At 45.9% G+C, this 60,948-nt stretch overlaps 6 protein-coding genes across 8 annotated transcripts in view; 2 read left to right on the forward strand and 4 right to left on the reverse strand.

Moving 5' to 3' along the window:
• mtnr1c (melatonin receptor 1C) overlaps nucleotides 1-955 on the forward strand; it is a 15,216-nt gene extending 14,261 nt beyond the window's left edge. Inside the window, exon 2 of the mRNA XM_053879892.1 lies at nucleotides 1-955. This exon is cut by the window's left edge and continues 2,128 nt beyond it. The gene's annotated coding sequence lies outside the window, so the exon portion shown is untranslated.
• An 8,631-nt stretch (nucleotides 956-9,586) lies between these two features.
• vma21 (vacuolar ATPase assembly factor VMA21) lies at nucleotides 9,587-11,689 on the forward strand. The gene is made up of 3 exons (XM_053879582.1): nucleotides 9,587-9,789; nucleotides 9,929-10,038; nucleotides 11,088-11,689. The coding sequence occupies exons 1-3, from the start codon at nucleotides 9,728-9,730 to the stop codon at nucleotides 11,225-11,227; spliced, it is 312 nt and encodes a 103-aa protein (XP_053735557.1). The 5' UTR covers nucleotides 9,587-9,727; the 3' UTR covers nucleotides 11,228-11,689.
• Nucleotides 11,690-13,820: 2,131 nt separating this feature from the next.
• LOC128767127 (gap junction alpha-3 protein-like) lies at nucleotides 13,821-18,041 on the reverse strand. The gene is made up of 2 exons (XM_053878881.1): nucleotides 17,807-18,041; nucleotides 13,821-15,939 (listed from the first exon to the last, which is right to left on the reverse strand). Exon 2 carries the CDS (start codon nucleotides 15,919-15,921, stop codon nucleotides 14,860-14,862), a length of 1,062 nt encoding a protein of 353 aa, XP_053734856.1. The 5' UTR covers nucleotides 15,922-15,939; nucleotides 17,807-18,041; the 3' UTR covers nucleotides 13,821-14,859.
• A 1,120-nt stretch (nucleotides 18,042-19,161) lies between these two features.
• LOC128767055 (uncharacterized) lies at nucleotides 19,162-25,686 on the reverse strand. Its single transcript, XM_053878754.1, has 11 exons — nucleotides 25,424-25,686; nucleotides 25,174-25,355; nucleotides 24,863-24,992; nucleotides 23,902-24,802; nucleotides 23,217-23,350; nucleotides 22,960-23,120; nucleotides 22,725-22,879; nucleotides 22,483-22,568; nucleotides 22,326-22,410; nucleotides 20,845-20,936; nucleotides 19,162-20,198 (listed from the first exon to the last, which is right to left on the reverse strand). Exons 2-11 carry the CDS (start codon nucleotides 25,318-25,320, stop codon nucleotides 19,450-19,452), a joined length of 2,640 nt encoding a protein of 879 aa, XP_053734729.1. The 5' UTR covers nucleotides 25,321-25,355; nucleotides 25,424-25,686; the 3' UTR covers nucleotides 19,162-19,449.
• Nucleotides 25,687-27,640: 1,954 nt separating this feature from the next.
• On the reverse strand, nucleotides 27,641-29,690 carry LOC128767056 (transforming growth factor beta activator LRRC32-like). The gene is made up of 2 exons (XM_053878755.1): nucleotides 29,607-29,690; nucleotides 27,641-29,522 (listed from the first exon to the last, which is right to left on the reverse strand). Exons 1-2 carry the CDS (start codon nucleotides 29,688-29,690, stop codon nucleotides 27,678-27,680), a joined length of 1,929 nt encoding a protein of 642 aa, XP_053734730.1. The 3' UTR covers nucleotides 27,641-27,677.
• A 3,248-nt stretch (nucleotides 29,691-32,938) lies between these two features.
• eda (ectodysplasin A) lies at nucleotides 32,939-48,444 on the reverse strand. Of its 3 annotated transcripts, none has more exons than XM_053879500.1 (8): nucleotides 48,054-48,444; nucleotides 39,097-39,190; nucleotides 36,571-36,597; nucleotides 35,832-36,002; nucleotides 35,328-35,362; nucleotides 35,169-35,220; nucleotides 34,638-34,768; nucleotides 32,939-34,368 (listed from the first exon to the last, which is right to left on the reverse strand). In XM_053879500.1, the coding sequence occupies exons 1-8, from the start codon at nucleotides 48,324-48,326 to the stop codon at nucleotides 34,108-34,110; spliced, it is 1,044 nt and encodes a 347-aa protein (XP_053735475.1). In that variant the 5' UTR covers nucleotides 48,327-48,444; the 3' UTR covers nucleotides 32,939-34,107. The 3 variants fall into 3 exon arrangements, with proteins under 3 accessions (XP_053735475.1, XP_053735474.1, XP_053735473.1); XM_053879499.1 differs by having other exon boundaries at nucleotides 34,644-34,768; nucleotides 36,559-36,597; XM_053879498.1 differs by having other exon boundaries at nucleotides 36,559-36,597.
• Between the last annotated feature and the right edge of the window lie 12,504 nt (nucleotides 48,445-60,948).

The following is a 60,948-nucleotide window of genomic DNA, read 5'->3' on the forward strand; positions in this document are numbered from 1 at the left end:
GCCTCTAGCAAACACTTGAGCATGAGGATTGGGACCATAGGGGCCGCACAAAGAAAGGCTTTCCTGAGACTGAAAAACTGCTTTGACTGCCACACCTGACTTCACCTGTGAATTATACGACCATCACTCTGTTCAGCGCCTCAATTCTTCTGACTCTGCTCACCTAGTCATGCATACTTAAAGGAGGCCTAAATATCTAATAAATCTCAGCCTCAACAGAGCTGATGATACCTAAAGCCTCTCCCTCTTCTGGTGGAGAGCCACAGATGGGATTCCGTGATGGTGAAAGTGCGCCTGAGCACATGTCACCCGAGCGGGGATGAGCTCTGACAGCGTGCTAGCTTATACTCCAGCCACCAAATAAGCTATGAGTGCGTTGCTCTCAGCAGCACCCAGAGATGGAGACATTTCTCATGCACTGCCATGCACAGGTGGCGCTGTTTCAACACATGCCTCTACATGTTCTTCTGTCAAATGCAGAGATTTGAATGTGGCACCTGGATAAGACCAGGCCCAGGCCCAGAGGAATGTCCGATTTCAGCGGTGACATATAGCCAGGTCACTTCACAAGGGTCAGGCGGTGTCCAGTCCAGCAGGTTTCCTGCTGCGGGTAGAGATGACCACTCCAAAGAGTCACAGCATACTTCTCTGTTTCCTCTCACCTTCCTCACTTCACTTGCTCCTCCTGGTGTCACAGTATAGAATGTCGCTGTGCTGCAGATCAAACTGAAGCTGAGCGGAAACTGCTTTGTAATGATAAAAGTTTGGAGACAGGAAGACGGTCAAAGTCGTTCTTTCAACATGGAGGAGTCTAAAGTTTTCCCTAAGGAGATGATAAGGACAGGGAGTCCGACAGGGCGATGTGTGTCTCGCCGAGATTTAGGTCCACTACTTCAAGTGTGCATGAACTGTGTAATAAAACTTTAATACCTGGTGATTCCACTGCTCTCTGTCGCAGGCTTGTTTTTGTTTGGTATCATTTGTGTCTACAAATGAGCTTCTCCAGAGGAGAGGAGTTACTTCAGAAGAGAGGAGCTTCTCCAGAGGAGAGGAGTTACTTCAGAGGAGAGGAGCTTTTCCAGAAGAGAGGAGCTTCTCCAGAGGAGAGGAGTTACTTCAGAGGAGAGCAGCTTCTCCAGAGGAGAGGAGTTACTCCAGAGGAGAGGAGCTACTCCAGAGGAGAGGAGCTACTCCAGAAGAGAGGAGCTTCTCCAGAGGAGAGGAGTTACTTCAGAGGAGAGGAGCTTCTCCAGAGGAGAGGAGTTACTCCAGAGGAGAGGAGCTTCTCCAGAGGAGAGGAGCTACTCCAGAGGAGAGGAGCTTCTCCAGAGGAGAGGAGCTACTCCAGAGGAGAGGAGCTTCTCCAGAGGAGAGGAGCTACTCCAGAGGAGAGGAGTTACTCCAGGGGAGAGGAGTTACTCCAGAGGAGAGGAGTTACTCCAGGGGAGAGGAGTTACTCCAGAGGAGAGGAGCTTCTCCAGAAGAGAGGAGCTTCTCCAGAGGAGAGGAGTTACTTCAGAGGAGAGCAGCTTCTCTAGAGGAGAGGAGCTACTCCAGAGGAGAGGAGTTACTCCAGAGGAGAGGAGCTTCTCCAGAGGAGAGGAGCTACTCCAGAGGAGAGGAGTTACTCCAGGGGAGAGGAGTTACGCCAGAGGAGAGGAGTTACTTCAGAGGAGGAGCTTCCCCAGCGGAGAGGAGTTACTTCAGATGAGAGGAGCTTCTCCAGAGGAGAGGAGCTACTCCAGAGGAGAGGAGTTATTCCAGAGGAGAGGGGCTTCTCCAGAGGAAAGGAGTTACTCCAGAGGAGAGAAGCTTCTCCAGAGGAGAGGAGTTACTCCAGAGGAGAGGAGTTACTCCAGGGGAGAGGAGTTATTCCAGAGGAGAGGAGATTCTCCAGAGGAGAGGAGTTACTCCAGAGGAGAGGAGTTACTTCACAGGATAGGAGTTACTCCAGAGGAGAGGAGATTCTCCAGAGGAGAGGAGTTACTCCAGAGGAGAGGAGCTTCTCCAGAGGAGAGGAGTTACTCCAGAGGAGAGGAGCTTCTCCAGAGGAGAGGAGCTACTCCAGCGGAGAGGAGTTACTCCAGGGGAGAGGAGTTACTCCAGAGGAGAGGAGCTTCTCCAGAGGAGAGGAGTTACTCCAGGGGAGATGAGTTACTCCAGAAGAGAGGAGTTACTCCAGAGGAGAGGAGCTTCCCCAGCGGAGAGGAGTTACTTCAGATGAGAGGAGCTTCTCCAGAGGAGAGGAGTTACTCCTGAGGAGAGGAGCTTCTCCAGAGGAGAGGAGCTACTCCAGCGGAGAGGAGTTACTCCAGGGGAGAGGAGTTACTCCAGAGGAGAGGAGCTTCTCCAGAGGAGAGGAGTTACTCCAGGGGAGATGAGTTACTCCAGAAGAGAGGAGTTACTCCAGAGGAGAGGAGCTTCCCCAGCGGAGAGGAGTTACTTCAGATGAGAGGAGCTTCTCCAGAGGAGAGGAGTTACTCCAGAGGAGAGGAGCTTCTCCAAAGGAGAGGAGTTACTCCAGAGGAGAGGAGTTATTCCAGAGGAGAGGAGCTTCTCCAGAGGAGAGGAGTTACTCCAGAGGAGAGGAGCTTCTCCAGAGGAGAGGAGTTACTCCAGAGGAGAGGAGTTACTTCAGAGGAGAGGAGCTTCCCCAGCGGAGAGGAGTCCATTAGTGTGGACCACATTCGCAGTGGCGGTGTCGTGCTCGGCCTGGGGGAAACTGATGGCCCATCTGAGGTGTCTTGGGACACTACAAAAGCTCTGATTTTCAAACCACTCCAGCAGCCCAGTCATTGCCATCCCATGTTGAATCCTTCTTTAATCTCACTCTCCACGTGCCAGAGGTGGCAGAGGTGTGAGCGGTCGTGTGCGGAACAGACCTGCCTCACACGTGCTGCCAGGCGGAGCAGTTCTTCTCTGACCCACTCCATCACACAAGAGCTGCCACACCCTGCGATGCTTTTGGAGAAACCAATGTCTCGCCCAAGAATTCTTTGTCAGTTCCGCAGCAAACTAACTGCCATTCATTCTAAATTTGAACAGGAAAAATGGAGTGTCGGAAATTCAAGGCCACTAGCTGGACGCCACAGCGTGTTGACACTCATCTTCACCACGTTCCGTCACTCAACATCTATTTACTCACACTTCTTCCCTATATTCTGCATCATCAGTGATTTCCTGTGTATTCCAACTCTGAGAAGACAAAATGCTGATTGTGTACACACTGACTGTCACTTCCTTTATTGGGCTCTAACTCATTCTCATATCTTTTTCCTGGTGGAGATGTTCAAGGACAGTGTGTTCTTCTCCCATAAAACTTTGTGGTTTGACTTCACTTTGATTTATTTCTACTGAGTGTTTCACATCTTTCAGGCGTCTCTCTTTTATCATCCCTCTTTGGATTGTGCTACCGGGTATGTTTATAATGGACGCCCACCATAAATCCCAGCAGGGGCCTGGTGGGGGATGAGAACGCAAAATCATATTGTCTTTTGCTATTGACAATTACTTGCTGTATATTTCCTTTACAGGTTTGTGTTGTCCCTCGTATGTTTGCAGCGTATAACTGTAAACACGCAGTGAAAAACTGCGGTGGTCTGGAGTTGTAAAGAGCAGACCACCATTTCCAGTTCTGAGGTCAGTGCAATGAGGCGTTTTATCACTGGCCCGCAGCAGGATGGGATGACAGGTCCGGCGCGACGCCTCTCTTTGCACTGAGGAATTTCTACAGCTCTTGCACATGGTTGCATTTTACAGTGGCGGGGTGTCACCACCACAAAAGCAAGCCTCTTAATGGATTTGAGTGTTGGATGTAGCCTTGCGTATGATGCGGTCTTGCATGTCTCGACAGGCCCAGAGGCTCATTAGAGCCACGAGCTTTTTGGTGTCGTGACTCAGAGAAAGGAGCTCATGACTATTTCAGACGGTGGAGGATACAGACAGAGAACTATGCCGAGTCCTGTGTCATAAATAAATCCTGTTTTCTTGAATGGAGAGGTGTTTTCGGCTGGAATTGAGAGTGGAACAGGAGCATGACTATTCTATTGATGACACCAACCGTGTGGAATGGTCGCAGCCACCGTGTGACATGTGACAGGAAAGGTAGGTCTTTGCTCTATTTACATCCAGAACCAATCTATTCAATTTCCACAGCGATTGCATTGCACTGGCCCTGCCCAGCAGTGAAGAGGCGGCTGGTGTCGGTTCAGCCATGCAGCCTGGCAAGGTCACCTGAACATCGATGATACAGGAGGTGACACAGAACAACAGTGACAGTAGCTGGGAGACTCCAGTCTTCAGTTTTTCAGCGATGGACCAGCCAACTGCTCAGGGTGTCCCTGGCCTCTCTGCTCATGTAGCCATCCCCTGTTACCCTATGAATGGATTAAGCTGTAGAAATGAATGGATGAATCAGTGGAAAAGTGAGTGACATGTTGCTCACTTCAGACCTGCTCACTTCACATGGGGTTTGATTTAGAGACGGTAGCCTCGACCCTGACACAGGAATCAGAATTTTCATTGAAAGTGGCCAGGAAAGACAAAACCAGAAATGAATACATCAAAGGGAATCACAGTTCATGTTGCGGCACAGTCAGGGAGGACAGCTGGTTTGAACCTGAGGAGAGGAAAGTCAGGGATAAGAACGTTAGATATCCACGCGCTAGGCCAAACAACGGGGTTCAAGGATGTGGTGAAGGATGACATGAAGGGGATCAGTATCGGTAGGTCTGACTGGGAGGCTGCACGAGGAGGAGGCGGTGGCAGTGATGAGGTTTCAGTTGGTTCTACTCCGTAATAAATATCAGGACAAAGGAGAGACATATGAGAGCAGGCCACGGTCTCACTCATTTTGAGGAGCAATACATTTTCACAAGAAGGTCAGTTAAACAAATGAGGAGCTAGTGTCATGTCATTCATGCAGGAGAATGGAGATAAAAAAGAGACAAGTTAGTCAAGTTGGAATAGTAATGACTCATTTAATATTCAAAATGAATGTTTCATAGCTTCACTCTGGCTTCACCCGGTGGAGGAATTCTGGAGGCCTCAAGCAGAAGTGCTGAGTAGAAGGTGACGCAGATCATTGATGCGTTGCAACAGGATGGGCTCATGGAGGGGTGCAGGTGGTTCATGTCCGATGGTTTTATCTTTCAACAAAAATAGATAAATGTAGCTAAAAAAATGGCTTCAGGTTGGCTCTCTGGTGTGGGGTCGGCCTCTTCTACATCTAAAATGAAGGGGGAAACCTAAAAATCCTGTTTGGCTTGTAAGGCAAATGAGCTCTTTTCCGTTGCTTTTTCTTTGACTGTATCCTTTTTGTTTGCTAAAAAGTCCAGCCCTTGAATCTAAAAAGTCAAACACAAATGATTAGGGAGGGAATGAGCTGTTTACTTTACTTTAAAACATCTCAGGTGTGAACACAAACCAGGCTCGAGTCCCTCTGGAGAAGTGGCCTTTGACCGCGACTGTTGAAGTGAAGGCATGGCAGAGGTGTGATGTGAGATGCGCTCCCAGGTAGGATAAGAAAATCACCAGGGTAAACAGTTTGTGGGCAGTGAATACGTTTTTTTTGCAGGAAAATAAATAGAAATAAAGAAATATGTAACATAATGTTCGACAGAGAATCCTTCCAACAGAGCTAGTCGTCACCGTTGACCGTCGAGACAGGTCGGAAACCAGCACAGCGCCCCCAGCTGGCCAGGGTGAGTGAGTACTGAGGTCAGAAGTGGCATGGGGAGCTGGTGGGGTGTACATCAAATCCATGTGACTCCAGTGAGGAGCCAAGCAAAATGAAGCCAAGTTTGGTTTGAGGGTCTGGAGTGTATTAATGGCACAAATGTCCTTATACTGGAATATTTTGTACGTTGCTAATTACCCACGCAACTTCTCCCACAACACAGCTTTGAATAGAACTCCATGTGTTTGCAATCACGTCGGCAAATATGGATTAGCCAGCTTCTATTTCAGGTCCTGACTCTCTCCAGAATGGAAACGTGAAACGAGGGCAGCTCAATGTTGTCAAGGACTTGTCTTCAGCGCGTCCATAACAACAGGTGTGAAACAAGCTCGCTCAACACGAGCACTGGTGACGCCTGGGAGGCAACAGGATCCTCACGAAGGTCCAGACGGAGAGGTCCATGGGAAATGCTCGCTGAAGGTCAGCGTTCAAGGCTCAGCCTTGTATTGAACTTGGACATCTTGAATCTATACTCTGCTGTTGGGCTGAGAACCTGACCTCTGTGCGCCGCGTTATTACAAGTGGTTGTTGATTCAGTTCATCGTCTCCCACCGTAGCAGCGCGGACATGTGTGGCTGCGTCACTCTTTTCCCAAGCCTCAGGCCAATAAAGCATCTTTATTTTAAGGCCCACATCCGTTTTCCAGAGAAAATATCGTACTGTCAATCGGGAGGATGGAATTTCGATCAGGAGTAATTACTGTTGACCTGTTTATAGTAAGAGGCTGCTGTTTGTTTTATGGTTATTGGACATCCTGCGAGAGCTTTGTTATTAGATCAGCTATTGTGTATGGTCGGTATTATTACCATGACCAAGGGGGTTATGTTGCCGCCGTCTGTCTGTCTCATCCAAAAGAAAAAAAACTCAAGGAAACACAATTTCAGTGAATAAGATGGTGATAACATTTTGGTGGTCTTCTGGATGACCATCTGGACCTGTCAGACTCCGCACGACCCTTGCCATCCTGCCCTCTCAGGAACTCAGACTCCACTTTCCTGGCTGATTTCTACCAAGGCAAAGGAACTTTGTCGAAGGTGTTTGTTTGGGGAGCATGAGGCATGTCCTTGATCTGTAGGTGGACGCCAGAGTGCTAGAGCCAAGGGAAGGGCCATCTTGCTCTTGACCTTGCAGCCAACATAATGATGTGATGCTAACCTTTCAGAGGTCAGAGAGTCAGAGCCTGTACCGCCATTGTGGCGTCATAAAGGTTTAACACCCTGCATCGTGGTCTTTGGAGGCAGAAACGAAGAGGAGGCTGAGAGAGGTGGGGGAATCACACGTGTCCCACCATTGTGTTGGACACTTGGATGACGACCACACGATGAATGAATCACTGCCTTCATTCCTACAGATAGTGGACGACCGTCTGTCCCTGCCAACTCTCTGTGGCGCCTGCCGTAATGATCCAGATTAAATAAATGTTAGACAATGACATTAGAAGAAAATCACAATATGGGTGCAGATGATAGTCTGCTCTCCTCCCTGCCCTCACTGGAGAAAAACACTCCTCAACAACAGCGTCAGATGTTGAAGGCGACAAAACAACTAATGGCAAATATGTCAGACACACGCTCGCGTTCTCATTTAACCCCAAATTTAAACTGACAGAACACAGTCCGCGGCGTCTGAAGCACCCTCTCTCCGAACCTAACATACCCTGAGATGTTTTGTGCAAACATCAGATACGCCATCTACACACTCTTCAATCAACTTGTCCCCGATTCAGGAGAAGGTAAGATGAGCAGACCATTTCTGAGCTTCCTCTTTTCCATCTGACTGGTTCCCTCACTGCATGAGAGTGTTTCAGGGGGAAAGCTAACTAGAGCAGAAGGGGAAACTCATCCGCACTTTAGCCAAAGTCCTAAATAGATTTTTTCTTCTTTTTTTTTACCTAACCTTGAAATCAAACAAGATGAGGAGTGGCTGTATTATTTAGGAACGTCAGATGCACACGGGGAACATGGTGTGATCACAGAAGACAGTGAGGTCGCGCTCATCTTCATTGTAAGTGGAGATGAGTGATGCCGAAACACTGTTGAGCACATTCCTGGAAAGTTGAGTCAAGGCTCGGAGGAGCCGGTGACATTTCCGTCTTCAGGAATGGAACTCGATCCATCTCTCTCCTGTGATGAATATTCAAGCTTGTATTTCTGATGCGACTATGAGACTATGATTCATTTGTATATGTTTGAATATATCGACTATTTTCTCAAGTAAAATAACAGTCCAAATCACTCTAATCTGTCAAGTGACTCTATGAAACAAATCCCGTACAGAATCTCATTGAAAGTGAAGCCCACTTTTTTCAAAATAAATCTAAATCTTAATCGTGAAAGTAAATAAATATCATGGAACTAAACAGATCCGGTACCGGCCCAGAAGAGAGTTTGAGCTGTCCGGCATATAAACCTGACTTTCCTGCATCACATGTGACTGAACACAGTGTCGCAATATCCAAAATAACTCCGCCATGGGAAAAGGCGTTTGATTGTTTCAGTGGTAAATAAGCATTTTATTAGTCATAAATGTCACAATGTGATGACAGGCTACAAAGAGACTCTTATAGTCCGTAATGTGAGAGTCCTCTCAGAAGGTGCCCGCAGTCACACACTTTTGATGAGGCGGTCACTGGCATACACAGCGTCTGGCACAGGAAATGATAAAAACTCAATGAAAATTCCCAGTGTTTCTCTCGTGATTTTAGCCCTTTGAGGTTTAAAGTACAGTGGTACCTTGGTTCTCGACCACAATCCGTTCCAGAAGCGATTTGTTCGAAATCTGAATCGATTCTTCCCATTACAATGAATGGAAAAAGAAATAATGCGTTCCGAGCCTTAAAATAGTCTTTTGTAGGAGTGAATGTAGAGTGTCTGCTGCAGGTGCGCTGTTCCTCTATGTGTGTGGCCGCTGCATGTGGGAGGGGTTGCCGAGTGAGTGACGTCTCTCCAGAAGTGAAGAGGTGCCCGGTGCGTGTCCAGCTCTGAATGTGCGCTTCTGTGCAGTTTGGCTGTGACAAAGTCATAAACCAAGTCACGCTCTGTCCCAGACTCGCCTCATCCCTGTCCCAGCTCCAGCCCACAACAGGACATCAAACCCTGGAGTGTGCGCTCCAGCCTCGGAGGTGTGGAGAGCGAGCACCTCCCCTGTGACACTCTACCACGGTCCAGTGCGGAGACAGGAAAGGTTTTACACCTCAATATGAAGAAAAAACTGTCAGTAAATGTAGTTAACGGGACACGTCTGCATACAGAGGCTGCGTTATACACAATAACAAAGCGCGTCGTGGGTCAGCTGATCGGTCCGCGCACGTTAGGTTTTTTCCGGCTTTTTTTCGGGGGCGTTCGATTTCTGCATTTTCGTTCAAAATCAGAAGCAAAAAAATCTAGAAATTTTTGTTCGAATTCTGATTCGTTCGAATTCCGAGACGTCCGAAAACCGAGGCACCACTGTACTTACCTAAACTCAGAGATTTCCATTACTTAAAAAAAAGGGTTCAATGGCCTCTACAAGATGGATTGAAATAAACATTCATTCATTAAGTAAAATCGGGTCTCGCATGTGTTATTGTTCGATCTCCAACACTGTTTTTTTCACAGAGTCATCAGATCAGACGTGTTTCCAAGAGGCAGTTCTGCAAAAACAATGAGCTTAAACACAACAATGATGTCCTGTTCAGACAAGCACCTACGGTGATGGATGGGGTTTCAGTAATAATAAAAAATAAATATGTATTCTTTCTTTTGACGGTGAAATATAGCGATTAGAATCTGATTATTTCAGTGTTTTTTATAAGCGATCTAAACAGAACGATGACGTCACGAAAACGCGATTTTCCTCTGGTCTCACGAGATCGACGTATTCGTCATGTGACAGTCTTGTGGCACAAGCCGGAAGAGAGGATTTCATTGTGGCAGTACACTTGCTGAATGTTTCTTTTCTCGAAAATACGGGTCCATTTTTAGCGTTGTTTCGACTTGTGTGTGGAGCATCATGGACGTGTCGAGCAGAGCGTCGTTAGACGCCGCCGCCGAGCCTCCCGTGCACTACAGAGGGTGAGACGGCTGCTCACATTAGCATGTTAGCTGTAAACACAGGGCAGGAATCGTCTTAGATGACCTGGGCTTCGGTCACTGCAGTGGAGCGTTAACGTGTCGAGGTCTCGCTGATGGTTGTGGAACTTGTTCCCTGCAGGAATGAAGGCTCGCTGGTGTCAGCTCTCAAGACGCTGCTGTTCTTCACGGTGCTGATGGTGACGCTTCCCATCACCCTGTACTTCGCTTCGAAGGCCTACATCTTCGAAGGTGAGCGCTTATTCACGTGATCCTTATGGTCCCCCTCGCCGCCTGTGTTTACATAGGGTTTGCTCTAAAAGTCATGGCTGCTTGTGCGTGAAGCGACCTTTCCTGACGTGTAAAAGTTCAGATCTGTCCAAGGCAAGACGTATATTTGAACCTTAACCCCATTGTTCAAAACGCATCTTACTAATTTACCCAGCAAAATATACAAGCCCCTTCAATAATGTTTTTTTCCCCTCATGCTTGCATAGTTGGTGAAACTTATTCAGTTCATTTGCTTCCATATGTCCCATCTTTCAAGGTCCATAGGACAGCTGCATTACAACCTGGAAAACACCTTAAATATGCATTTTGCTGCATGGTTCTTGGCTGAACATGTATTTTCCTTTACCTCGATTGGATTGTGTTTGGAGGAAGGAACTAGTTACTGACCTGACTTCCTTCAGTGATGGTTTTTAAACCCACCACCATAATTCATGTTTGGAAGCCGCCGGCGCCTGCGCCCCTTGCTGCCGTGGCACACTTGTGTCAGAGCTGCTCAGCACAGCACGGGCGCTCAGTGGGACTCCACTTCCCAAAACTTGAAATTTTCTCTTGTGCTGGAGCAGCAGTGACACTGGAGTTTCTCCGCTGCAAATGAGGGGTGCCTGCTGATGTTCTCGCATATTAAGTGACTGATGGAACTCCTCATTAAGCAGCGGAGCTAATTTGACAAAGGAACAAAGCTGCGTGCATCATGAATGTATGTATGAAGCATCGCAGCATAAAGTTTGTTCATTATACTAAATATATATATTACTATCTTCAGCTTGTGAAACATGTGAGGTACTTCCACCTGGTTTGCAGAGCTTGAGCTGAATGTGTGGAAAATATAATTTATAATTTGGTTATTTTGATGAGTGTGGCCCTAAAAAGGGAAGTGCTAAACAATCTTTGTGGCCTTTATTCCATACCGTCACCAACGCTATTAAAAACGTGGGCTTGCAGTAGATGAGTTCTTGTTGCAGTAATGGTACTCGCCACAGTCCAGTAACCCTCTCTCCCCCCTCTCACAGGGTCCATGAACATGTCCAGCTCAGACAGCTACTTCTACGCCGCCATCGTTGCTGTGCTGGCGGTGCATGTGGTTCTGGCCCTGTTTGTTTATGTGGCCTGGAATGAAGGCGCACCTAAAGGCAAGGGCAAACACGACTAGGCCACGTCACCGGAGATGGAGGAACCCAGGCAAGGACCCAAACCTCCCTCCTTCCCCACCCACCCGGTCGCCTCCAGCACTGAGCGAGGTTCTAGACATGAAAGAGTCATTCTACTGTCTGTTCCCTGGCAGTGATGGGCAGATGCTGCTGTGTGCCTCAGCAGCCCCAGCAGACTGACCTTTTGACCGGTCAAAAAACAAGAAAAAAAACTAGTCTTTCAGACTGAGAACTGCCAGTTTAAGAGGCTCTGTCGTCCTCTTCTGCTTAACAGCTACCCAGAAGCGCTCACAGTCCGGGTTTAAGCGTCTCTCGCGGCTCCATAGTGGCTGCTCTTTTTCATGTAACATCGTGACACCAACAGTTCCTCCAAGAAAAGCGTCTGTCTTCTGCTATCATGTCTTGATGTTTGTTGAGTGTGTGTGTTGCAGGCTTCTTTGTAAATAAAATCGGAGTCAAACCCTTCATTGTCTTTTATTTCCGAAATCATATTTTGGACATGTTGCAACACAAGCTGGAACCAAAACAGGATCCTGAGACGGAACCTTTGGTGAAGGTGCTGGTGTTGTGTGTTACTTCAGTCAGAGTTTGTTTCCCGCCTTAACTCTTGAGGGAAAGAAAACCACTTCATGTTGACACTATTAGACTTGATGTCATGTCAGGTATAAAGACTTCATAATAAAACACTATTTTGACCGTAGATAAGGGGAATCACATACAGCTGAGTTTGTATCCCACACTATTAATGGTGATTCTTGTCTCCGGATCGATCGGTTGATCTGGTCTTTTAGAATAAAAACACTCTTCAGATCACTATATGAAAGGTTGTTTTTGTAAATGAAATGGAGCAAAAAAGGGGATTTTTTTTCTCCAATAAATGAGGTATCTATGTCATGAATTGATGTATCTGGAGAGAATAGTGTGCTGCGTGTCTGTCTCCACACTCGGCTGGTTGCGCCCAGTCTACGTGAAAACGTAGGGAGATACTCGCGTTCGTGGGAAATATCTGCCTTTCACGGCCCACTGAATCATATAACTAATATATATATATATATATATATATATATATATATATATATATATATATATATATATATATATATAATAGCTGTATTAGAACTATGGAGACACTAGAGTTCATGCTTTTTTTCCCCAGGGTATTATAATAAAATAATATAAAATACTCAAACTACGTTGAGAAACTTAGAGGTGCAATACGTCGTAGCTGTCACATGGTGGCAGCAGAGAGCCAGTCGTCAGCTCAGAAGCGTCATCTGAGCATCAGCATTCACATCAGCAGCCGATATTTCTCTTCACTTTCTCCTTTCAGCGGCGGCGGCAACGGAGCCTCACGCACACTGCGTTTGCGCGGTCCGGATGATGGAATGTTCCGTGCGCTTTCGGGCTTCATGAGGTCGGTGTCGGTGACGTGCCGACAGGCCTGTGAGCAGTCGGACTGACTCCAGTCACTGAACATCAGAAGCACCGTTTTCATGTTGGCTTTCGTTTCCAAAGTGGCTTGGACGGACGCGCAGCTGTTGCCCTGAACACTTCATCGATTACAGCAGACATGTTGACTCCTAATAACGGAAACAAAAGGACACTTTGCCCAAACAAAAGCATTGGTGAAGTATTGTAACCCAGGAAGTGCAGGATGGCGCACCAGTATTGCAGACAAGATCATGGCCAGTAGTAGTGACAAGGTCCAATGCAGTTCCTGTCAAGTCCAACACAAGGTCCACATGACACTTCTAAAGTGGATAAAACTCACTCTCTCTTTCCATAAGACACTGCAACAGTTTGAGCTTAACAAAAAAAGCAAGTAAACAATTTTGATCCCTGTAAAAAAATGTAAACATCCTACTGGGATCTACAACTATATAAAAAACAGAGTTTGTATTTCTTCAGCACTCATGAGGTCAGAGCAAAACTGCGAAGGAAGTTGTACTTCTTTTTCAAATAATTCATCACGATTGTAAAAATAAATCATTATTACTTTTATTCATTTCAATGTATTTTGTGTCTGTTTTCCTCCTTTCTCCTCGTAGTGGCTCTATTGAAATGTCAAATTCAAATGATTGATTCAACAATATTTCTTGGCCCTCAAATAATATATAGTGTTGCCAAAAATGTCAAATAGATCTTCCAATATACAGAGTATCTTTATATAAAATGAAATTATTTATAAGTAAACAGATTTAAACGTGTAACATCATGGCATAATGACATGTTTTCATATTTTAGAAACAAAATGAAAGCAATACTTTGTCCCACAACAGTCACTGTGCGCAATGAAGCCTGAGAGAAAATTGAGGCGTCCAACCCTGATCACTAGTCCGATCCCCGTTCACGCAGAGGCGCAGATGTATTCAGGATTAAAAAAGTCAGGCTTCTATCGAGGGGCCCTCTGACCTCTATTGTTGCTTCCTTGACTGCAGGAGAACCTTAACAGTGTGAAAGAAATGTAAGAGAGAAAAAAAATTGACCTTTTTATCATCAGTGGTGACAAGAGAAAAATACATTTTATTTAACTCAATCATTCAAAATGGAATCTTGGCCGTGATCAAACACAATCTTCAGCGGTGCAGTGTGAGCAGAACTGAACTCTGGACTCACTCTGTCAATCCCATTCTGAACGACAGACGTGCGGCCAGCCGAGACGTGCACTGTAAAGATTTGATTTCAAAGAGCTGGAAGCTCACGCGCCCATACATCACGTCCTCGTCCACATCTCGGACGCATGTGTGAGCTCCTCCGTGACGACGCCGACATTATTGTGTTTTAAGGTGATTTATGGCGTGAAATGCATCTTATATATGAATGTAGCCGAGTGAGTAATGCTGCTCTTATAAACACTTCCAAGATCTTTCTTCAATTCGGATTTGATTTCTCCGGCGGATGAAGTTTGAGGAAATGTGTTTCACCCAACACGAGGGAATCTGGGATGATTCTTCTCTTATTTGTTCATTCTGTGTGTTGGGCAATAAACTCAGTCAGATGAAGCTCTTGCCTCTACACACTCACTGAACAGAAGGAAATGACAAAGTGCCTCACGCAGAATTGACTTTGAAGGTCAGGACCACATGTATTTCTGGCTGTTGGAGGCCTCACAAATGAAAGTATGGGACTGTGTCTGAGGCCCGAGTCATGGCTTGGACAGCAGTTCCAGCTCCTGCCAGGGAGCTTCCACACACTTCCTGCTGCCACCGACATGAAGCTGCTCCTAAACACAAAATCTGTCAATCATTTAAGACATATTTATTTCCACTGTTGTCACCAAGTGCTTCACAAGAAATGAAAGAAATAAACAAGAACGAAGAATGTCATGTGGTTTCTACTGACGCTCTGGTTGGAGGGCCGAGGAGACACAGTGACCTCGGTAGGGGAGTGTCCTTGAAGGTGACCTTGACCCTTTCCCCCTCTACGTAAATGCTGACACGTCTCCAGTTACTGAATGTGTGGAAGCCTGGAGTCGGTCACCAGAGCCGCGCAGTGCGCTGAAGGCCGGCCTCGCTCTAGACAGAGCCACGTCCGTGAGGTGGGACGTGAATTCGGGCTGGAATGAGTCAAACCGTTTGGTTGAATGTGATCTGCAGGCAGCAAGTTAAGACTGCTGACAGAAGCAGAGGCCGGCTCAGACCTGCAGGTCGTCTATTCTGGTCTTGTTGTTGCTGTGTTTGGAGCTCCTGCTGGGCCGGGTCTGCGTGGGCGACCCGGGAGCTGATCCTGCTGCCGTCTTGCCTTTCAGGTCACATTCCTCCGGCTTGCTGCTGCGTTCCACCGCTAGGTTGTCCTTATTCTGCTTGTACGCCGCCTTGCTGTGGTACGGGTGGAAGGAGGAGTCGGCCACGTCCGACACGGGCGAGAGGTTGTAGCTCGGAACCGGAGGGTAGGCGGGCTGGACCTGCCCATGAAAGTAATCATCGTAACTGGGTGCAAAGGGCGCGGCACTCTCGCTGGGCTCCTGGGAGCTGTTTTCGGCTGTTTGCCGACTCCTCCTGAAGGTGATGCCCTGGCGGCATTTGGTGAAACCCAAGTGATAGATCTCGATGAGGTTGAGGAGCAGAGAAACGCTGGCCACCCCCAGCATGAAGATGATGAAGATGGTCTTCTCTGTCGGCCTGGAGATGTAGCAGTTGACCACGTTGGGACAAGGGGCTCGGCCGCACGTGTACATGGGCTTGAGCTCGAACCCGTACAGGAGGTACTGCGCCACAATGAAGCCCACTTCAAAGAGCGTCTTAAAAATCACATTGAAGACGTAGGTGCGCAGGAGCTCCCCCTGCAGGCGCACGTGACCCTTGTCGTCCCTCATCAGAGGCTTCCTGTGCTTAACCTCGGCCGGCTTGTGCAGCTGCCGGTCCTTCTCCTTCTCCTTCTGCTTCTCCTCCATCCGCACCAGGTGCAGGATGTGGCCCAGGTAGATGAGCGTGGGCGTGGACACGAAGATGATCTGCAGCACCCAGAAGCGGACGTGAGAGATGGGGAAGGTCTTGTCGTAGCAGACGTTCTCGCAACCGGGCTGCTTGGTGTCGCAGGTGAAGCCCGAGTGCTCGTCGCCCCACACCTTCTCCGTGGCCGCACTCAGCACTAGGATCCGGAAGATGAAGAGCACCGTCAGCCACACCTTGCCCACCACCGTGGAGTGTTCCTGGGCCTTCTCCAGGAGCTTTCCCAAAAGGTTCCAGTCCCCCATGGCTTTGTGTGATCAGATCTGTGTGGGGGCATGAAGAGGTTCAGTACGAGGGACAAGAAAACCCTTGCATCTTGCAGGTGGAAACAATGTTTCTTGACCCGACTCTCGAATCACCACCAGAGCCTCCTGCTCCTCTGTAGCCGACTGCCACCAGGAGCTCTGCTTTTCTTTCAGCGACACAGTGTCATCCGCGGAAATATTACGGTGGAATTTGCAAATGAAGGACAGAGTATTCCTCCACAGGTTTGAAAAAGCTGGAGAAATGGTGAAGGTCATGGAAAGAATAGAGCTGAGCAGCGGAGGTCAATACAGTTTCTATGAACTGGATAGCACAGCCTTGTTCAGGCGCACCAGTTAACTAGATGAACAATGCTAAAGCTGCACTTTCAGAGGAAGGAATGTCACACTAAAAGAGCTTTCAACTGTCAACCCACATCAATTTATGCTCTAATTTCTGCAAACCACTTGAGTCAATTGAAAAAAAGAATTTTATTTATTATAATTAATTATATTACAATATGACATTAACGTATTTAACATACAGAAAAAGTTATGAGTGAATAGCTCTGAAGATGAACTCATATTTTTCTCGTCCTCTCACTGTATCTGACACGATGAACTTCTATTAGGAAAATAAAAAGCTGATGTGCTGTCTGGGAGTTCAAAAATAAAATACATTAATTATTATAAAAAGATACTATTATGTTATATTTTGACTTCTTGACTTGGAATGATTTTTCGACTCTGCAGCTGCACGTTGTGTATACAGTGGGACTGAAATAATTAAATAATTATTTAAAAAAAAGTTACACCCACAAATCTCTTAATCATTCAATAATCCATAAAGTCGAATATAAATAGACATGTTAATGCTTTACATCTGATGTCTTGGTGAAATAAAAATAAAAATAACAGTATAAATAATAATAAATAACAATATAATAAGAAAAATATAGCAGACCTTGAAGACATTGACAAGTTATTGATATATTAATGTATATAAAACATCGAAAAACAGACATTGAATAGCTCTGAAGATTCACCCATATTTTCTTCGTCCTTAATGTATCTGACACGATGGACTTCCAGGAGGAAAATACAAAGCTTATGAATTGTCTGCGATATCATAAAAGAAAAAAAATTATCAGAGCTTTATCTTTCTGCTCCTTTTAAATCTCTGGAACAACACCACAGTTGAATGTTTGCGATAAAGAGGGAATCAAAGGAAGTTAAATAAATACATGAAAATAATTCAAACAAAAACATATAAAGTAGTAAGAGCCTCATAATTTCTGTCAAGAATTAAATAATAATAATAATAATAATCATAATAATAATGTTCACCGATCTGTAGATCCGTTTCATGATCGGGTCTTGGTCCTGTTTTGTCCAAGTCTTGACTGGATCTTGACCCTCCAAGTCTTTGTCACGAGAGGTTTGTCCGAGGTTAAGGACGAGCAGTCGGACAGCAGACGCTGACTTTCTCCACGATAGCTGGCGATCTTACCCGGTGGAGCAGATCCTCGGGAGCCTGCTGTGGACCTGTGCTGAGCAGGTAAAATGGCCTTTCCCACGTGGATGCTGACAGACTTATATTTACTTTAAGAGCATGTATATTTGGCATGTGTGGACAGGGGTTACAGGAACCTGATCCCCACACAGTGAAACAAAACACTGGGGAAATGAGGCGGATGCTAGCGCTGGAACTGATTGAGTAAGAGCAGCGCTGTCACGGCCACACACTGCTCTAAACATGTGACCATGCGACTCCACCACGGTGATCATAACTAAACCTTCATGAATAAACACAATCATACCCTTCATAAATGGAAATAAACAAGTCAATAAGAGATTTCCATCCTCAAAATGGCGACTCCAGGCTCACCGTGTCAGCTGGGACATCCCCTGAACTGCAGTTCAACAGGTCTTTGTGGGTCCATGAGGCCTGGCAGGCCTGAATCCGCGCCAGGTCTTCTTGGCTCCTATCAATGCCCTTGAATGGACAGGAGCTCCATATCCCATCTCCTCAGGGACAATTCCACACCGCTGAAGCCACTCGCACTCCTCAAAGTTCAGCCCAGAAAGTGGCGAGGCCCTGACGGCCTCCCGCTGACCGCAACACAGAGATCCTCCCGGACTCTCTGCCAACCATGTCCGGCCTGCCCTCCCGCCTCAGCCCTTCCCCCCGTGGTTAAATTTGGCACAGGCACACCGTCTAATGTAAACTATTAAAGCCCTTCTCCTGGCTCGCTACTGTGAGTGACGGGGCAGCTGGCCAATGGTGGTGACTACCGTTTGTCTGGACACAAGTGCTGGCAGGCTAAATATAGCAGGTGGGTCTCTCCTATCACAGGGGGCTTGATTTGAAGACGAGCAGTCATCTTCATCCACATTCTTGTGGGAGTAAGAGAGTGATGGAACCACAATCCAGCCTGGAAGTGCCGTCACATACGCCAACTTCCTTTTGTTACATGAAACGCTGCATCATTGTTGAGGAGCTTCCAGTGGCACAAGTACAACATAGAGACGCATGTTCACAAGAGAACTACTCGCAAAACAAGGAAAAAAAAAGATGTTGTTTCACATATTTGTTGGAGTCAAAATGGACCTTACTTTGAAAGGACCACGCACTAAAGCAGAACATGAAAAAAATGGATTGAAGCTCGTCCGGTTCAGGGTTTGTTTCGGGGGAGGGGCGCGATCCAAGCTACTAAGGTTATGAAGTGGGGACACCCTGGACAGGTCGCCAGTCCCAACACGAAGTCCTGAACAGTGGGCGGAAAAATGTTTTGGGAGAAAATATCAAATATTTTCCAGAAAAATCCTGAACAAAAGACAAACCTTCATGTCATCCAATGAATGTTTACTAGTCCTGTCATTGCCACACAGTAGAGGGGTCCGCCACTGTATACACAGATACTCAGAGGGAGGAAACCCGTCCATCAGACTGGTCTTTAGTGGGAATCCCTTGCTGCTTTGCTGTCATTGTTTCCTCCTGAATTCTTCAGCAAAATCACTTGAAAACTTGTTGCTTGTGACGTAAACTATGAAGTAACAGACATGAACTTGTGACTGTGGCATGTCCACTGTTTCTTCATGTCCCGCTCCGTGAACCCACCACTGTCCCGGCTCCTGAGTGGTGGGGTGACTGTGATACGGAGGAGTTCATGACAATGGAAGGGATAAAGGCTTTAAACGTATCTGTTTATTGTCGACTTTCTTTCCACTACATTCCAATCAAAGCATGAAACACACCAAAGTTTAGCCGTCGAATGAAATCACATGCTTGTGTCAACTGAATAAACGATGAATAGTCTGTATTTCTGTCCAAAATTGGACCAAATGCGGGAGAGAAACACATTTTTGAAAAGCACCGACTTCCCAATTCAGATTCCTCAGGACTCAATAGTGATAGACGGAGAGAAGGAGGGTGAAATCCCAGACAATGCTACAGGACATACACGTGACAATGTGAAGCAGATGCTGAGGAGGAGGAAGCCAAACCTGGGCCAGGACACAGGAGAGCTCTCAGCTGATGGATTTAGTCATGCCAGTCAGAGGGCCCATCCACGCCGGCTTGGCATCTGCCCTCGAGCCGTGGTAGCATCGGATGCAGGCCCGTCCGATCAGATAGGCCACCTCAGCAATATTGAGCAGCACGCAGACGCCAGACACCGCCAGCATGAAGACGGTGAATATAGTCTTCTCCGTCGGCCTGGAGACAAAGCAGTCCACGGTGTTGGGGCAAGGGTAGGAGTCGCACTTGACCAAACGCACCATCTTGAAGTCCGGATAGATCAAGTAGAAGATGTAGAGGAAGGCGACTTCCAGAGCTATTCTGAAGACGATGCTGATCATGTAGGTCCACCACAGAGCTCCAGTGATCTGGAACTTCTGGTTCTTGATGTATTCGATGTCCTTCTGGGTCCCGCGGCCAGTCCTCCTCAGAGTCTTCTTGTCGACGTGGCGGCGGTGGGCCACGTGCATTGCCACCAGCAAAGCCGGAGTGGAGACCAGGATGAGCTGCAGAGCCCAGAGCCGGATGTGGGAGATGGGGAAGAACTGGTCGTAGCAGACGCTGTTGCAGCCGGGCTGCTGGGTGTTGCAGACGAAGCTGGACTTCTCGTCGCCCCAAACGCTTTCGGCGGCCACCACCAGGACCAGGATTCGGAAGATGAAGATGACGGAGAGCCAGATGCGACCGATCCCGGTCGAGTGCCTGTTTACGCCGCTGATGACGGCATAAAAGGACCCCCAGTTCATTTTCGACTCCAGAGCTGGAGAGAGAGCCACAACAGTTGAGTTATCCAAGGGCCTTTCTTTGTTCAATTTTCCTTTTGAAAGAACTTCCAAAGCAATTATTTGTTTTTCTTTTCATGCAGTTGATTCAATGCACCTGTGGATTGCTGAGCGAGATGCAAGAACTTTCATGCTCCTCCAACAACACATTTTCTCTTTGTGAACCGCACCGCAAGTTAATGGTGGGTCACATCCAGGTCATGTCACTCAATGGAAAGTAAAAGATGAAGTTTGCTGTCAACTGCATGAAAAAAATCGTGTTTGTTTTTTGAGTTCCGCGTTGAAAACATTGACCACAGAAACATTTTTTTTTTGTAATTTCGAAGCGAAAAGGGAATGAACCAACAAAAGAACAGCAATATATAACGTATCCATCAGTGGAAAACCAAACTGTTAAACTATGGTGTTAGTTAATAAAGTCCATGACTTAAACAATAAAAAGCAAGTCAAAAGTTGGAGCTAAAAACTGGGCCACCTCAGTTTGCCTCATCCATCCAACCCTTCAATAACACTGCTGAATATTAATCAGGCTTCTGAGTAACACAACATGTCAGTCTGAATCATTTCATTCAAATAGAGTCAGAAAATGACTCCTCTCAAGGTACCGTGGTTGACTAACTCGACCATCTGGGTCCACAGTAAGTTCCAGCAAAGCTAAGAACAGCAGGTAACCTTGAGCTGTAGGACTCAAGTCATGACAGTGGTACGAGTGCTCTCTGGAGCAGAAGGTCAAACACAGTCAAGAGAAATGAAAATACATCATGTTCTCAGAGGTGATTTACCAGGCTCATCCAGCTGTAAAGCAGCAGGCAGCACCAATCCCAGAGAAGACCATGCTGAAAGTTGGCCCCAGCATCAGGCTGTGTAGGAGCAGCTGAGCAAAACTGCCAAGTGGCTGGCTGGAGGTATAAAAGCAGGGGCGATATCCTGCCACCGCGCTTCGTCATGAGACGCAGACGGTAAGAAGCCAATTGCCAAACATTTTCCGATACACGTGACGCCGTCTCTGTATTAATACGGAACACCCGGAGCGATCAGCACTTTCGCACACGGTCCTCCTGATGACAGGTGGCGTCAGAGAACACACTTCTACTGTGCCTCTCACTGTAAAGAAGGGAGTTAACGTTGTGCTGGAGAGGTCTTCACACTCTCTCTTTAGGTCACGACAGGACTGATATGTTGAATCAAAATGAGGGGAAAGACAGCAGGTGGTCACACTGGTGTTAGTAGAGTCAGGAGAAAGTGGTCTGTGCTTTACCTTCAGCTGGGATGGTACACAAAGCTGTGTACAGATAGGAATGAAATAGTTAAAATATTGTGTCTCTTAACACGGCAAATAGCAGGATCAGGAGCTCGGCACGTTTGACAAATGCTAATCATTCCTCCGCCACTAGCCGCTGCCCTGCACCGGAGCAGTCATATGGCCCTGCAGAAACCATTTGCATACAAAGGCCTCCTTTCTGGAGAAGCAAAAAGAGCCTTTCAAATCAAACGCCTCCATTGCCACCCACCGGCTGCAGAAACAGGAATCTGTGTGGACACAAAAGGCTTCAGCCACATTATGTATTGTCCTGTGCAGGACGGACAGAAGAAGGACGCCATTGACTGAGAGTCATTGAGGTTTTTGAGACGTTGACTCACCAGCATCGCAGTCTGTGTATAGGTAAACAAAAGTCATTGAAATATTAATGCATCCATGTTTGTGGTTGCTTCTGTTATCTGAAAATGCATCCACAAATATACACAGCTTAAGAAGTGAGCTGGGCAACCAAAACACACTTTTAAGTCCTTTTAATGAAAACAAACTTATGTAAAGTAATGTCTGTGGACAAAAACAAGGCTTTAAAGGACGACTGGTCCTCAAACTAAGCACAGCACCAAAAGGCAAAAGTTCAGTTCACACATCAGGCCTAAGAGACAGATGTAGCACCATCTAGTGGTCACTCCTGTTATCGACGGAAAAAAACAAGTCCATATTCATCAGATCAATATAGAATCAACGAATCTTTTTTTCTGACTTTGACTCCAACTTCAATACACAGCATGTAGTGTAAGGGCTAAAAAGTGTCGATGGCATTCAACGTTTTCTGTAAAACTTGAGTCACAGTTTCTGGACTTTTCGTTGAATGTAACGAGATATGAGACACTTCTCCCATTCGGATTGTCGCCTTTCCTCCTCCAGATGGGGACCTGGAAGAGAGAGAGGAAAAAAAAAAAGAAAAATGATTCAGATTCTAAAGGAATTAAACAGAAACGGCTCACCTTTTTTAACATGTCTTTCATTCTTCAGCAGGATGTGAGTGGCGTGTCCATTCTGGGCCAGTCGTAACGACAGTGAGGGTCCTCTCCTGCAAAGCCACTTAGGTTTAGTGTCACGTAATGCCTTCTTATTTAGCTGATCAGGGAGGGGGCATGCGCAAAAAATAAAAATAAAACACTAATTTTTGTCCCAGTTGAAATGAAACATTTCTGAAGAAATAGATGGGATACTTCAAATGTTATACCTCATGGCACCTAAATTTCCTTTTTCCAAGAAAAGCTCCACAGTAACACCAGAGTTCTTCGAGTAAAATCTGGCAAAGAATATTCTGCTGCGGGTGATTTCTCTGAACCAGTCCACTGCTTCTTCAGACCAGTCAGTCCCATTTACAGGAGCCACCTGCGGAGGAGGGGGGAACACATTCCAAGAGACCAACGGGTGATGAACGCACAAAGCAGAACTCATTCCAAACTACTCACATTGGCCAGTGACACTTGGAGTGCCTGAAGTGGCAGAGTGGCCACATCTGAGGTCAGGGCCTGGACGTCCCACAGTGGCAGACAGGAAGTATCACCATAATCCAGCCTCCTCACTTCAACTATCACTGCACTCTCATCCAGACGCCCCTTCCCTCTGCCACCTACACTCAGAATGGAAGTTGAAAGGAAAACTGCGACCAGCTAGAGGCTTAAATCTAATAATTCACAGGAAGGAAAAGAAAAAAACAAACACACACCTTGAGTGACTCCACAAATCTTTGTCACCTGAGCCCGGCACCATTGTTCTTGTTCAGGGAACCAACACATCACCTTGGTTCCAATGTCAGGTGTGCAGTTCTGCTCCGCGTAGGAGCTGCTGGGCTTGAAGGAGCTGAGGCACACAGAAACATGACTTGGTCTTGAAGTCACAAGCACGATCAACAGTCACTTCAAAACACTTGATGGGATTGTAGCCCAAGGATATTTTGGTCAAATTTCCAAAGGAAACCACCAGGATGGGCACTGCAACATGATGCTGATGATGTTTTCATTCAGATCACCATCTGACGTGGATCTACCTGATCAACCAGAGGAATGATGTAAGCAGGAAGCTGCCCAGTTACCCAACTGCAGTCATGAGACAAGCATCTTTCCGGTTTCATCCAAACATCTGTTCACTGACGCAGGCTGCATTTAACATTGGCCAGTTATGCATTCTTAAAGAGGCATCATTTACATGTAGATCTGACACAAGGTTGAGCTTGACTGGAAATATCATCCTGCCCAACCACAACCTCATTGACGGGGATTGTCTTCCTGCATCACCAAGCTTCTTGGTCTGACATGTCCACTCCTGTATAATGTGTCTGACCCATCAGAGTCTGCTGCCCTGATGTTGCTTTGCCAACTCCTCCACATTAGAAAGTACTCGTCCAGACTTACCTGGTGATGAGCGACTGATCTTTGGTTGCAAAGTCCACGTTCTGGATGTAGAAGTGTCCAGGATTCACAAGGTGGGAAACTACAACCTCGGTCTCTTCAAAGTTCCTGATCACAAAGTCAGGTATGGTGACCTCAGATGAGAAGGGGCAGGTGTGTGGAAGGTCATCGCTACGTTCACTTTTACAGTCGGACAAGCCGCTTTGTCTCGCGTCTGTACTGACGTCCATGACATCCCACAGCTCTGTGGCTGTTGCGATCACACAGGAGTAGGTCAGGACGCCAGTGGACTCAGCTCCCTTGACTCTGAAAACAGGGCCTTGGGTTTCCATGAAAGAGGGTTCTGGTTCCACAGCGTCTGCGTTCCGACCACATTTGGGCTGATGCCGCTCCACAACAGTGAGGGGAGCTGCTGTCTTAGCATAGTTTTTGAAGAAGCGCAAGAGCTGACCAGAAGTCTGTATTTGGTGTTGCACCTCCACAGCATCTGCACTCCTCCAGCTGCCCAGGTGATGCGCTTCCAAAGGTTCAGCATCTTTAACCTGTGGGTCCCCATCAGGGGATGTGTCCGGCACCAAGTCCAAACTCACGTCAGAACTCCGACTCTTCAGAGAAACCTGAACGAGGTCTGGCTGCGACTTCTTCTCTGCAGCGCTGCGTTCCTTCTCTTCAGGTTTGGATTGTGAAGTGGCCGCAGACACAGTGCATCTGGAAACAACTCCTCGGTTCTGCAAGTCAGTGGACTGGATGTAAAAGACACGTTTCACGGGTGGAAGGGAAACCGTCGTGCCAAGAAGCAGATTGGCCTTTGAGATGGACTTTTTAAATGAGGGCGAAACAGTGAGGCACATTTGACTGAGGTCCATTTTCAGTGAGTTATAAGGCTCGAGACACATGCCGCTACCTGTTAAGAGAAACAGTTCAAATCTATCACAACATCAAACACATTGAATGTATCACTTACCAACAGTGGATTTGGGTAAAAGAGCAGAGAGTTTTTGAATGAATTCATGTTTCATATCCAAAGCTTTTTCTATGTCACTGAACATGTTGGGGAAGAGAGAGGAGTTGAAGTCCCTGACATCTTCTGACGCCTGAAGAACAAAACGTTCACATCAGTAGTTAGAGAAGAAGAAGTAATACAATTATTACGGATAGCAGGGATATTTACGATTCTAAACATGCATTCAGTCCAAGATTCAATACACTGCAACATGCATCGTGTATATATATATATATATATTTACAAACGAAATGCATGTGGAGGAAGGTTACCTTTGCAGTGAAGTCACGAAGTTCTCTCTCCAAAGTAATTCTGGCATTTTCAAGCTGCATCAGTTTAAAAGTCAGGAGGAGTTTCTGGGTGATGTTGCGGCTTTTTAACCAGGCGAGCTCCTGCTGCTGCTGCTGCTGAGGCGTCATGGCGGTCCCGGTCCAACAAAGTTATCCGTCGGAACCTTGAGTTTCAGCGCACATTTCAGTTCCTTCGCTCCGAAATACGACGATTAAAACCCGAAAGTCCAACCTATTTGTGTAGAGCGGTGAAGTCCGCACTGGGACTGCGGTCGAAATGTCGAACCGGGATGCGTCTTATCGGCGACTGCGGCCTCAGGTGCAGCTCATCAGGGACGCCGTTCACTTCGCTTCACTTACGTGGATGAGAAGGAGCGTTCCACTAAATATATATGTAATATCGAAGAGCGCAAAAGTTATCTATATATAATTAAAATAACATCAACATTTAGATAAAATTATCGTTATTGAAAAAGGTAGGTTTCAAAACAGAGAACGTGAAGTTACGTCTCGTCGCTTTGCATTGTGGGACATCGGCGCCATTGTTGGGCTAGTGTAAACAGACAGCTCGAACGGGGTAACATGAAGTACTGGACTAGCAAACCTAGCCTTTTAATCTGCATGCAACAGCTCAGTGCAACCATGGAAGATAAATTCGAATTTCTGTTTGTACTACGGGGCCTGGGTAATGCACTTACTACCCCAAAGTTTGTATGTATTATGATGCATTTTATTTGACCAAAATGATCAGATTTCTTTTCATTTAAAAATACAGTGCTTATCCTTTAAGTCAATGAATCAAAAAATATTAGAGAAGAGGGTTTACAGTTGCACAAAAAAACCCCAAACAAACAAGTCACCAGTTGCATTCCACTGGTGTTACACACAATACTGTCCACATGTTATTTGACAACTTGAACTTGTCAAGCTGCTACTTGATCTGGAACACAGCAGATGTGGGTGTGGAAACGACACACGCTTCCTGGAGATATGTTGCTCATGAGCTGGACTGATTAGCCCTGCGGATGTGTTTGACAAGTCAGTCATTGTTTGGGCAAACTGAATTGTGCCTTGGCATACAGAGTGAGGAGGGTGAGGATGGTGAGGCGGAGAAGTTGGACGCCGTTTCCAACAAGCCCGGTTGCAGGCTTTGCTCAGAGGTTATTGATTTAATACAAGGTGTGAAGACACCTCATTTTGTTGTCATAGAAATGTCAATGATCCTGCCATTGGCTTTCACGTTGAGTTGAAAACTAAACAAATTCACTTCCTCTTGTGAGTGTTCTTCACAGGTTGTGACTTCACGCGACTCAAAAGCAGGTCACTCCAAAAAAGAGTTTGCTTGTGACTTTGTGTGGTTGAACATCCGCTGGAATCTTCCGCTCGACCTCCTTAAGAACAATGCAGACTGGGTCTTTTTGTTTCAACGTCCTGTCAGGTCCTGTTTCCCAAAATCCCTGTATGCACAGATGATGATGGGACCCCCAGGTATCATGTTCCTCCGGGTGAAATGCAACTGCATTGCAAATTTTCCAACTTTCAGTCAGCTCACAAAACCATTATTTCTCCAGCTTCAGAAACACATACCACAAAAACTGTTAGTTCTGGAAGGCCATCACTTGAACCTTGGCTGACGCTGAAGTTTATGGGCCACTTCATCAATCAGCTGGTGAGTTGGCTGGCAGCAAGATTCCTCCATCTGCCCAGACATATTTATATAAAATAACACTCTTATTTTTAACCTTGCAGGAATCCCACTGTCAACCCAGCTCCACGTCCGCTGGAGCTGATCTTCCAACACGAGCCGTGGTAACTGAGCCTATGTGGTAAGTAAAAAAAAAAAAAAGAATCCTTAAAAAACAGACCTGCCATTGCCACCGTTTTTGAAACCTGTTTAACTCATTCATGCCCCAATTTTGTGACGATAAGCCAGATTACATTGTGAGTAGAAAGTGTTGGAAGGTGTTGCTGCGTACAAATACTCCTACAATAGATATAGGGTGACAGTTCTGCTTCTCCCATCCACCATGTTGACTTCCCGCACACGTGTGGCCTCCACTCAAGAAAGTGCGTTTTGAATGTGGGGAGAAGTTACTTCTGGAAACCAGCGAACAGTCGAGTGCGTGTTGCAACAAGCATCATGCTTGGTGGGAACATAACGCAATGTGTTGCTCTCCATTGGGCCACGTGCTATGTAATGGAGCCACTGTCCGAACAAACATTCCCTGCTGACAGTCCTCTCGACCATTAGTAAGACACAACTACAATATACCCAAAAGAACGGGGCTACGTCTCACCGACACAATTCACTTACCAGGCTTGCGTGTGGAAGAAGAGAACAAAGATGTGATGTTGACAGAGGAAAACCAAGCAAAGGTTTCAGCTTTATAAATATTAGTGTTGGAAAATTTGAGGTATCTGACAACACGAAGGAACATTTGTTATAACGTCTACTTTATTGATCCAGAACAACAGTGATTATGTAGTCATACTACAAATGATTTTCTTGTACCACATATTTTTCGAGTGAGTATGGTCAAACCCGTTACTAAAGTAATGACAAATAGAACGATCACAAACATTTGTCCAAAGTCAGTGCCCTGTACTTCTGTGTGAAGCTCACAGTCAGTTGAGGCTCCGTCCAAATACTCTGAAAGGCGGATCCCGGTTGGAAAGCATTTCGTGTCGTCAATATCAGGGATGTTTATATTTGAGTTGTTCATTTCATGAAGCCATTTGCTGTCGCAACAGTTCAAGTTGTTGCCACTTAGGTGCAAAAGGCTGAGGTTGACAGATAAAACACGGAATAAGGTGTGGTTTAAAGACCTGAAGTGGTTGTTGCTGATGTCAAGTTCCCTCAGGCGAGAGCAAATTAGATTGGAGGGCAAGACATTCAGGCTGTTGTTGGACAGGTCCAGGTAAGTCAGCGCTGGCATACAAGGAAAAGGCAATCTTGAATTGTTCAAGTTGAGCTCCCGGAGGGTCAGTGATTGAAGGGAGTTTTGGACTCCTTCAAAGGCACCGTTCTCCACCCGCAGGTTGGGGTTCCTTGCTAGATCCAGAGACAGCAAAGAAGTATTCCAGAATGATTTGGCTTGAAGAACCTTTATGCCGTTTCCTTGGAGACTCAGTCGAGCAAGACTCTTCAGCCTCCACAAAGCAACACACCGGTTGTCCATTTGAAAATGTTGTGTTGCTGCACATGGTGTTACAGAGTTTTCCTTCAGGTTTAGAGTCTCTAACTTTGACAGTTTTTCAAGAAAAATGGGGGAGATGGATGTCAGGCTGTTGCTCTGGAGGTCTAGATGTTTTAAGGATGGATAATCGATGTGGTGATGGCCTCCGCTGTAGTTCCTAACATCCCACGTGATGCTTTGCAAACAGTTAAAACTGAAGTTCACTGTCTGCAAGGACTTGGGAAGACTGAGGGTCTCCAGAGGAAATGATGTAAAGTAATTGTAGCTGAGGTCTATGTGGATCAGTGGCATCATTCTATAGATTGAATGCAAAATATTTTTCCTAACCACCACATCCCCCTTTCTGACAACCTCGTGATGAAGAGAATTTGCATCGGATACCATTGAGGCTTCCGATCTAAGGGCGCCGATCATGTTCCGCTGTAAGTAAAGGTATCGCAGTCTGTTTATTTGAGGTAGTATCGGGAAATAAAGGAGTTTGTTGTAACTGAGATCAAGAACTTCAAGTCTATACATGCGGTTGTCCTCATGGGTGAGAAAGAATTCCAAAGAATTTCGGCTCAAGTTGAGGTATTTTAATTTGTGCAATTTAAAGTCGCAGATATGAGCGAGGTTATTCCGGGCCAGGCTCAGATGTTCTAGTTGACTCAGAGGTTCGAATGTCCCCAGATCGATGACTGATATCAGATTTCCATCAATCGCAATGTCCCTCAGCTGTGGGCTCTCCCTGAACAAGTCATGGGTGAGTCTTGTCAAAACATTCCCAGTCATCCTCAGCTGGACGAGCTCGTGTTTGTTGCGGAGGAACTTTTTCATCACGTCATTGCTCAAACCATTCAGTGATAGGTCCAAGCTCCTCAATCGCCTGACAGATGCGAGGGCTTTGCTGTTGCTGCCAAGGTTGTTGTTGAGCGCATTTCGGGACAAATTCAGCTCTTCAAGCTGCGCCAGGTTTTGGAAGGCTCTCTCTGTGATGAGTTCCAGCTGGTTGCAGCTCAAGTCCAGCTGCTTCAAGAATGGCAAACCAAGTGTGTGCAACTGTCTGATGAAGTTACTGGACAGGTCCAATCTTCGGAGCCTTGCATCTAAATCCAGAGGGACAGCAGACAGGTTCTGCCTGTTCCAAGATTGCTGCTTCAAATAATTGATGTAAAGAAAGCGTGGAATTAAAAATGACCTGAAAAGACTGAAGAATTGTCAAAATGTAATTCAACTTACCATCAAGTCTCCACCTGCTTGTCCAGATGTGTGATGCACATGGCTGAGGGAGCAAAGTAGAAGGAGATTTGGGAGCATGGCCATTTCCTCTCTGCTTCTGTTGAGCCACAGAGCTCACACTCTCATGCTCACCCTCTTAAAGCCAGGCTTCATGAAAAAAAAGGAAGCGGGCTGTGGGCACCAGATAGGAACTGAGGAAATCTAAAAGTAGACAACTTGACCTCTCACCATGTTTTCAGGAGCAATTACTATTTTATCATGGGTTAGAACTATACCTTAGAGTTAACCCACATTTTGGTTAGTAAATAATATATATTACAGATAATAACACAATTTGGTCATTTTTCTCTCTTCTAGATGACATTTTGTGGGTTAGCAATGAGCAGCTGCCAAGTTTTAGGCTTTTACAGCAGGTTCCACTGAATTGGATAACATATCCAGAGGGACAGAAATTCTTCCATTACGTGGCATTGTCGGAAACTTTTTAAAAATAGCACCCAGGGAACAAATACAGCGACAGTGTGGAGGTTGATGAAAGGAGACGGGGTTGCACGTGTCAGTGGGATACAGCGTGGGGAGGTGAATAGTAGCAACAGGACAGGGATACACTCCAAACTGATATTTAGAAATGGTGCTTTTTTTCCAATTTTCCTGAAGCAAGTTTCAGATAGAGACGGTGTATCAGTGTAATTCAGGCAGTATCCTTCGCAGATTCTGGGATAGTCTTCATTGCTTTGTGGTGTCTTCAGACAAACGATGAATCAAAATTACTTTATCAACCCGTGAAAAATAAAACAAATCCACTGTTTTCAGCAAGGTAACTTGGTTTTTTTTTAACTGTGATGTGCTTGTTGCTTTTTGATCACGAGGTAGATAAATTCTAAAACTGGAAAAGTCAAAACACAATCCCTCATTGATTGATTCATGCATTTTTCTGTGGACGACATTTGTGGTTTTAAACTCTGGTGTTAAAAGCATATTATCTAGTGGTGGGACTTAAACGATTTAATTATGATTGATTAATTACAACATTATTATGATTAATTTATTACAACAAAAAGAAATACATTTATTTTAATTAAATTTAATGTAACAGTTTGCTCTCCAGACAACAGGGAACCTTTGTCAGTGCAGGAGTTCCTGGTCCACTGATCACACTGATGCACAAGACACGTGGCAGCTAGGATGATAACAACAACAACAAACATGGAGGAATCCCTGAACTTTTGCTTTTGTTCAGGGATGTTTTTCACTACACAATGGCCAGGGTTTCCACTACTCTGAATGTACTTGAAATTCATATCAAATTGAAATTCTTATACAAATATTTAAGACATGAAAAGAGCTTTAGTTTAACAAAGGTGATATAAAAACTTGTTTTTCGTGATCGTGATTTTTGTGCTAGTGTCAAACTGATGCAAAATAAACAATATTTTGTTGTTTAAATGTATGTATGGGTCCATCATTTGATTCAGTAATATACCAAATTAATTGAAATTGAAAAATGTGGCAAATTATATATGATTAATTGAGATGAATTAATCACAAATTCTCCCACCCCTAATATTTTCACATACATTTTAGAAGTACCTGGTGGTCTGTGATCACCTCACTGGCTAAAATAGCGACAGCAGTTTTTGACTTGCACATGTGTCTGGTGTGGAGACGATATTTGGACAGTGTTTGATCAAGTGTGCCTCTTTAAGTTGATGCTTGGTTGGGCACTTTTTCTAAGTCATGGTTTCAAGGGAGTAGTATTAGATTAGATTAGATATTCTGGTTACTCAAAGTGTTACTACTGTTACTACTGTGTTAGTACTGAAGTACATGAGAGGACCCCACAAAAGCTAGTGGGGTCTTAATGTCCAGTGATATAATAACATGAAAAAAATGGACTCCAGTGTATTTGGGGAGCAGCAAGGCGTAAATTAAGCTCAATATTTACACGTGCCATTGTCCTGGATGAGCGGAAGCAGTTAAAAATAGGACCAGACAGGAAGAGTAAATAAGCAGAGTGCAAAGGTGGAGATGGACGATTGCTAAAATGGGCTCGCAACAGGAGGTGAGTAAACAGAAGGGAAAACATGAGTTCAACAGCCTCTTCTAACTTTTTTTTGTATTATTAAATTCAGCCTCGTGCACAGTGATCTTTGTTTTGCTCAGCTGTCTGAATCTATGGCTCATAACCCTGATGCACAATACTGCCGGGAGATGTTTCATGTGCTACATGAAGGAGCTCGGCCCCAAATTAAAAGCAGAACTGATATGTTTTATTAAAGCCACCACCAGCAGCAGCGTCTTCAAGGCGGGAAGGAGATTGATCGCCCCTCTTTCAAATGTGAATCCCTCACTTTGTGTTTTGATGATGATGGAGCGCACTGCTTAGCTCAGCTCCAAAATCCCTAAGGTGCTGCTATAAGTTCACTTTGAGTCATGCGTTATTCACAGGGACAAAAGATGGCCTTTTGGTGACAAACTACACCTCTAGATGAGATTTGTTTAAGAACATCAGAGTATATATATATATATATATATATATAGTGGGGGTGGGATTCGATTTAAAAAATAATGTAATTAATTACAGAATTTGTGATAAATTCATCTCAATTAATCGCAGTTTAATCATATGAGAATATTTGCCACAAGAAGCCACATTTTTCAATTTGAATGAATTTGGTATACGACTGAATCAAACGATGGACCCATACATACATTTAAATAACAAAATATTGTTCATTCACTCTTCAATGTTACTGCCACTTGCTGTCCAATTATGGACATTACAATGAGTGGTTTTGTCGAGGTATACACTGTCCCAGTACCTTTCTGGTTTCTGTTACTGTCCTTTAAATTCATAGTACTGTGATCGTAGATCACCATGTAAATACAATTTGCTCTAAAAGTAGTTACACTGTCATGTCACTACTCTGGACAAAAAAAGTGGTGACGCAATTTGTTTTAATTATGAAAAAAATATTTAGAAAAAGTCATCAAGAACCCATTTCTTTCCCAAACTGAAATATTGCACTGCAGCGGGCTTCAAAAGTACATGTTTAGTTTTACTCGAGTTACACTGACACAATTCTTGGATGAAGACTCTGTTTTCTTTCTCTTAAATTGTATTTCCATGCAAAATAAACAGTCAAAGAGAAGAATGCTGTATATTTACTCAGGGGAGGACGACAAATCCATCATGTGTTATTATGACACAGAAAAAAGAGAAAGTCTGAGTTGTCCTCACCACACCAGTGAAGGAGGGATCCATACTGACTTTTATTAACTTAAATTGTTTACATGCGAGCGAAGGCTGCTCTTCATTTCAACATCATCAGTTGTGTGCTCTGACACACTGTCGCAGCTGTGTTGTTGCTGCTGGATCCTCTTTACGTCCTCAGAGAACAAAACACATTAGAAGAAAACGTATTACCACAAGAGAAACTGAACTCTGACTAACAGTCTAAATCTCAGTAGTGCAACATAAATGATGACTCCATCCTGCGTAATCAATGACATACCTCTTTTGTTTGAAACCCCTTGGCCACGGGCCACCACAGTCCCCCATGGATGATTTAATAGCAGACTTATATCCCTCTGGATGTGGTAAAAATCACTTCTTAATGCTGGCTTTGTGAAACGGGAAAAGAAGAAGTCAAAACATAAACATTGCAAGTGTTAATACGGCAGACAGGATGTCGTCATGTCACTTAAGTGGAAGAGGTCACATGTCCGCTTTAACCTCAGAAAACCTGCCTTTATAAAAGATAAAGCAGCCCAATATTTTAGGATGGAAAAGGCATCATTTCTGATAAGAAACAAGTGCAGGAAGATTTCAAACAAAGAGTCAAAGAAGGTCACTTCTTCTTGTCAGTGGACGTTTGCAGTCAATACCACCGGCTGCAGGCACGCGAGACCAAACGCATTTAGACAGAAAAAGAAACATTTTAATCCATCAATCAACTCCATTTACAAAAAGTATATCCCATTTTATGTACACTATGTACACAGACGTATAAACATTTATTTTTCTCCGCAGGAATTCATTCACACACACTAACTAAACAATAGCACGGTAACAAAATATATCATTGATATTCTGCAGGGATGCTGTAGTGCAAATGTGCGCAAAATATATAGTGCTCCAACTCCAGGTCCATGACTTTATTCTAGAGAAGTTTATTATGCCTCTTAATAAATCAAGTGGAGGTGTTAAAATCTGCTATAAAAAAACCCCAATGCTTAGCTAAAAATAACATATTTCTACTGACTGTTTTGGAAGATACAGGATTATCCATAAACCTTTCACTATATGTATTTGTTGTTCATCTGTCGGCACAGTGTCCTTCCATGTGATACTGCAGACAGAAGGTGGTTACCATAAATAGATGTCACCGTTGAGTCAATGTCAGTGAGCCTGAATTCCGCCCTGATGTCTGCTTGTAAGGCTGTGGTGGGGAAATGCATTCATCCACACAAGGATGTTCATTTGAGGATTGAACAGTTGTTAATTCTGTCCAGCAGATGGCGCCTCCCCTAGTCGGACACTTCCCAGGAAAGTGGTGTGGTTGGTCATGCTGATGAGCGTGTCCTCATACACGATCCGGATGGAGATCCTCTGGCCGGCGCGGAGCTGGCTCACCCCGGCCGTGTAGCAGGTGTTGAACTTGCGCTGACCCGTCTCTATGCTGCACGTGCAGCGCAGGAAAGGCCGAGAGTCCACCATCACCTCGTAGCTGGCGATGTCCGTGAAGTTGAGGTAGTACACCTGACGCACAACACGGAGGGGCGGGGTGGCACAGAAATCCACATAAGACAGTGAAGAGAAGTCGACATCTTACTTAAGGGATTGCTTAAAGCTGAAACAGATGGGAGAGCTCAGCAGCCAGACAGGGCTTGAGTTATCGACGGAACTTTTCTGTCATCATTAATATGTCAAAGGTTTATGCCTGAGCTCAGAGGCTTGTCTGCTTCACTGCAGATCAATGCTAACATCATGCTGTAAATTAAAAGAGTTACGTCAAGGACCGTACTCACTTCTACCTGACTATAAATGAAGTAGACCCCGTCCAACAGCACCTCCAGCTCTCCGGAGCGGGAGTGCATTTTAAAGACTCGGTGGTGGATGGAAACCATCTTCCAGTTCCTCAGGATGCCTTCCGACAGATCTTGAACGTGACACAGATCAAAGCAAGAGGTGAGTTGTTTAGTATCTGACAGGAATCACTATGTTTTCAGCACAAAAGCCCAGTGGTTTCTGTTCGCTCCAAGTCAAGACCGCAAGAGAAACGGTAGTCTAAATAAATCTCGCCCCCCTCATTGGTCTTGCTGTCCACTCAGTCTCAGTCTTGGACTTGGATTCTGTTTGCTCTAGTCTCAGTCTTGAATAAGTCTCGGGTTTGGTGGTCTCGACTACAGCATGTTTTAAGGAAGGAAAAGGTCCTTTAAGGTCCCTCCTGCTTCCCATGATCCTTTGCAGTTCACAGCTCGTTTTCCACAACAACAACCATCCATGTCATTCCTCATTTACTTTATGAAGCCAAGAAAAGTCGAAAGTCTGGGACCCACCTTCTCTAACTTGGATGGTTGTCTCCTGCCCCTGCAAATGGACCACAGCAGGCTGGAAAAATAAGAACATCTGATGAGTCATCTGGACGCGGCAGGAAGCAGCTGCTTCATCTTGAAAATAAATGGTATTTTGATAGCTGACAAATTATACAAAATTACCTGGTATTCTTTTGCTTTCATCTTATCCGGAACTCCTGCAACAACAAGCGAAACACACGACTTGAATGTGTACTTCATTTCAAACCCATCTGGGTGAGATTCTTCTGAAAAATGTTTTCTCTCATTCAATTCGGCAATATTTAGGAAGGAGGGCGAGGTGCCCTGAGGAGGAGCACCTGTCGGTCATTGTTCGGACACAGACATGACATGTCAGATATGTTTGAGGTGAAGAGAAGCCAGACTCATGTGGAAGAGGTAAAATAAACATCAGGTTACTCTGGTTTCCGGGCTACTGAGGAGCAAGAGAAGCAATAGCATATCTTACAGACACACCATCCCATATAATGTCCTGCATTAGAAACTCAGAGGATGAGTTCATTCTTTTTGAAAACTTGAGCCGCTGACACGTGTGGGAACATTCACAGTGAAATCCATGAACTGGCCTCTAAACTTGCGGGTGTTTCCACATCCCCTTGGATATTCCGACTATTTTAGGCTTAATACCTGCTGGCCCCTGATTTCCTGGTGGTCCCTGTGGGCCAGGAGGTCCAGGTGGTCCGGCGGGCCCTACTGCGTTGCTTCCTGGAATACCAGGGATTCCAGGGATGCCTGGTGGCCCCTGAGGGCCCGGTGGTCCAGGAGGCCCCGGGGGACCTGGCACTGATCTTTTCTTTCCTGAAACAGAGCAAAATGGTCCGTTACAATGGTTAGCTGCCTTCACCACAAGGTACATGACAATGAAAGATGCCTGCAAACCCACACTGTTCGCTGGCAATGGTCGATAAAATGCTGTCAGTGCTCGTGAAACACTTTTTCAAATGAAAGAAATTGGACAACAGTTAACGAAACGCTCTTTGTATCCGAGGGCCATGTCACGTGACTTAAAAGAACACGTAAAAGGTTTTAGGTTTTCAGGTTTCGCACTTAGCTTAACCGTGCCACAGAGGCCCACATCACAATCTGACTGGTCAGATTGTGATGTGATGTTCTCTGGTCAACAAGCCACAACAAATGTTCGCACTTAAGTTTGGCTCCTTTGGTAGCCATATGCCAATGATATTCATCACATTATGTTATGTCTTTACAGCTGCTGCGTCATAGTCAGTGACAGGTCACCGACATTTCTATGCTGCGATCGAGGCTATAAAAATCCCGCAGAGAAAGACAGAGGACAAAAGAGTCGCCCATTCAGTAGGGTTAGGATGAAGCAATCCCATGTAAGTTGCTTTACCTTTTTTCCTACCTTTCTTTCTCTCCCTTCCAGTCGCCTCTGAAAAACAAGAGGAAAAAAAAATCTTTTAGTGCAAATCGTTCTGTGCAAGCAGGTTAAAACAGCACTGCAGAGTGGAGCGTAGCTATGTCAGCCTGTGGTATCCACTAGTGTAGTAATTTGTAAGTGTGGTTTCACCTCCTCTGTACGAACAAGTGCCTTAAGCATTCACAGGCAGTGGAACTGGAGAAGATCATTAGAGAGATACTTTATCCTGCCAAAATCCTATTCTTTGAATTAAGCCCAGATGGAGAATGCAGATGAAAGTGTGCGTTCCTGCGTGCATGTGTGCGCCTCCCTTTTTACAACCGTGTGTAGGTTGTGCGTGCGGGGACGCTGGCGAGGCATCTGCGCCCGGGTTTTGAAAGACAAACCGAGAGGACCAAGCCGAAGAGTCCTTTTCTTAAGGCTGTCTCGCTGCTCTTGTGTTAACCATGTCATTACAACTACAAAGGCCATTTAACCTTAAAACCTCACAGTTTGAGTTCCCCTCCAACATATGGCCAGTGTTTCTCCTCTGGCTAAACCACTGGATGCATCCGCGTAGATTTCTCTTAACAAGCAGCCCTATCTGGAATCTGGTGCCCGTTAGGAGCGCACACACACACACACGCACCACACAGCCGCCGCCGCGCACGTGCATATACAGCACATGACACCAAAGCCTTCGCACACATCACAAAAAACATACACACACATCTAAGGCTGAGATTACAAAAGCCTTTGTCTGCGCACTGAGTACAGAGACCTGGGAATGATTAGTGTTTAGAGGCTCGGGACTTTACTGATTTATGTAGAAAGTCTCAAAGGTGAGTTTTTTCTTCTAATTTAAACACAATCACAACCCACCGCCCCCTTTCAAGTATTCAGTGTCACGCCACAGACATTGGAATGCTTTGTGATCATGCTGCACTTGTTGCACTCAGACTCCAGAGATCAAAGAGGAGAGTCGTTTTTATTTGCGTAGCTGACGTCCTAAACAAAAACAACCGTCAGCAATGAAGATGCATCAGCCACAGGGCAATGTCAAGTCTTTAGTGATCATCATTTCTCGATGAGGTGTGACACTGGGCTGCAGCGTTGAGAGACGACAGGTAGTGAGGAGGACTCACCCAGGGAACACATGTGCAGCGAATACTTAGATAACCACCGCTTCCTGTTGTTTGCTTTTACTGGACTCTAATGGTTTCAATGAACTCAATTGCAAGTGAACGGACTTGGCTAGCACGCCGCTGCAAACATTACGCAGGGCTAACATGAGAAGCGCCGCTGGAAATACAAGCCCCTTTTTATTTTCCCAGCTAATCAACTCTTCAGAATCATCCGTCAGAAAGGGCTGCCTCCTGAAGGTGAACAGCTCTTCCATAAAGGCCGTCCACAGTTATTACCCATGAGAGACGGGAACCAGATCCTGAACTCACAAGCTCGGCACACACCGCCCCACTAAAACTCTAATTACACTATCTTGATTTAAATCTTATCAAAGTCTGATGTCACACTTGGATTCCCTCTTTATTTTCGATCACATTTAGAAGAGGGGAGACCTGATGTTATCTTCAGTCGCAGAAACGTCAACAAGCAACGCTGCCTGTTTCAAATTGGCGAAACCCTCCCAACCTCTCTGTTGTCCTTGTTTGCTATCCAAGTGATAATCAATCCCATTCTGTTTAATCTCCCGCTTTATGAAGCCCAGAGCTTTCTGCGGCGGTTTGCAAGTAAACTAGAAGCGGTAGAAATCAATTACACCGATGTGTGAAACCATTAACAAAGTGCTGACAAACGTATTTAAGATGCTTTTAAGTAACGCTCTGACACTGATTTGTTAGTGAAAAGGAAAGAACTGAGGCCAGTTGTTCGCCTCTCACTCTACTGTTAGTACCGTATTTGACAGACTACAACTCGCTCCAGTCATAAAATGCATTACAGTCACATTTTGAGGGGAAGTGTATTTGACCTGTTCCGTCGCATTTGTATTCATTGCTTCCAAATTGAACTGTCATGTGGAATGGGACGTCGCCAAGTGAACAAGGTAGCACCATTTTCTCGTTGACCTAGCTTTCAATCATGAGACGTAAGTAAATATGATCTGCAGCCAGTCTCACCTGGTCCATCCCTTCAGGCGTCCGAATAGTGCACGTTAACTTTAGTTCCGCGAGCTGCATGTAAGCATGTCAAGTAATGTGTACTCCTTGGTCATGCTGGTCAGTGAGTCAATACATACACGTCACATCTGCGTATAAGCCCGGGGACTAGCAAAACTTAAAAAAGAACAACAACAGAAAAACAACTGCAGTTTATAGTCCAGCAAACATTACATGAATTACAAGAAACTCATCTTTGACCCAGGTTACCCCACTCCATTTGGCTAGAGGCCACCGCTAGTGAGGGTAGTAAAGAGTGACAACATATATCCAGTGAGAAGCCCATGTGAAACTGTTTGACTTTGAGGAAGCACAGTTTGAAGAGCTGCACTAGCGATGCTGAAAAAGAAGGCCTTACCTGTTTCTGTGTGTTTGCCTGGACTCCTTTTCGCCCGCTGAGTAATCCCCCTTGTGTCTTCTGTAGCTTGGCTGTTCCTGCGCAGTACCCTCTCCTTAAAACAGGAAGAAAAGTTTAAAATAATCAGCACAAGGTATAGAGCATCTGCGTTGAACAAATATATCATCCCATCATTCTGGCAAGCTTAAGTTATTCAATGTGAATCCTTTGTGAAGCCCAGAAGTGCCCTTTGTGTTGTAGTATAATATTTGCACAGGAACAACTTGAGGCATTTGTGCGACACGGTCGGCCAGAACATTCATTTCTAGCCAAGTCATTGCACAGCCTGCTGAGGCTGTAAGTTACACTGTAACCCAAGTCACTTTTGTCTGAGGTTTGAGGTTTGAGACAGTCACCTGGACACAACGCATCTAAATTTCACCGTCTGATACAAAAGAAGGGCTGTGGTTCATTTGAGAGCCATGCCCATTCACATGGCACCTGGTCCCAGCCCAATTCACAGGTAGTCCATGAAAAGGCCTGATGCAGCCAGCTCTAAAAGCAGGAAAAGCTGAGCTAAAGTACGAGGGTGTTCCCATGGGCAGACGAGTGGCGAGACCAAGCGCATGCCTGTGCTCTGATGTGGTTTTGCTTGACCTAGATTCTCGTGAACTCTGCAAAGAGTCGCTGACCTGACTGGGACACACACGGGCACTGGCTGGTCTGGCATAGAAACGTGTTGCTGTCAGAGATGATATCACACTGCGTGACACGGCAAAACCACCCAGGACGGGGGCGAAAACACCAGAGCTGATGTGGTCAACTGCAGGCACAGTTAACCAAACAAGTGCAGGACTCAACAGGGGGATAGTATTGGATGATTAGGCTGCCTATTGAGCAGCACATCTGTTAAGAGTTTGCTTCAGCGACAACCCCAGGGCAGCGACACGCGCAGCACCTTAGCTTGGATCAAAACACGTTCAATAATGATGTCTCAAGGCGAGGAACGAATCCGACAAGCTTGCTGACAGACACGCTGACCTTTGCTTCCCAGGGGTTCCGCCTATCCCACTTGCACAAAGGATGACATAGTTGGAGTCATGTCGTTATAAAACCTTAATGGCGAGAAGATTCCTGACCATGTTTGGTTTCCAGCCTAGCAACTGCAAGACGGACAAGAGACGTAATGTTTTGAGATCAGGCCTATCAGATGTGGGAAGTGAAGGATGGCTAGTGGGATGTGCAACAATCACCACCGGCTGTGTCAAGTGCGCGCATGGCAGCCTCTGTCCCTGACCAGCTGCCAACCATATCTGACCTGAGCAGAACAGATATTTCAGGCTGATAGAGAAGTACGTGTGGGTCTATGGACAGACAGGCCTCCAGATGTTCAGCGGCATTCGCCGTTCATTTGCTCTGCAGGTGTCTCCACATCTCCTCTCCAGCTGTTGGCATACATGGGGGCTTGTACCTCTCAAAGGACTTGCGCTGTATATTCAGGCATATGGCATTACACTTTTGTCTGTACCGACTGCCAAACATGTTCCTGGCCCGAGATTAAGCTCCATCAGCGCTGAAAAAACAAACAAGCAATCTGCCAGGCGACTACCAAGTTGGCCTTTCAGATTAGACTCATTATGCGAGCGAGAAAAGTCTCCAGGAATGAAGTTATTATGTGAAATGACTCGGTGCACTTGTCTGCATCGTTTTGCTTTATTAGAACTTTTACAGCCTCCATAGCCTTGGAAGGCACGCAGGGTTACAGTAAATCAGGATGACAACGTGTTGGTATGTTCGCCAAGTGCCAACTATTGACTAAAGCATTCTGCTTCAGCACAAAGGGGAAAATGCTATTAATTACAGGCCTTTCAACTCTTCAAAGTGTAAAAGGGGGTGCAGTTACGCGCTGAGGACAAGATTCCCTGTTGCTCTGAGAGGATATGACTAAAATGCTATCTCCCCTGGGATGTGCAATTTTGTGCTCCAGATTCTTTTGGCCTTATTAAAATTCACACTTCATAGGACAATGGAAGTATTTAAACCTCCGTCTCTCATTTACTAGACTTCACTGAGTTTCCTTTACAACATGAGGTCCCAGCGCTGATAATCTCTCCAACCTTTACTTATCTGCCAAATGGGTGAATAAGCCACTTCTAGGAAGAGTTGATGAACCTCATTGGTCAAGCAAAGTTCCCAGGTCCGTCTTGGATGGTGGCCTCATCCTCATCAAAGCTCACAGCCTGCTACCCTCCCTACTGTATATGCAGTCAAACGTGTATCAGTTCACGCTCTGAATGTATTTGAATGAAATTCCTGGGAATCACTGGCAATCTGACAAGAGAGGGAAGTAAAATGTTGGTGGTTTACTGATGTTCCATCTGGATTCAGGAAGGAGGAATCGTAATTCACTTGCTTGACGTCTGGCTGCGGATGCTCACAAGCCCTGTTCCGTTCCAAAGTTGATGTGAACTGAAATACAGTGCTCAACCTCCATGTGACGACAAACGTGTTATCGTCTATTCAGACTTTTGGAGCGTCCCTAGGAAAGACGGCAAAGACATTCTCACTCCCAGTACATCCCATTTTGACTGTTGTCAAGTGAACTTTCCAGGGACCTACACTGTCGTATGTCGACCCGTCATGTTTCCCTTCTCACGCCTGCAACCAATCAAAAAGTACCTCATGCCGTAAGATGCCTCCATGGGGCGCACTTTGTGTACAAAATGTAGTACTGATGAGAGCTTACTACGTCATCGTCCTTCCTGCGTGTTCTATTCTGCCTTATGAACTTCAGGAAATGCAGCAGGAAGGAAAACATTTAGTTCCAAGACCGATGCATCCACATGCAATGCAAACGTTCGCGGTAATCAATACACGATATATTGGTGGAACGTAGAACTTGAGAATACAGGGCTCGTGGCTAGGTCTTCGTGTTCACTCTGGCAACCCCAAAACCCCCTTAAGACACTGCTTTTTTTCTCATGCCAAGTGCTATGTTTTTTACAGTCATGTCACCGTTTGACTGTGCCTTTCTAGTTCCAGATGTCATCACTGGAATCTTCAAAAAAAAAATCATGTGAATCATCACAGTGTTCATTGCTATATTTTCTAAGAAAGTTCAAGGGGAATTTAAAGGAGAAGTAGTCACAGAGCTGGTACGTCAACTTAAACAGAGAATGTTGAGTTGTCTCTCTTTTAACATTAAAATGTGAGGCGATCCATTGCTTTTTTTTCAGTTTATATACTGTATCCATGGCTTGTCAACACTTCATTTAAACTGATTTGTTACTGATGTCCTGCAGATTGTTTATCATTCCCACGAAAGTTCAGACTTTGAACTTAATCACTGCTGGGCGTCTACTCCATCTGTCTGTCAAGAAAGTTCAGTGTAGTATTGAAAAGTCGGCAGCCCCTTGGCTCTGTCTCGCTCTCCTATGATTCATTCGTATGTGGCGCTCAATATGTGACGACAGCGTTTCAAATACTCCTGCGCTCCACGCAGTTATACGAGGGTGACAGCCCACCCTGGTGCGGCGGAGCATGCACGCCGCCGAGGACTTTCGGGTCCCATCAAACTTACTTTTTTTAATAGCCGTTAACTAGGCTCCAGATGTTTCAGCATCTGTTCACTTTGAAGGCCAACATCAGAAGAGAAAATTATTTCATATAATGGTTATAAGAAAAATGCTAGTCTGACGAAGAAAACGCTCACCGATGTGCGACATCTCAACTGAACCTCCTGCGGACTGAACTTTGTCGCACTTCTCACTGAGGTCAAAGGGGTAAAAGGTCAGGCTTGCTCTCGGGGAACCTCATCGCTCAACCCACCAGCGAGGAACCCACATCTGGGAGGTTCTTTTACTGTTGGGAACTGGGCAAATCTGCTGGACAGCTGGGATTTACTGCCTTGCTCAAGGGCATACTGACTGTGAACACTGTTTGCTCACTTGGCCGAGATCCTAAATGGACACAATGTCTGCTCCAATTAAGAAGCGGATATACAGTATGGATAAAGGCTAATCCCTGGATTTGCCTTGTGAAACTTAAGAAAAGTGAATTTCCCTGCTGGTTGTTATCTTCAATTTAAGGTAATTGCATTAATACTGTATCGATAGAGGAATGACATCATGACCTTATCAGATTGCAGCAAGCCAACAGGAACGTTTTCCCTTGATTTTAATGCGCGGTAATAACACAATATCAAGCGTCACGCCACTCCACCTTGTTCCAGACCGACAGTTCCAGGACACAGATCTGAGTGGCACCTGTCGCTTTACACAGAAATACGCCAGACACTTTGCAATAGACTTGGCAAGATAAGGAACTAGATAAAGAGGTTCAGCCATCTGCTTCGAATGTCATTGGGTCATCTCCCTTTGGATGTTGTCGAGGCGTGCCAGCTGGCAGAAGAGCAAGACGGAGGATTAGGTGGAGGGATCATATCTCCACAACAGACCCGTGAAAGTCATAGGATCTCTTGATCAGAGCTGTTGCCTGGGAAAGGCTGCTGTTAACCTCACAACCACAACTGTACCTAAGCAACCGCGCGTTAGATAACGGTTGACAATGAGGTAGGATTTCCATCAGGAACATGACAGAACATCAGTTTAGAGCGAGAGCTCATGGGCACTTAACAAAGCGGGATTTAAAAGAGTGGTGCACGAGTCCGCCGCCTCAGACACTTCATATTTAAAGTCACATTCAAGTCCAATACAAGCAGGTGGGCATTCCAAATTGTGCTGAAAGACGACTGTGAATTCTCAGTACGTGACGGCGGATTAATGGTCGGGCCGTCGAGACAGAATCTCTTGAAGTGCCTCCATCAATTGATATTTTCATCCCAATGATGAACGAGGCCTCCTTGTCACTTTTGAGTGTTTGTGCCTATTCCAGGCAGCTTGGAGAAGTCCCTCATTTTGGGAAACACATGTGCTCCCCGGGCTTGTGCGTAGGTTTGTTTGCATGTGTGGAAGACGTGTTGAATGTTGATGCATGGTTCAGCAAAACACCTCTTTCGATTTTCGATATATTCGTCGTATACGCGGCACATTTTATGGACTTCCTGATGTAGGTGAGCTTAAATGATGTGTTTTATTATTTCACACAGTTGGTCTGGAAAGTGCTTGATGCTTTGCCAAAGCAGCCCACCGCCCAACACGCTTGTACTCCCTTTACCGTGGTGTGAGTTAAGATCTAACACATCAGATATGTTGGAAGACTGAAAATCGCCAGAGGTTGTTGGTCTGAACCAGAAGAACATTTAGATACATTTCATGGCTTGAACCAATTTAGCCAAGTGGGTGAAGGCAATAAACAGTGAAATATGAGTCGCTTGTTTTTAGGTTTTACAAGGTCAGATATGCAGACATAACTCCATACAGTATTTAATTCATTGTCCAAGCACTAAAAGATACAGTCAGAAAATCACTATCATGTGTTTTACCATTTCATTGAACCCATTATAAACTACTTTTGCTCCATTTTAACGCTATTTAAAGGCCTTCCAAGCAGGACTTCTTCCCTGTTGTTTCAGTCATGGAAGAGAGACTATTGACGGCTCAACATTGTTATTGGTTTTGGTTCAAGTTTTGATTGAAATGAGAGTGTAGCGTGGTACTCAAGCTTCTTGCTTAAGCACGCGCTATGAAGTCAACTCAGTTTATGGCAAGAACGGTTCCACAGCAACCGTGAAATAACTATATAGAAGATACATTTAGGGGTTGACTGTTGCGGGGTGCATGGGTTGGCATGACAGGGCAGGGCTTCTCTCCGGCGCCTTGGTTTAACCCACTGTGCTGAGATTTCACTCCTATGATGAAATTTTCCACACGAAGGGGGAGTTTTCCTCTGTTTTTGTCAACATGACGGAGCAGCATGTCAGCACTCCGTCACTGTCAGTCGCAGGAGGGCTCCGCCTCTTAAGGTCACTGTCAATGAGGAGGGTGAGTGCTCCCGAGAAATTCTACTGTTGTAAAGTTACAATTATATTTGTAAGATAATATTTTGGAGGAATGTAGTCAAGGCGGGGAGCAGTTTGCGTCAGGGCGATTGCAATAACAACATAGTGGAGCGGGAACCGCAACAACTGCCTGTCACGCTAAAATAATTGAGACAAGAGATCAAATGAGAACAACAATGGTTTTCAAGTCCAAAAGCTGCTGGAAAAAATGGCTGCTGGTTTCTTTCCTTCACACAGCTCAAACGTATCAGTAACTGAGAAGGGTTTTGCAAACATCCTCATCTCACAGCCAACCAACAGAGGGAGCAGAGGCTGAACCTCTCCCTGAAAAGATGTACTCTCAACCACTTGTTGACATGGTTGTCTCCATTTTACTGCGAGTCTCTGACAGGTGCATGAGTCTGCTAGTGGTGATGTAAAAGCTGAGGCTACGGGACCCACGCAGCACACGACAGCAAAGGACACATACTCTGCGATCACAATTCAAACATAAAAGTTTATAACAACTTGCTTTCTTTTTTTGAATGACTAGTTAATGCATCACAATCAGACATGTTGTTGGCAACCAGTCGATGGTGAAAATAGTCGCTAGCTGCAGCCTGGCTCTTTCCACTTTCCACTGCCATTAGATGATGTCTGTGACACATGTTTTCACATGAGGTTAGGACACCGCAGCACCACAATGTGTGCGTTATCTGCCGGGCAGGGTTGTCAGATGTCTGTCTAAATGCCCCTCCTGTTTGTCCCCAGGCATAATTGTTTTTGTTGTCTTTATTCCCTAAGTGAGCTTTCATATTGTCTTCCACTTGTCTGTGTAGCTGCACTTCACATTCAATTTCACTGCGGCCACTCACGGCCCTTTGATGAAGACTTGTGTGAAAAATCCAACAAACAATTTTGAGGTCTACGAAAGACGTTCTTCAAAGGACGCAGCCCAAAGTGCGACCGCGGCCTCCAAAGGCCACATGCTCCTGTTTCTCCAACTATGTAAACTGTGGGATGTGTAATCAGAGTTGTTTAATGCAGCCATCTGGCCAGGACAGCATCACAGTGCTGTTAAATATTCACAGCTGGGAAACAGTCTTTCACCTCATGAGGCGTCACCAGCTGCACCCACCTCCAGACCCATCGCACTTGGCATATACCACGCTAACTACCACTCGCTACAATTAGCCTGGCGAAGGCCACGCGGAGGACTAAATGAATAGTCTCAAGTTCCCGACCGCGAGAGGGAAATGTTAAAGTGCCGCGAGCGTTTGGATCCCAGTGTTCATCAAACCGAACGTCAAACCAAAGCGCCACACCGGGGGTCATTTTCTTCTGATGAAACTGACTGTGCAAGCAATTTAGCGCCGAGACCTGCTCTGTCGCTGAGCTGATTCAATTAGCATGGGGGCGTGTGTGTTTGTGTGTGTGTGTGTGTGTGTGTGTGTAGCGGACACATGGAACGTCAACATCAGCCCACCGCCAGAAAAGAAAACACATGTGAGGCGAGGGCCTGGCTCTGCTCCAAGTGCCAACTGGCCCCGGTCTGATGAATTCACATCGGGCCCTCTGGGCTTTGCACCTGCTGGTGATCCGGTTTATATTTTCCGTCCACCTGCTCAGACACATGGACTGACCCCTCTCTGTGAATCCAGCTGCCCCACTTCAGAGCATCTTCTGTAAACAACGCTGCTCGCCACCATTTGATGAAAGAAAAACAGAGCTTGTCTTTGAGGTTGCTTTTGGGGTGAATTAGGGATAGGGATGGTTCGATCTGATCCGCTGGATTGGTACCGGGTCTGATCCAGGGGGAAATGACTGGGTTGGGTGGCGGGTTTTTTTTCAAGAACACGTTCGATCCGATCCATAAGCCTGAACCCTGTCACTCTCACGTGGCGTGACATGTGGTGACGCAGCTTTTGGGATTGGATTTCGAGACACAGTGTCGAAATTTTGTATTTTGTGTGAGTGTATACGCCACTGCCATGGAGGGACCCGAGGGCATCGCCCCCGGGAAGTTTGGAAATTTCAACCCTTGAGACTGCATTTGCAGTGCTCCTCCACACTGCATCCACCACTCAAATGCGAGTCTCGCGACAAGATGAGGACTTTAGCCCAATAACAGATATGGCGCCCGAGATCTCAAAGACACGGCTCCACAAAGACATGACAATCTGCACAAGTCGACGGAATTACCAGGGAGGAACATCCTTTTCTGACTGAGGGAAATTTAGGGCGTCCTGCTGAAAAACAGGGCGTCCAGTTTTTCACGTGGTGATGCCTAACCCTATCTAAAAGCCAATGAATGATGATGCATCAAACAAGCCAACTGAAAGCCAGTTCTAGTCTTTTTCAAGGCGAACCTTGAAAAAGACTAGGACCGGGAACATCTGACGCCATGTGGAGAAGTGGCAGGTCCACCTCCGGTATCTGAATACATGAGCAACTATTGGTTGTAAGTCATCTAAACCCAAACATAATAGCTGCAGAATGAGAAAAGAGCTGAGCCAGAAGGCTGTTTTTTTTTATCATAAGGCAAGACTCCTGATGTTACTTAGGTCCTAACAGAAACAAGAGGGAACCCTCCACTGAGTTGTACAGCTATATTCATTGGTAATTACGTCCTTCATTTCCAGTATATCACGTTGCAGACCTCGAAAGTTAAAAAAAAAAAAAGAAGCTGTGAGCCAGCGCTGAGGATGACCTCACCTCTTCAGTGAGAGGTTTTAAGAGCTCTGACACAAATCCAACACCAGTGATGAGTTCCTTCAGGAATTGTTTACCTGAATCTGAGACTCTGGCCAGGTGACAAACTCGTGGAGAATCTCGGTTCAAAAGTCTGAATCGAATCCGACTAAGGTGGAAACGAAGCTGGCAGAGCCTGGTGACAGGCTACTGTAAGACAAGTTGCCTGCGAACATGCCATGACAGCCCCGACACCGAACCCGACCCTCCGATCCCGCAGCTGGAGGATGGACTGAACACGAACTTAATCCACGCACGGCATGAAAACAATGTTGGGACGATCGTGTACCTCAGAGTCCAGCCGCGGCTGAGCGGGCGCCGACAGCACCGGGAGCTCGCCCCCCTCCGGGGTCAACACGGCGTCCCGCTTCTGGTGGGTCACGTCCCGTTTGACCTCGGAGCGCAGGTCCAGGTAGCAGAGCAGGGTGACAGCGTGCAGCGACAGCGAGAGCAGGAATAATCCCAGGAAGACCACGCTGCTGCTCCGGCTGCGCTGGTGCCTGCTGCACGTGCAGGGAGCTGCTCCGGACATCACCTCCGCGGAGGAACCATCGCACGCCATTCTCGGAAAGAGCGCGGCCGGTCGATGGCTCCCTATCTCGGCATAGTCGGCCGCTGCTACTCACTTTAAGTGGAGGCGCATAGATGCCGCAGACGCTGCGGCGTAAGCGTCGCGGAGAGTCTGTAGCAACACTCGGAACCCGCCCTCCGCCCCTGTGATTGGTCCCTCGCTCGGCCACCGGTCTCCTCACCAGCTCTGGTAATTTAGCGACATCCAACGGCCGAATAGTGGTACTGCACACATGTAAACGCTTGCTACCAGACGATCAATGAAGACTGTTGACACCATTTAATACAATGGTGTTGTCAAAACAAGTCAAACTCAAACCGATCTTAGCGTGGCCCCAACACACTTGGTTCAATTTTCTCTCAACTAGACGGTCACACATTGAAACCTGAGTGCGGATCGTGTTTTGAGGCTGTGTCAGTGGTGAACCACAGACATTTTTATTGCTGAAGTTACTGCACTCTCTTTGGCTATTGAGCTTGTGAACTGCGTGACAACGTTTGACACCTCTGGAGCAGACTCTCTGCTCGTGTTTTGAATGTTACTAATACACAAACACACTTCATTTAGTCCCTACTTTTCTACCTCGGCTTACTTGTATAAAGACTATGACCATGTGGTTACTATATATTGCTATATTATTTTGGAAGAATCGCAGAATGAAAGTTGTGAAGGACGCGAGGCTCAAGACAGTTACAATAATAGACTGTACCATTAATGGAGCAGTCTATTACTTTTGACCCTATCACTCTTGAACAGCTACAATTTTCGTAACAATAAATAAATGAAATGAAACTTCCTCCCATGGTTCATATAACACAATACTGGGAGTTTAAATAAAAGTTTAGTCGACGACATCTAAAACAGATACAAGCAAAAATGAACAAATAAATCAGATTTCTTTTTAACGTCTTTCACATACATTTTTTAGACAAAATATATTTGAGAATTATTTGATACAAGACAGGCTTGTCAGGAGGTCCAGTCCATGGCGAACCTGTTCCACTCTCTTCATGACCCTCACTGATGTAAGAGGGTGTTTCCTCCGTGCTTCAGCCGAGTGGTCGACCACTTCTTTGCTCTGCAACACACCCTGAAGAAAGAACGGGGTGTCATTGCTCGTTTATTGTTGCATGTATTTTACCAGAAGTTTATCGTTTTCTATCGCACTCGCATCGAGATTTAGAAAACACATTTCATATCACATTTCTACTGGAATGTCCAGTGAAACAACAGCAGGTTGTTTATTTGAAATCGCTGAAAAAAACAAGACTTTTTTTTAAATACACACACAGAATCAATGATTTATCCCCTGGTGGCACCTCAAGTGCACTGTTTATACCCGTGCTTCAGGCCCTCATGACAAGGCATTTTTCACGAATGCGGTTTGTTTGGCACTTTGTTTTGATATGTGGGTGGTTCCCTTCGCGACGAAATGATTTAAAACTTGAGTAAATATTGTTGTTAAAAGAAGCATGTTTAACTACTTCAGCATTTGCTCAGAGCAGCGGGTCCCGGTGTTGCCATTCTATAGACTACACATGACATAATTAGATTGTATTGTTCTCCAGCCCGTGTCATCAACAATGCTGGTATGAAAGTGAGGTCAGAGCCGCTGTGTGTACCGCAACGTCAAGAGCTGTAAACACTCTGGGAGTAGTTTGACACTGATGTGACCAAGAGCCAAATGAGGACAAGACTTTGACAAAGCAGAATATGAAACTGAGTGAGGCTTGTTCCTGCTGCAGTGTAGATACCTTGACACACCACGGGTTCATGCGCTCGTCGTGATCAGAATGTAAACAGGTCATTAATAAAAACACTGTTTTCATCATGGAGAGCACAAGCTTGAAGTCAACACCTCATTTTGATATACATGAGAGACACACTCTCTACACTTTAATCATGGAAAGGTTTGTATGTTCTTAAAAGGCGACAGATTTTCAATGAGTTTGCTCGAGGTCAAGGTCAGGCTCTTTTTCCATTCCACACTTTACCATTGCTTGTGATCAGTAGGGGAGTCAGTCGCAGAATTGTTTGACTTCAAAAAGTTCAACTGAACATTGCAAATGATGAATAGATGAATACCAAGATTGCTGCTAATGCATTTGTTCATTGTAGACATGAACAATTCTGTGGGGTAGCACTGTGGAATAGTGACTCATAGGACGAAGGTGGTGGAGTTCTTAGGTTCCCATAGGTTCCTATCATTGCCTGCACTGCACTGCTAACAGTGGCCATGGGGAACATGGCCAAAACACCGCTCTCATGTTCTTATGGTCACTGTTAGTGGGGATCTTGCCTTGGTATTGATACCATTCAAGTGACTTTTCGCTCATATGTGTGAACTAAAAAAGTCCCTTTCCCCCCTTAATTTTAAACGATATCTGTCTGAGCCAAAACACCTTTTCCCAACCCTCATAAAGGCCCTGCCAACATCTAAAAAGAGGAGCAAGGACGCATCAAGCACTCTTGAGGGTGCTATGTCTCCTTTATCGTCGGGTGTCGAGCTCAACTCAATCTGGAGAATGTTTCAGTTTTCCCACAGACAGAGCTGGAGGAGGTCTCTGGGCAGGACAAGGTCTCGGACACTTTAGCTGGCTCGGGTTTCCCCTCCACCCCACCTGACGTCGGACAGAAGAAAAAGAGTGGATTTCAAGTGCGGCAGCCTCTCTGTGCTTTGATCAGTCCATCTCATTCTCTGTGCAGTAGTAATGGGTTTTCTATGGCCTGGAACGTGACTAATAATAGACGTGAGCCTGAGGTGAACTGGAGGAGCTACCTTCTCCTCAGTCGATCGCAGAGCGTTTCTTTGCTCCAACTCGAGTGATTCTAGTCAGCTGCCACTGAAGGGCAGCATTGCCAAGCCATAAATCAATAAAACTGCATTCATTGCCCTGTTGAACTTGAACTTGAAGCGAGTGGAGCCTTAATTTATCACCAAAAGGCGACACCCATGTCATATTTCTGGGCTTCTTTTCATTCCATTCATACACAGATTTCTTTTTTGTTCTTCTGTGCACAGCGCTGATCTCAAATGAAGCGTCGTCCTTTTCCCTCCTGGGAAGTCACGTCTCCATTGTCAGTGGGAGCAATATCCAAACGGAGGAGAGAAAGACGGGCAAAGTCAACCTCCCTGGGCTTGTGAGTGAGAGCTCAGTCTAAGCGTGTTCGCCACGCTTTGCTTCCCAGCAGCAGGCACAATGACTCGGAGGAGATAATTCACCAGTGGAAAAGTTGCACGTTTCAAATTCCATCCTTATTTATTTGTGTGCAGAAAGGAGGTCAGCTTCAAAAACAAAACTTCAAAAAACTATCGCTGTTAAACTAGTTTTGTTGTGATTCTCTTTTCACTCGCAAAAAGGCTCCCCAAACACCCCCCGGTCGTCGATGCAGCCCTATAAAGGAGGCGCACGCCTGTCCTCGCTGAGCTTATGACAAGATTTAAAAGCTTCCCCAGCCACATGACGGAGGTTTGCCGGAGTCATAGCCATCTTAGATTTCACACTGGACAGTTGATCGGCCGTGATGACAAAGGCTCAAAATGATGGCTGCTTGTTCCCATTTGTAAAATGTCCTGATTCATCCCCTGCTCTCCTTCTCACATTGATTTGTGCGTGTATTCATCTCGACCTCTGATGGTCATTAAATTGAATCACAGAGCAGCGGAATTGATTCGGAGCTAATAGAAAAATAAAATTACATGCGAAAGTCAATGGTTTTAATAGATCACTGCCCCGTCATTTGTCAGAGTTGGTTGTAGCCGTTAGCTGGATCGGGGAGGTGTAACCTTGGCTAATTGATACGCTGTGGCGTTTGATTTCCCTCTTATAAATCTGCTTTCAATTCCGCCATGTCGACCGTTTCCCTTAACAATGATGAATTCTCTCTCATTGTGTTGCTCTGTCTGGGAAGTTTTTGTCAAGCTCGCTCTCTCTCTCGCTCTCTCTCGCTCTCCCGCATCACTTTGGCAAACTTGGCGTCACAATGATCTTGAAACTCCCTACAGCTTTCAAACTTATTTCAGTCTCAAAGGATGATTCCTACAGAGTTTCATCCAGACAGGGATCTGCCGTTGCCTCCTGTCGGACCTAATACATGGGACAGCGTCCTCCTTTTTCTGTAGTGAATCCAGCAGTGATGACTTCTGGGCTCAGATATGTGTGGTAGCAATGCTTCCCCCAGAGATACTGCACCCTTTGACACTGTCTCAAGCCAATAATGGTGGGAACCAAGAGTGGGACCTCGACAAAGATGTAAAGATGTAATGTTCCCTTGTGAATCTTGGGATCACTAAATCTGGGGTTCGGTGAACCAGTGCATTTTACATTTCATCAATCCAAAGTTGTGCATTTGTGGCCAAAGGGAAGAAACCGGAGTTCCTGTGAGGGCGGTTAGGAGAACAGAGTTTTGTTGGGAAAACAAAAACAAATGTGAGTGGAGTGGAAGAATCTGCAGTGCAAATGTCACAGAGTGTCCTATCAGGACTCCTAGTGAAACCTGAGAAACAATCGGTGGATATGCTCATGTATGGGTGGCTACCAGAGATGAACCCAGCTAGACCGTGAGGAGGAAACACACCAATAACAACGTTGGAGCCCTGGTACAGCGAGGGGTCCAACTCACAATACAAGAACTCTGGCTTCCTTGGTGTGTAGCTGACCAATCGCCTGTTGTCTTGCGAGCGTTTCCCCGTCTGGTATGTTTACTGGGGACCAGAGATTATAATCTGCATAATCCGATGCTGCATTCCAGTTACTTGGGAGGTGGGAAGTTGTGGTTTTGAATGACGTCACATCTGAGTCCAGCAGGTTCCAGTTATCGAAGTCGGAAAAGAGGATGTGTACATCCATGAAAGCTTTTCTTATGCGTGACTTGTCAATATGTGTCCCATTAGCAACCGGCAAAACCCAAAGGATGATTCGCAGAATGTGTTTGTTTCTTTCTGCATATTTTATTGATTCAAAACGTCTGCTTCCTGTTTACATTTAGGGTAGCCATGTTGGACTGTGTACTTGGGGGTGAGGGTGAGAATTCTCCCACAGTTTGATTGGGAAGTCTTGCATCGACAGACGTCACCAGGGGGCGTAACAGGGAATCCAGGTCCAAACAACTGGTACGCACTGTCACCAAGAGTTCAGCCCTAACCGTAGCCCAACTCTGGATTTTGAAACCAGGGTTTGGGGCCTGTAAGCAGGTTGTGGACCCAGCCATGGCTTGGATTGTGCTGGAAACAATTTTTGATTGACAGTCAGCTGCAGGAAGCCGAGGTGCAACTGTACGCAGAGGCGTAGGAGAACCTGCTGTAGCAAAGAGGCGTACTGCTTGACAGGAGGTCTGAACAGCAGAAAATGATGTATGTGCTGGGACATGAGGACTGACAAGCTGTTTTCCATCTTGAGTGCTTGTACGGTGATCTAACCAATGAGATCTTTGCCTGAATCAAACACAAGATTCAGAACTGGAAACAGGAGTGTTAGCTCCTGTTGGGGTCATTTGAAGGTTCCAGTGGTGAAAAATGATTCTTAAAAGCCTAAAGAACTGATGCTCCCACCACTCTAGAACAGTGTGACTTTGACACGGGCTCTGACTTCAAGGGAAATCTTCTTTGAAGGTTTCCTTCAAGGGAATTCACCAGAAAACACCAAAGCATTCGCAGTTCAAGACAAGATTCTGTTCATTTTCTACTCATTTGTAGAGGAAATGCAACATTTATTTCCTTTAACCTCAGCTCATCTTGCTGAAAGTGCGGTGGAAATGTGGCCTGTAATTTCCCGAAACCCACAAGGTCAGCGCGAGTCCCAGGTGTCTCACCGTGTGCATTGCATTGCGGCACCAGCAGCACAGACACGATTCAGTAATTGCATTTATTAATGAAAAGCACACAACCTGATACTGCGAGAGGAGCTGATGAAACCTCAGAGGGATTCAAGAAGAATCTGGAGTCCTCACTCGCTGATGCCTAACTTACCAGCCCTAATGGCTCAGTGGCAAATTCATGCCTTTTCCACCGGTTTATTGTTCGTGGGGATGAAATGAATCCTGGTTCCACTTGATGTGGGAAGAGAAGTGGGTTCAGTTGCAGACACAAGCCCCCGCCCCCACCAGAATGAATCTAGTATATCTAAGATATACTTGGAACAGAAATGTTTACTGGCCAACCACAACGCACAGACTTGTCAGTGGGCAAATGCTGACCAACATTTTACTTTGTAGAAAACTGAACAGCTTTTCCAAACATTGGTTGTGTGTTTAATGTACCGATGGATGGTATCATGAAAAGTATTGGGCTCATGGGTGCTTTCACCACAAAGAACTGAGGTTCCTAATGGCCCGCAGCTCTTTCTCCTCCCAACTTTTCCCAGTCATGAAGGCAGCGCCACATGTCGTGATGCCAATGCATAATGTCCAAGACTGGACTCATGAAACTATGACAGTATGACAATGAGACCGTTTTGAAGGTTTTATCATTCACCTCTAGTGCAGCTCTTCTTCCACCCTCCTGGTGTAGACGCTGGGTGATGCTACTGCCACCTGCCGTCCAATTCAGCTCATTACTTGGACTTGTGGTCAAGACCACCTGAGTCGAGACCAAGACTTTTTATGGTGGAGAAAAGACTGAGAAGTCTTCAGTGCCTGTGTAGTTTTAACTTGAAATACCTCTGAGAAATGGACTTTTTTTTGGGCTGTGCTGTGCAAAGTGACTCAAAAAAGTTTGTCACCAGAGGAAGGAAAAACATTCTCGGTGCACATCAGTGTACTTGAAGCCATTATCCCACTCAGATGCTGCCACTTTGCTGCCAGCTCCATCGTCAGCGGAATGTTTACGTTTTGGTTTTTAGGCATCAAATTGCTGCGTACCCGACAGCGCTGGAGTGGCAGTGAAATAATTTAGACCATCTTCTTGTAGACACTTGTATATTATGAAGTTGAGTGGAATAAAGAGATGAAATATGAGTGAGCTGCATGCTTGCTGGAGAGCCGCTGCGTGCCAGGATGCCGGGTTATGGCCTCGCTGTTGTCTGGATCTCTTCCACAAAGCGTGTTACTAAAGCTCATGGGAAGGTGCCACCGCTCAGAGCACAACCTCTGCCGACTTCAATCAACACTCACGATCCACATCTCTGAGCCAGACCAACAACAGCATCATGGGCCGGCCCAGTTGAGCGCAGAGGTAATCTACCCTTCAGCCTCTGCTCTTTGTTTCCATTTCTTTTCGTGCTGCTCCACGTAAGCGGAATATTTTTGCCGGCGTCTGCAGTGTCACCGTCTTCGGCAAATCCTCAATAATATCATGTCATGAGAATCTAAGACTCTCATATGTCAGGATTTTCCATTCTCTCTGCAGGACTCAGTGACCCAGCACTATTCTTGACTGTCAGAAAACCTGCAGTGTCTGTTATTCGCCATCATTCTGACTTACATGCATCTAGATGTCCACATCAACGCAGCCTCTGTTCATATTACATCTCCCGAAAGGGTCGCAGTGTGAGTTCACCTGCATGTAGCAAGATGAACGACCTCTGTTAGCACACTGGGAAATGGTTCCAGTTAAATGATACAATCACCCTTCCTCCAAACGCCTGAATGGACAGGAACACACAAGTGAGAAAGAGGCCAACCACGGAAAGTAATTGCTGTTGTGTTCACCAGAGAGTTGAAAAAAAAGAACACGCTTCAAAAGTGTTTGCGGGACAACAAGCGAGCAGCATCTCAAATCACCCAGGCAGAAGTGGCACAGGTTTCAGTCGCTCCAAATGAAGTCAATCTTTTGAAAGTGCTAACTCACAGTTATCTTGACGCTGCTTTTGACAAACGCTCAACACAAACACCTGTATCGACGGCGCAGCCGCGGGAAGCGTGACACGTTAATGACCTGAAGTGGCAGCCCGAGACAAGAGCGTTAAGAATGTGTGTTTGTTTCCACGGAAATTCCTTCTTGATAAACTGCACACAGCAAATATAAAGTCGGGCTTTGCTTGCAAGGTGAAACATGTGATGTCCTGTCTGGTAGAACGTGGCACCAATTCCACCTAACGTCATGTTTGCCTTTTGTAATCCAATCTCACAAACCCTTGTTTGCCTTCTTCAAATCACATTCAGGTTGCGTCACTCAAAAAAATGACATCGAGGACAAATATGACCAATGCACAGTGGTCATTCTCCCTCAATGGTCGGAAAGTTTGGAGCGACTCTGCTTTTGGTTTGAGCTAAAAGGCCTCTGTTATAAGTGAGACAGACGTGTCTGCCAGTTCCTTCTCCCACCTTGGTCCAGTGTGCGTTATACAGCAGCAACTTGGTTTGTTCCAGTCACAATAGTGCAGACAAGATACTTGTGAATAGGAGGGCAAAGACAAAGTGGCCTGAGGTAAGAGCAGAACCGTTCCTTAGAACCAGTGAAGCAGTGGCAACACTGTTCCTCTGTCTGAGGTAGACCTGCCAGCTTCCCACGGTGCTGAGGTCCTGTCTATGGAGGTCACCCGGGAGTTTCTCATTCACTCCACTTTCAGTTTAGCTGTGGTAAAATTGAGCCACATCAAACACACCCCATGTTGCTAACAATTAAGACTGTGAAATGAAAGGATCCAGCAGCCATTTTACTATCATCATATCATGAATTATTCCAGAGAAATATCATGGCCGACAACACGCCACTCGCAGGTGGCGGCCTCTCCTCGCCTGCTGCAATGCGATAGAAGCGTGCTGAACCCCCAAACTGTCACTGTGTCTCAGGAGTTTCATTCACGCCCCCGCTCCCCGTCCCTCAATTTAATTATCTCTCTAAATATCATGACTTATTCACAGGCCCTTGAAAAGGCAGACAATAGTCTGACACAGCAGATTCCAGAGCAGAGTGCACCAGTTCATTAAAGAAACTCATCAAACATTCACAACACAAACACACGCAAACTTTCTGTCGGAGGCTCTCCTGTGGCCAGAACGCGCCTCTTTTAACCTTCAGACGCGGCTTACTGTCGCTCTGGTTTTCTGTCCCATCAAATGTGCTCCAGCTTTGGGCAGCAAGTCAAAGTGTGTTGCAGAAGAGAAACTCTGCGGTGAGTGAGAAGAGAGGAGGTGGAGCGCTCGTGCCGTCACACACACTCCAGCGTGAGCCCTCCTGGCATCCAGCGTTTGAATCACCACGCCAGGTTGCCATGTTGGATGCATGTTCCTGATAAAAATCACTTGCCAAGAAGGAATGCTTTTCAAGCGTCTCTCAGAATGGCCCCCGGCTTTATTAGGGCCCATGCGCCCGTCTGACAACATACTGCCGATGTAGCATTAGGTCCCATGTGCAGCTGTGTGTTACGTTAAGTGTCTGCAGGTATGTGTGTGTGTGTGCCGCTGGGTAAACGGCCCTATTCAGCTTTATTACCTGGCCATGAATCATGAGCCTTCATTACAGCCTGCTCATTGTGCGCTGAAGGTTAAGCAAACCAATTAGAGTTCCCCACACGCTGTCGGGGTTCTCAAGCAACAACTGCATCCTCACGCCTTGCATTCTAAACAGGCAGATGAGGATCCGGATTAAATAAAGGAAGGAAATAGACGCTGGATGAGGCTCCTCACAGGGCCTGGGCAAAGTTCACGGAAAAGGGAGGAAGAGGCTGAGACGAGGAAGCAGAAGATGAGAGGCGGAAGAAGAAAGAAGCCTATTAAAAGAAATGACAGCGTCATGGTTCACGGCGCTCTAGCGGTGGGCAGCAGTAACCCGGTGCTTAATGCTCTCTGGCTGTCACAGTCAGCAACAGCGCCTGGGCGCTTCCTTGGGGAGAGCTGTGTTGCTCTGTGCTCTCGATTAGCTTTCTGCTTATTACAACACACGCTCGGAGAGAACTGCGGCAGCCAGAGAGGAGGCACGACATGCCGCTTTGAAAGTTGATCCTGGCCAAGTCAGATGTCGCAATACAGAGAAGTTGCCTGAAGAAAAGCGGGAAAATGATTCCGGGGTTTTTAAATTGAGTGTCGTGGCTCCGCCTCGTGAGACCAGATTCAGGGGGACACTCTGCACAACAGCTTGTAAACTCAGCCAACTGAGCCAACAACCTGTAGGCAGTGCACTTTCTGCCGTCTGTATCGCATGCCGGCGCATGTCTGTATGAATGGAGTCAAATCTTACTGACGAACAAACCCCAGACCAGACGAAAACCTAGACCAGAGCATTCGTACACCAAGTCCAAGACAAGACAAATGAGTGGGCGAGACCAAGGTCGGGAGCAAACTGAATACAGAATATGGAGGCGAAAGTCTATTAGTCATACAGACACACACAGAAAAAGGTATTCATTTAAAAAAATGAAATGCATGAAATGAAATGCTTTTATTGGACCTTATTGAAAGTTTGGTCTTGGTCTCACCACTCTCAGTGGTCTCTCAGTGTTGGTCTAGGACTTGGTCTCAGCTGGCTCTGGTCTCGATCTTGACTCGGTTGATTACAACACTAGCGCACTGTGAGTGAGGCTCATGATCCTATGAGTTCCTTCCTCATCAGGAAGGCCCAGCAGAGAATGTTCTTTCTGAGGCAGCTACGGAAACTACGTCTGCCGACGAAGTTGCTGGTGGAGTTCTACACGACCATCATCCAGTCCATCCTCACCTCCTCTATCACCGTCTGGTACAACAGCGCCACCTCCAGGGACAAGAGCCGACTGCAGCGCATCGTACGTTCTGCTGAGAAGGTGATCGGTTGCAGCCTGCCACCTCTTCAGGACCTGTATGTCTCCAGGACCCAGAGACGTGCAGGTCGGATCAGAGCCGACCCCTCTCACCCTGGACATGGACTGTTTGTTCCTCTTCCCTCTGGCAGGAGGCTACGGTCCATCCAGACCAGAACCTCCCGTCACAGGAACAGCTTCTTCCCCTCAGCCATCAGACTGTTAAATTCGTGAACAGCCTTGTTGTTATGTTATTCTATTTATTTTATTTTATTTGTTTTTTGTTGCACTTTATTCCAAGACACTTTCCTAGTCAGTGGGCTCCCCACTGACCATGGCAATAAATCTCATTCTGATTCTGATTCTGATTCTGAGTTAGGCTGTGTCCCATCTCTCACCCTAACACTGGGCGGTGCACGTCACGTGTCACTGTAGTGTGTCCCAATACTCCTAAGACTGAGGGCCACTTCAAATGATCCCTTCAAACCGAGGGAGCTCCGGAGCTGACTTGAAACCAAGTGGGAACATGAAGTGTGGATAGATTTCCAGGATACCAAAGTACTTTATTTAAAAACACTGTTGGATAGGACAACAGGGACATTTTCGTAGCGAGGACTACTCTCCGTTACGTCTCCAACACTGGATGTGCAGGACACAAAACACAGCACGGCAGCCAATGACACGCTCTTTACGGAGGAGAGGAAGGGAGGCTGGGAGGCCTCAAAATGAATGCAAACACAGTTCATCCCAGACTTTTGAGAATATTTTGTTGGCTGAAGTTGTGGATGTAGTTTTCGTTCAAAGCACCTGGATGAAGGAAGAATGGTCGAAGCCACTTTGAGGAAACAAGTCTGAATTTCTGCTTTCATCCGCACACAAAGTGGATAAAGGTGCCTGAAATTGCTTCTTCTCAAACCGGTACAAAGAAAGGTCACCCTGTCTGCGAAATGTGATGGGAGCGGTGCCTAATAGCATGTGGCTGTTTTTTCTTTTTTCCTCTCCCAGCGAAGGATGCAAATTTTACATGTCAGCTGACCTTCTCCAAAGTTTGGAGGGATTTTAAATAAGTTCAACTGGAGAGTGAAAGAGAAAGATATTCCTTCCAGGAGATGTCGAGTGAAGAAAAGCCTGGGAAAGGCTGACGCCGGTACAAGAAGTTGCCATATTAGCATTTCAGACGGAATAATAGAGGAATCAGCAAGGAAACAAAAAGGCTGGATCAGCACTGAATGACAGGACCACGAACAAATGTGGTCTCTTTCAGCTGAGAACGTTCACGGAACACGAGAAAGGAACTGCCAGGCTTTCACGATGACCCACACTTCCTTTCATGATCACATTCGTTTGTTCAAATCACCGCCGTTTTTTTTTTTTGGTTGGCGTCACAAAGTTGCAGGGTCAAATCCTTTAGCATGAACCTTGGCACTACATGGGGATCCATTGATAAAAGTGTTTGCTAAGTGACATTTGAATGTCATTTGAATGGCATTTCAAATCGTGAACAGCTGAAAGTCCATCACAGAATCCGCAGCTCATACTGCTGAGCTTGTGATTCCAGTTCCAAGTGAGTCTCTCGACTCCCTCAGGTTCATTCTTTCCTGCTGGAATTCTTCCACTCACCATTGCCCAGCCTGGTAAATACTTCCACCCTGCTTCCCCATTGACAAACTTTGTTATCAAATTCAAGGCGAGGCTGGTCTGCATTGTGCAGTCAGTGCATTCACAGCCGTTCAGGTCCCGTCTAACTGCTCAACGCATTTACCGCTGTCAGCAGGTTTATTGTAGCTTATGTGGCCACTGCCTTTTCTATGCGCCTTCTTTTTAGAGGCAAACCTCTCGGGAGAGTTTGCTCTAACTGCAGTAAACCTATTAAACTCCTCTTTTTTTCGGCTACTTTATGGCCTTTGTAGATTATTCATGGGCCGGGTCATTCTAGGTAAATTACTTTGGGGCATCCCCGG

Source organism: Synchiropus splendidus, chromosome 11, assembly GCF_027744825.2.
Source record: "Synchiropus splendidus isolate RoL2022-P1 chromosome 11, RoL_Sspl_1.0, whole genome shotgun sequence".
In the NCBI taxonomy this organism is placed as follows: domain Eukaryota; kingdom Metazoa; phylum Chordata; class Actinopteri; order Syngnathiformes; family Callionymidae; genus Synchiropus; species Synchiropus splendidus.

Bases quoted from the DNA above. Each gene is read 5' to 3' on its own strand.
- vma21 (XM_053879582.1), top strand. From the start codon at position 9,728: ATGGACGTGTCGAGCAGAGCGTCGTTAGACGCCGCCGCCGAGCCTCCC. The intron at 9,790-9,928 runs GTGAGACGGCTG...TGTTCCCTGCAG, and splicing joins CCTCCCGTGCACTACAGAGG to GAATGAAGGCTCGCTGGTGT. The intron at 10,039-11,087 runs GTGAGCGCTTAT...CCCCTCTCACAG, and splicing joins GAAGGCCTACATCTTCGAAG to GGTCCATGAACATGTCCAGC.
- LOC128767127 (XM_053878881.1), bottom strand. From the start codon at position 15,921: ATGGGGGACTGGAACCTTTTGGGAAAGCTCCTGGAGAAGGCCCAGGAA.
- LOC128767055 (XM_053878754.1), bottom strand. From the start codon at position 25,320: ATGACGCCTCAGCAGCAGCAGCAGCAGGAGCTCGCCTGGTTAAAAAGC. The intron at 24,993-25,173 runs GTAACCTTCCTC...TTTGTTCTTCAG, and splicing joins TTCGTGACTTCACTGCAAAG to GCGTCAGAAGATGTCAGGGA. The intron at 20,199-20,844 runs GTCGAGTTAGTC...CTCTCTCTCCAG, and splicing joins ACTTACTGTGGACCCAGATG to CTCTGGAGTCGAAAATGAAC.
- LOC128767056 (XM_053878755.1), bottom strand. From the start codon at position 29,690: ATGGCCATGCTCCCAAATCTCCTTCTACTTTGCTCCCTCAGCCATGTG. The intron at 29,523-29,606 runs GTAAGTTGAATT...AATTATTTGAAG, and splicing joins AAGCAGGTGGAGACTTGATG to CAGCAATCTTGGAACAGGCA.
- eda (XM_053879498.1), bottom strand. From the start codon at position 48,326: ATGGCGTGCGATGGTTCCTCCGCGGAGGTGATGTCCGGAGCAGCTCCC. The intron at 36,003-36,558 runs GTAAAGCAACTT...GCTCTGTTTCAG, and splicing joins AAAGAAAGGTAGGAAAAAAG to GAAAGAAAAGATCAGTGCCA. The intron at 34,369-34,637 runs GTGAGTACGGTC...GTTGTGCGTCAG, and splicing joins TCATTTATAGTCAGGTAGAA to GTGTACTACCTCAACTTCAC.